Genomic DNA, 62,694 nt, shown 5'->3' with positions numbered 1-62,694 from the left:
CTCTCTGCTTGTACCTCTCCTGTGCCTCTGTGCTGGGGCTCCTTGCTGGGGTCATCAGCCTGGTCTTGTGTAGGTATGCCTTGTCCGCCAGAAGCCAACTGCTGAGGCTGTCTGGTGGAGAGGGGAGCTGCGGAACTTGAGACTGCTGAAGGATGAACAAGTCATGGCAGCTCCCTGGATACTTGGCCCACACTGTATCATCCTCTTGCGGTGGTCATATATAAGCTGCACATTAAGGAAGTGGAAGCCCTTTCGATTAACAAATAGGCCTGACTATTCTGATGGTGACATGATTGCCACATGGACGGAGTCTACAACCCCCTGGACCTGTGGAAATCTCACAAGGGAAGCAAAGCTGCAGCCCTCTGGGTTTGACTGTCCTTCTCCATCTCAAAGTTGATGTAGTTGGAAGTCCTTGCAAACAAGGCATTGGTACTGATGTAGTTGTCAGCTGCAGATTGCAAGATCCTACATATGTTTGCAGCTGAGCCCTGGAAGGACCCAAATGCGAAGAAATTGAGGGCTGTGGTCACCTTGACAGCCACGGCAATAGGTGGCCACCTGCTCCTCTTAGATGGAGACCTTCTTTGAAGGTGCTGCAGAGGTCTGTGACCACCTACCACAACAGCCTTAACTTTCAGAGGCACTGCTGTTCAGAGAGGTCAAGGAAGCTGACCCTTGGCCTGTAGACCCTGTACTGAGAATATCTTCTCCTTTGATGTTCAGCCCTGTGTCCATCTCCATTGTTCTGTCCAGCTGCATGTGACTGAAGATGGCAGCTGCAGCTTCTCCTCCTGTAGTTGCTATACCTGTCGCTCTGGCTGTTTTAGCTGGAGCTGCTGCATCGCCTCCTCAGCAGTCCAACCTTCTGCAATATATGTAAACTCCATGTCACAGGAAAGTCTTACAGTCAATAAGGTGAGATTACCCTCAGAGGTCTCCAAAGCACTTGCAGTAAGTTGCACAAAGTTACTGTCCCCAGTGAAATCAGTGAATTTAGGCTGAAAGAGCTGCTCCTGTCAGCACAAGCCTTTCACTGTGGCTGACCACAGGCGTGCCGGTTTCACCCTTTATACTGCTCCCGCCTTCTCCAACCTGGTGAGTTGCAGACACAGGGCTGGATTTTGTTGCGCCAGCGGGGCCCCCGGCGTCAGGTTGAAAAGGCAAGGAGAACCCTGTCTCGGCCTTATGGAGACTGCCCCTCTCCCCCCCACCCCCACCCCAGTGCAATCTAACGACGCTCAGGCACGTGCCTGGCGCCGGGATCCTCATCCCTTTAAAGAGGGGGATCTCGTCTCCAAGAGCTGCCGGCCAATCACAGGGCAGCTCAGCAGTATTAGCAGCATCACTGGTAGTCCACTGCTGGTACTGCAGAGGCCTTGGACCCAGGCCTAGTGCTGGAGCTGGACCCAAGGTAAGTGAGGCACAGTCACTGGGGCCAGACCGGCAGGCGCTGGCGAGGGGTGGGAAGGGTGGGCATTTAGTGTGGGGGAGGAAGGTTCAGAGAAGTGGAGTTTTCCCTGTGGGGTCCATCCATGGGCCACTGAGGCCACAGAGGAGGGCCACTACCCAAGTAAACAGGGAGGTCTCCTTGTTTTACTGGGCAACCTCCCCGTGTGGTGCAGGGCACCCCCCCCCCCCACTGCTGGTTAATCCCAGCGGCAGCAGGAAGAAACCCTTATGTCATCAACAATAGGTCACTTAAGGGCCTCAAGTGGCCTCTGGGTGGAAAGGCTGTCTTCGGCCCATTCCGCCCCCGATAAAATTGTATTACGATGGGGAGGCGATGGGCTCTTCGCCGCCCCCCCACCCCCCCAGACTCTCCTGTCCCAATTCTGTGCCCCCTCCAGACTGGAGATGCCTCTGGGGGGGGGGCTTGTAAAATTCAGCCCACAGTGTGTAACTCGTGCACTGTTGGCAAAGAGGGATTCCATGCTTAAAAGGCTCTTAATTGCCTTTTAAGCTACCACAATTGGCTTCCTGCCAGACACATGGAGGTTCCCCATTGGGCTCACAAACCTCTCTGGCGAAAGCTGCAAGAGGATGGCATCATATTGGAATCCCGAGCCAATGTCCTTTTCTGGGACTTTCTCACCCCACTTGCACCCGGACCCACTTGCAACAGCCTGGGGAAAATTTATCTGTTAAGTCTATTTTTCTCTCTCCAACTGCTGCTCCCTGACCTGTTGAGTACTTCCAGCATTTTCTATTTATATTTCAAATTTCCAGCATCTTTAGTATTTTGCTTTTTTATATAGTGGAGCATTTACAGGTAAATTTGCAAGACTCTTGTTGACTGAGCTCAAAGTTTCAGAAGCGTTAATACTTGTGTAAGTCAGCTGTGCTGCTTTAAATTTGTTTGGTGCCTTGGGAAGCATAAGGCCACTGAGGAGTGAAAGAGTAAGCTATATGTGTAGGCTTCAGTTATGTCAATCTCTCCACACCAGCTGTCAGCCTCTGAACTGATACAAATTCCTGCTGTGGTTAAAAATAGCAGAAGCAGTAAGGATCACAGAATGGCTGCAGTGTCAGATCCGTATATGCGTTTCCACCACATCCATGGAACCAACGTGAAACTGGATGATTCTCAGACCCAGGCCACCAGGACCGAGAGTTTTGGCAATGGGGTTTGTTTCAGTAAAGAACCTTTGGATCCTGACAAAATTTTCCTTGTAGAAATTGAAGAGAAAGAGCTAGGGTGGTGTGGTAATGTAAGGATTGGTTTGACAGCACACAATCCAAAAAACCTGGAGTCGGTTCCTGAGTATTCCCTCCCTGATTTGGTAAACTTAGGGAGCAGTTGGGTTTTTGCAATAACCAGGAATCACAATAAGGTCTCCACTGATGATCTGGAGTCAAATCCTGCTCCAATGCCGCTCTGTTCTATGGAGGCCTATCTGCAAATCGGAAAATGTAAGATCCCCAAGGACAAGCTGGTAGGAAGAAGCAGGCCAGGAAGGTACAGCCACATCTTAGATCAACTGTATAAGACTAACATTCTTCCTGCGACTGCCAGAGGAAGCAGAGTTGGGGTCTTGTATACCACTCGTGCTAATATGGGAGACATGCACATTGTCATCAATGGGGAGGACATGGGTCCCTGTGCCAGAGGAATCCCCACAAACCAGCCTCTCTACGCTGTTGTGGATGTGTTTGCTTCCACTAAGACAGTGAGGATTATACAAGTGGACTATGGTTGTAAGTATCACCAGATCAGGTTGTTATATTATTATATTTCAGTTGTTATATTTCAGTTTGATTTATTTAATGGGAAACATTATATGCTGTTATAGACAGGTGGGAGATGACAGGGATGATTTCCACTGTTTATCTCTCAGCTTACCGAAGACTGTTTTTATTAGAATTGTGTTTTAACCTTTGAGCATTTTAATGGTTAATAAGCAGACTAATGACAGGTTTTCTCATTGGTTTAAAGAAAGATAAATATTTATTAAACAATGCCTGAAAATATTTTCAACTTCACCAACTCAAACACACACACACACACACACACACACACGGAAATATAAAGATCAAAAGATAGCATGCATTTAGGTCTGATATTTTTTTTAAAGTTCGTTGCGAAACCTTGTTTGTTTTCCTGGGAAGAAGATTTAAAAATGGTGCAGGCCTGCTTTTCCTTTTTCCTGGTTTACTGATGTCAAACTGAAAGGTTTCAGGTGGACGGATGCTTTGCTACAGACTTCTTTGGTTAAATCTGTCACATTTCAATGGAAAAGTCCTGTTACAATCAGGTACAGAGTTTCAAGGTCACCTTTCATTTCTGCCTCTAGGTAGTTTAAAGATGGTATTCTGGCAGGGTCCATCTTCTTGCTGAGATGGGTCTCTCTGCCTTCTGGCTTCCTGCACGGAAAATGTCTCTTGTTAAAATCTCCTTATCAGAGACTGGTTTCTGTCAGGTGATCCAAGTTTCTCTCCCATTGTGTTTTCATAAATGGTGTTTGCTGGTGTGGCCATTGTTAGACAATGTGTTTAGATGTTGCTCATCTCTGCGCCATCTTGATAATGTGCTTTTCACACCCATCATCCTGAGTTTGAGTCTGGAGTCTCTATGTCTGCAAAGTCATTGGTAGCCCAACTTGTTGAAGAGAGGTAGCTATTAACATTTAATGGGCTATTTATATTTCTAATCCTTTCTTCAACACTTGACCAGACATGATGATTGCTTCAGGGTTCCAGCAGTTACCATGTATATTCACAGTACAGGAGAGGTCACCTGACCTCTTACTCCATCTTGTTTTGCAGCAAAAGGTGTTCATTTTGAGTTCAATTCATCAGTTCATTTTATAGATGTTACAACCAAGGCGGGAGGAGTGCACTGTTAATTCAGTCCCACTTCTCCACAGGTTACAACATATCAATACATTTTCCCACTTACCAAAACGCCAATTAGATACTTTATTTATCCCCAGAATAAAGCACACCAACCAGGTTTCTTTAATCAATAACAAAATTAACCATTTATTATAAAACCAAGTCTTCACCAATATGAAGTAAATCTATATACAATTGAGATATTAAAGCTCCTTATTTTTTCCTAGCCCTCATGAACATGCACATACATCCACCGGTTAACTGGGGAAAAAAAAGAGATTTTGATTTACAGCTGTTTCATAAGAATAAAAGAATAAAAAACTTAGACTGCCATGATCTGGAAGGAAGTTCTTCAGTTTGGCAAGGTGTCACAAAGTCGAATAGTTGGATGCCACTCGAAGTCTTTCCAGGCGAGGTTGATGAACAGTCTGTGATGGGTAGGCATTCAAAGAACTTCAACGGTAGGAGGATTCACATAGGCCTTCCATCAGGGGTGGAGCAACAGGTGTCAGTTCTCACATTCGATGCAAAAAGTCCTTTTTTAAAGATACAAGATTTCTGCAAATTCAGGGTTTCTTTGAAAATGTAGGAGGCAACAGTACCACTTCACACAAGCTTTTGCCTTTCAAGAGCAAGGATTCTTTACAGAGAGGTAAAACTTTTCTGGTTCTTTATCTGATCTCCAGGCAGATCAAAATCAAATTCCAATTGCCTGCTCTAGTCCAACCCAATGGCTTTTAAACAGATCAAAAATGAAACCAAAACCTTCCAGAAACAAGTCACATGCCAAATCTTAAATTCTCTCTTGTCTCACAAAGGGTAGCTCTGAGGTCAAATCCCCTGCTGGTTTCCTTGAAATTACCTGGTTTCCAGTATTTGTTTACTGGTTAAAACCAGGAACCTCTCGTTGACCCTGCCTTCCTTCCAAAAGCATCCATAAAGTTCAGCTATCTCCAGATGTCTCAATGTCCACTGAAATCCTTTTCAGTTTTTAAAAATATAGAATTCTAGGTTTTAATACAAAAATGGAAATCCTCATAACATAGTGCAGAATTTCTCCTTGTGTGAACGTGGCAATGTATACTCCTGAATACCTATGCACAAGGGTAGATGTATTGCATCTGTGGTTCTTACATACGTGCTAGAATAAAAAACAGGCTCCTATTTTTGAAAATGGAACAGTTCTTAGTTACAAATTACATGATGCAAACTTAGTGCAGTCATCTTACCATTTATCTTGCATTCACTGCAACTAAAGCAGAAAACTGTTGAGTTTCATCAAAATGTTTGTATAAAATAGTCTCATCAGCCACTCCACTTCATCTATATAAATATGGAATTTAATTTATTCGTACAAATTATCTAACATTTTCTCTATAATACAAAGCAATATAGGTAAATTGGAGACACATGCTGTATATTTCCAGCTTTTACAGTTTCTTTTTCCCTCTATAACAACAACAGTACTTTTTATAGTCCAGCAAAGATCAATTTCTCTACAATATAATCAACAGCTAGTCTGTCAATCTTTAAATACATCATTAATTGAAGAACCAGTAGTTATGTTGAGTTGGCTCTTGGGATGACTGTACAGTCATGTTTCCGTTTAGAGAAATGGCTGCTTGTATACACTGTACTGGAACAACAAAACTAAACAGGAATTTCACAGAATTGTTACAGCACAGAAGGAGGCCATTTGGGCCCTTGTGTCTGCGCTGGCTCTCCAAAAGAGCAATTTACCTAGTGCCAGTTCCCCACCTTCTCCTTGTAACCCTGCACGTTCTTCCTTTTCAGATAACAATCCAATTCCCTCTTGAATGCCTTGATTGAACCTGCCTCCACCACACTCTCAGACAATGCATTCCAGATCCTAACCACTCACTGCGCAGAAAAGTTTTCCTCGTGTCGCCATTGCTTCTTTTGTCAATTACCTTAAATCTGTCCCCTCTTGTTTTTGATCCCTCCACCAATGGGAATAGTTTTTCTCTACCTACTCTGTTCAGACTCCTCATGATTTTGAACACCGCTATCAAATCTACTCTCAACCTTCTCTTCTCCAAGGAAAACAGTCTAACTTCTCCAATCTGTTTACATAATTGAAGTCCCTCATCCCTGGAGCTGTTCTCAAGAATCTTTTCTGCACTCTCTCTAATGCCTTCGCATCTTTCCTAAAGTGTGGCGCCCAGAACAGGACACAATACTCCAGTTGAGGCTGAACCAGTGTTCTATATAAGTTTAACATATATTCCTTGCTTTTGTACTCTGTGCCCTTATTAATGAAGCCTACAGTGCTGTATGCTCTACGAACTGCTCTCTCAACCTGTTCTGCCACCTTCAATGATTTATGCACATATATATCCAGGTCTCTCTGCTCCAGCACCCTTTTTAGAATTTTACTCTTTATTTTATATTGTCTCTCTGCATTCTTCCTACCAAAATGAATCACTTCACACTTCTCTGTATTAAATTTTATCTGCCACTTATCCGCCCATTCAACTAACCTGTCTTAGTCCTTTTGAAGTTCTACACTATTCTCACAGTTCACAAAGCTTCCAGGTTTTTTATCACCCACAAGTTTTGAAATTGTGCACTGTACACCAAGGACTAGGTCATTGATATATATCAGGAACAGCAAGCTTCCTAACACCGGCCCTGAGGAACTCCACTACAAACCTTCCTCAAGTTGAAAAACATTCATTAACCACTACTCTGTTTCCTGTCATTCAGCCAATTTTGTATCCATGTTGCTACTGTCCCTTTTATTCCATGAGCAAAACTTTGCTCACCAGTCTGCTGTGTCACACTTTATCAAAAGCTTTTTGGACGTCCATGGACACCACATCAACAGCATTTCCCTCATCAACACTCTCTGTTACCTCATCAAAACACTCCAGAAAGTTAAACATGATTTGCCCTTAACAAATCCGTGCGGGCTTTCCCTAATTAACCCACATTTGCCCAAGTGACTATTAATTTTGTCCCAAATTAGCATTTCCAGAAGCTTCTCCACCACTGAGGTTAAACTGACTGGGCTTTAGTTGCTGGGCTTATCTTAAATCCCTTTTTTGAACAAGGATGTAACGTTTGCAATTCTCCAATCCTCTGGTACCACCCCTGAGTCCAAAGAAGACTGGAAAATTATGGCCAGTACATCTGCAATTTCCACTCTCACTTCCATCAGTATCCTTGGATGCATCTCATCTGGTCCTGGTGCCTTATCAACTTTAAGTACTGCTAGCCTATCCAATACCTCCTTATCAATTTTAAACCCTTCAAGTGTCTGAACTACCTCCTCTTTCACCATGACCTGCCCAGCATCTTCCTCCTTGGTGAAGACAGATGCAAAGTATTCATTTAATACCTCAGCCATGCCCCCTGTCTCCATGCATACATCCAATTTTTGGTCTCTAATTGGCCCCACTCCTCCTTTTACCACCCTTTTACTATTTAAATGCCTATAGAAGACTTTTAGATTCCCTTTTATATTAGTTGCCAGTGTCTTTTCATACTCTCTCTTTGCTTCTCTTATTTGCTTTTTCACTTTGATTCTGAACTTTCTATATTCAACCTGGTTCTCAGTTGTATTATCCACCTGAAATCTGTCATAAGCACACCTTTTCTTGTTCATCTTAATCTCTATCTCTTTCGTCATTCAGGTTGCTCTGAATATGTTTGCCCTACCTTTCCCCCTATATGACAGTTTTATAATGAAATGCCTTTGGAATGGCAATACATGATGCCAGGAAATGTGTGAATTCAGAGTTGAATTCTTCCCCACATGCCCCAAAAGGGAAAAACAAGTAAGCTTAAAAAAATCAGATTGGGGGACCGCATGGTAGATCCATGGGCCGGTCCTCCAATCAAATCACTGCTTGGGATTATGGCCCTTCACAAATGCTGGTATCTCTGGATCAAATTATACATGATATACATGATGTACAGATAAATTTATATGCTAGAATTGAATGTTACATGTCAAATGCATAAACACCTCCAGGAGATGTGTGATTAACAATGTCGCTTTTCATTTTTTCTTTTCTCTATGCAGTTCCATCTCTACAGACGCTGTGCCGTCAGCTTGTTCAGAAGTGCATAATGCACAGACTGGCCATCGACTGGCTAGAACTACCAGCTCTGTTAAAGAATTACTGCAAATATGAATGATGAGGCAGTGTTGTTTGGGAAAAGTTTTTGAACTAGTCTCATGATGAATACAGTAAATCACATGGTTTTACGTTAGCACCCATGTTACTTATTCTTGTCTCAGCTTCTTGTTCCACCCTTGTTTTGTAGTAAACTGTGTCTGAAGGTGCACTAAAATTTGGAACATGTAACAGGACCCTTTAAAATGTTAGCCTATTTATTTATGAATGTTAAAATTTTATCAAAATCCATAAGTCCTCACTTTTTCTCGTGTTTTTCAATTGTTGCTCACAAAAGAAATTATATCCTCAATGAAAGACTTAGTACTCCCTGTACCTTTAGTCTCTTTCACACTCTTGCTCCCCCCATCTCTCCCCCTTTTTTCTCTGCTTTACATGATACAGATTATTATATTTTTACTGTCAATTATCACAGTATGTAATTTGGGTACATTTTCTGGTATTTACCTTTTCTCACTATTACATCCAATCAGTTATTTATTCTGGTCTCACAGCTTTGTGAATCACCAATCTCAATTTAATCGCATGATTTTTCACTGTCAGTGACTCATTGATAATCTGTAGCTCCCAGTTAATGATAATGTCATCATTCTTGTCACCACATCCCATGATGCCTTTGATCTCAGTCATAGAGTTATACAGCACAGAAACAGACCCTTCGGCCCACCGTGTCCGTGCCGGTCATCAAACACCTATCTGTTCTAATCCCATTTTCCAGCACTTGGCCCATAGTATTGCATGCTATGGTGTTTCAAGTGCTCATCTAAATACTTCTTAAATGTTGTGAGGGTTCCTGCCTCTATCACCCTTTCAGGCAGTGCATTCCAGATTCCAACCACCCTTTGGGTGAAATTTTTTTTCCTCAAATCCCCTCGATACCTCCTGCCCCTTACCTTAAATCTATGCCCCCTGGTTATTGACACGTCCGCTAAGGGAAAAGGTTTCTTCCTATCTACCCTATCTATGCCCCTGATAATTTTGTATACCTCAATCAGGTCCCCCCTGAGCCTTCTCTGCTCTAAGGAAAACAACCCTAGCCTATGCAGACTCTCTTCATAGCTGAAATGCTCCAGCCCAGGCAACTTCCTGGTGAATCTCCTCTGCACCCTCGCCAGTGCAATCGCATCCTTCCTATCGTGTGGCAACCAGAACTGTACACAGTACTCCAGCTGTGGCCTAACCTGCATTTTATACAGCTCCTTCTTAACCTCCCTGCTCTTATATTCTATGCCTTGGCTAATAAAAGCAAGTATCCCATATGCCTTCCTAACCATCTTATCTACCTGTGCTGCTGCCTTCAGTGATCTATGGACATGTACACCAATATCCCTCTGACCCTCTTTTCTTCCTAGGGTCCTACCATCCTTGTATATTCCCTTGCCTTGTTAGTCGTCCCAAAATGCATCACCTCACACTTCTGAGGATTAAATTCCATTTGCCACTGCTCTGCCCATCTTACCAGCCCATCTATATCATCCTGTAATCTAAGGCTTTCCTCCTCACTATTTACGACACCACCAATTTTCCTGTCATCTGTGAACCTACTGATCATACTTCCTATATTCACGTCTAAATCATTAATGTACACTACAAACAGCAAGGGTTCCAGCACCGATTCCTGTGGTACACCACTGGTCACAGGCTTCCAATCGCAAAAGCAACCCTCGACCATCACCCTCTGCCTCCTGCCACTAAGCTAATTTTGAATCCTATTTGCCAAATTGCCCTGGATCCCATGGGCTCTGACCTTCTTGACCAATCTCCCATGCGGGACCTTATGAAAAGCCTTACTACAGTCCATATAGACTATCAACTGCTTTACCCTCATCTACACACCCCTCGGAAAATTCAATGACAAAGCCATGTTGACTATCCTTGATTAATCCCTGCCTCTCCAAGTGAAGATTAATCCTGTCCCTCAGAATTTTTCCAATATTTTCCCTACCACTGATGTTAGACTCACCGGCCTGTAATTACTTGGTTTATCCCTTCTTGGTGGGTTAGGACACACTGTATAGGGGGGCTTTTATGCTCTGCCTGCGGCGGGTTTGGAGGCGGGGAGAGCATTTAATCAGGCGGGATGGTGGCGGGGGAGGCCCCGTCGCACCTCCTTCACAATTATTGCCCAATTAAGGGCCTCATCCCGCCTTGGCCAATATTAGCCCAGTGGCAGGTCGGCCTGTTGCCATAAGGGGAGCATGCCACATAAACCTGTGCAGGTTGCTTGCCAGCTCCTGGGGGTGGGGGTGGGAGGTCCCTCGTTAAAAGGCACATAGTGTCTGATCGAAGGTCCTGGCATCAGGAAGAGGGGGGGGTGGGCCTGCAGAGAACCATGTCCCTACTCTTGCTGCCGACCCCCCCTACTACCCCTATCCCTCTTGACCCCAACCCCATGAAACACCCCCATCATTACTCACATGTAGCTTGGGTCCCTCAATGATCCTCGGCTACCGGCAGGTGCATTACTGGCAGCAGCCACTGCCTCTGCAGTGGAGCTGCTCAGTAAAAGAGATGCCGGCCTTTGATTGGCCGACAACTTCAGGAGGTGGGGCTTCTGTCACCTGGGTCCTTAATCCAGAGGAAGGCCTACCACTGTCCACATAAGTGCCTAACTGGCACATAATCCAGTGGGCCTTCCCTAGAGGAGGTGACAGGGGGCTCTCGCCAGCTCTTCAGCCGGTAGCTGAGATCCCCATCACCAACATAAAATCCCCCCTATATATTTGTATCTACCAAACCCAGAATGAGCTTAGTTAATGTGGTACTCAAATAGAAAGCATGGTCTGAATTTTCAATCACCCAGGGGGCGAGTTCAGAAAATCGTGCACTCAGAAGGCGTCATTGGTTCTTGACGTCTCAGGGACGTGATGCAATTTTCAAAGGGAGGACGGGAGTGGGGAGCCGGCAACCTGCACGCCTCCAATTAATTGGCTGTTGAGCTCATTGTAGAGCTCATTACGAGTCTGGGGTGCAACAGTTTGGAATTTTCAACTGAGAAACATGGAGAAAACAGAGGGTCTGGGACATGTTAGGGCATAGCTGTTGGGAACACAGCAGGGATCTGTGAGTGCTCATGACTGCAGTGTGCAAATGTTGTATAAAATGGGAGAGTTAAACTCATTTGGTCATGTATTGGCACAAAGCTGCCATTGCTGGTACTGAGAGGCTTGCCTTTGTGAGGGACTGGGAGGGAGGTGAGGCTGCTGGTATCACTTGGGCATCAGAGATGGGTTGAGGAAGCCCTGGTAAACCAATAGGCGTCAGGTGAAGCTGCTGAGATGGGAGCAGATACATTGGCATTAGAGATAATAGTGAAGAGGAGCATCAGCAGATGCATCATCCTGGTCAGGAGGAGGCCAGAGGAGCCGAGGGAGGGGCTGCAAGGGGTAGAAGGTGCTACCCACAACATTGGATGTACCGCCCAAGAGTCAGCCACCTGCAAATGACAGAGTATCAGTGCTGTAGAAGATTGCGCCTATCCAGGCAGTTGGTCTCTGTCATTTGTGCTCTTGTCTACAATGATCTGAGGCCCCACAGTACCCGTGGCAGTCCCTACCTGCAGCCATCAAGGTCACCACTGGCCCTCTACTCACCCTGCTCCTCGATTTTCAAAGGCAGCAGCAAGCCCAGTCATGGCTGCCGTTTGCCTTTTAAAATCACCCTCTGTCATGAGTTTCCACCTCCAGCCCACATCTGATGCCTCTAATTGGGTGCCAAGCTCCCCTCCCGGCCAGTTAGGGCCTTTCCCTTTAAAAATTGTGTTGCATCACTGACACAGTGCGGGGTTGGGACCGAAGAATGATCAGGCCATCGGGTCTCGATCCCAATTGAAAATGCAGCCCCACAGGTTAACAGCAACACTGAAACTGAGAATTTGAAGGACAAGAGGTTCAGCAGTCCACAAATTATTGACTAACCTTTTGTTTTTTTTTATATAGAGATACAGCACTGAAACAGGCCCTTCAGCCCACCGAGTCTGTGCCAACCAACAACCACCCATTTATACTAACCCTGAAGTAGTTTAGTTTAGTTTAGTTTAGTTTAGTTTAGTTTAGAGATACAGCACTGAAACAGGCCCTTCGGCCCACCGAGTCTGTGCCGACCATCAACCACCCATTTATACTAATCCTACACTAATCCCATATTCCGATCACATCCAAACCTGTCCCTATATATTTCCCTACCACCTACCTATACTAGGGGCAATTTATAATGGCCAATTAACCTATCAACCTGCAAGTCTTTGGCTGTGGGAAGAAACCGGAGCACCCGGCGAAGACCCACACTGTCACAGGGAGAACTTGTAAACTCCACACAGGCAGTACCCAGAATCAAACCTGGGTCCCTGGAGCTGTGAGGCTGCGGTGCTAATCACTGCGCCACTGTGCTGCCCATTTGATCAAGACAAATGAGCCATTAACACTTGAAAACATTACAAAGTTGAATGTGTATGTACAGCCCATAATCTAGTTGAACAGTGTCAATTTGACAATTTTCTCATTAATGATCAATGGTTTTATCTAAGGTACCACTCAATTATGGATGAACGAAAATGTTAATGTTCATCAAATGGACATCATACATATATATCCATCACACTTGATATACAACCTATGGGCCACACTTACACCTGACTATAAATGTGCATATAGTGTATATATCTGTTGCTTCCTTTGTTGAAGGGGTTGACATGAGTTAGGTTACAGTTCCCTGGGTACTGGTTGTGCTCTGCTATCTCTTGTAATGGTTATGGTTATGTGTGAGCTTGGAGGGTGATTCCATCACAGGGAGCATCACAATTGAGATTAATTATGTCCTCCCCTGACTTATGCACACATATTCCTAATTTCACTACATAGTGGTCAGTAAGAGCAGGAACCCCCAATAATTTCCTCTCTATAGTCCAAGTATGCAGAGGGCAAACATGATACCCTTATTGATAAATACCAGACTGATTCATCAGCAATGACCCAGGCTTCATCATTGCTGGATTACTATCCTGAAATTCGCTGCCTAATGTCACTCTGGAATCACCATCACCGCAAGACCTGCAACAGCTCCAGGAGAAGGCTCAACACCACATTATCAGGATGACTAGGAGTGGGTAATAACAAAAAAATACAGCTTTTGCAGTGTTTCCCACATCCCAAGAACAAATGATTCAGAGACTCCTGTTGAAATAAGTACAGGCTGGAAATCAAAAGGGGGTCCTTTTGGTAGTTACTTACTACTTTTATCAACTCAACTACTGGGGAGGACTCCAAAATAATCATCAAATCTAGGATACGAATTATGCCATAAACTAGCTTATCTGATGATTACCTCAAAGATAAAATACAACGCTGAATTCACTCCAGATGAGGTTCATGGAAAAGTTTTTCTTTGGTTTTGAGTAATTTTTTTGTATCATTGTCATAACTAATGAGGAAGTTCTGAGGCTTGCAATGACAATTTCTTGGAAATCAGGTATGAAAACATATGCTCATATATTTAGGTTTTGGTGCTTATCTTGATTAGGTGGCGAGGCAAATATTTTCCACTTAAGTTTTAAACTACTACCTGGTTCAAGAGGAATAGTGTGTGTCTGTACTGTGTGAGGATGATGGCAATGCACTCATATATTTTATGGCGGCCTATGGTGTTTACCATAAAGAAAAATAACAAACAGGTTGCTGAGTTGGATGATCAGCCATGATCAGAATGAATGGCGGAGCAGGCTCGAAGGGCCGAATGGCCTCTTCCTGCTCCTATTTTCTATGTTTGTATGACTTGCATTTATATAGTTCCTTTCATGACCACCAGATGTCTCAAAGAGCTTTACAGCCAATGAAGTACTTTTGAAATGTATGCAGCGCATGGGTAAGGCTTCCACTGCTATGTCCAGACTGGCCAAGAGAGTGTGGGAAAATGGCGCACTGACACGGAACACAAAAGTCCGAGTGTATCAGGCCTGTGTCCTCAGTACCTTGCTCTACGGCAGCGAGGCCTGGACAACGTATGCCAGCCAAGAGCGACGTCTCAATTCATTCCATCTTCGCTGCCTTCGGAGAATACTTGGCATCAGGTGGCAGGACTATATCTCCAACACAGAAGTCCTTGAAGCGGCCAACACCCCCAGCTTATACACACTACTGAGTCAGCGGCGCTTGAGATGGCTTGGCCATGTGAGCCGCATGGAAGATGGCAGGATCCCCAAAGACACATTGTACAGCGAGCTCGCCACTGGTATCAGACCCACCGGCCGTCCATGTCTCCGTTATAAAGACGTCTGCAAACGCGACATGAAATCGTGTGACATTGATCACAAGTCGTGGGAGTCAGTTGCCAGCATTCGCCAGAGCTGGCGGGCAGCCATAAAGACAGGGCTAAATTGTGGCGAGTCGAAGAGACTTAGTAGTTGGCAGGAAAAAAGACAGAGGCGCAAGGGGAGAGCCAACTGTGCAACAGCCCCAACAAACAAATTTCTCTGCAGCACCTGTGGAAGAGCCTGTCACTCCAGAATTGGCCTTTATAGCCACTCCAGGCGCTGCTTCACAAACCACTGACCACCTCCAGGCGCGTATCCATTGTCTCTCGAGATAAGGAGGCCCAAAAGAATCCTAATGCAGGAAACATGACAGCCAATTTGCACACAGTAGGCTGAAATTTTTTTCCCGTCTGCCAGAAGCAGCAGCGGGTGACAAAAATGGTGGCCCGCACATTCAGGCCACGCGCCGCTATGCTGCAGTGATCTAGCACGCAGCGGCTCATCTACATATGTAGGGAAGTCCGTTCCCCCAATCACATGCTGGGGGCAGGTTCTGCGACGCCGGCAACAGCATCAGCTGGCTCTGCGCAGCTGCTGGTGCCATTTTTAATGGGCTGCCAGACCTGCACAGTTGAGGCCTGTAACCCCCACCACCCACGACTACCCCACCCAACCCCCCAACAATACACTGTAAATTGATTTCTGGCCCATGCCACCCCTCTCCAGTAGAAAGAAAATGAATGGATGCCCCGTGTAGGGGAGACTGGCATAGTGAACCATGGGACACTTGACGTAACTTAGGTCCCTGTAACTTGAGAAAGCTTGCCTGCTATATACCTGAATTATATGAATACCTAATCAGAAGGTAACAAACTCAGGAGGGGGAACACCCGAATTATATGAATAGCCGAAGAATCCTGTGAATAGGGTAATCAAGAGGTTGACGAGGTGAATAATATAATCAAGACAGGATGCGATCAGGGAAGGCAATAGATGGGAGATGATGTAATTGGGGAAACAGTTTATCAAACAAACCTCCTGTAAAACTGGATAAAATGACAACTGGAACAACATACGAGCAGAACCCCTACAATCATTTGTGAGAGTAGGAATTCTCCTTGCATGCTCATGAATAAAGATCGCTCATTTGTACAAGACACCGACTCTTGGGGCATTTTTGGGTATTGGGGCAAGCCCTCACCCCTACATTTGGTGTAGTCAGCACCACATCGGGACTGCGACAGTGAGGAGACCAATCAAGGGGTGAGTATCTTTTATTTTACCACCCATAGTTAGGAAAGGTCTACCTCACAGTCGTGGGACTGGTACTTTAAGTGGGTATCAGAACGCCTGGAGACTCAAGTGCCAAGCGATCAAAGCGCGCTCCAGGGTAGTAGGTTGCGAGTTGAGAGAACCGGGCAGACAGCTGCACTGAGAAAGCCATAACGCAGAGCCACATAGTAGGTGAAGCCGTGCAAGAATGTAGAGGTATCCTGAAGGCCGTTATCATGCAGGAGACTGCGCTGAGAGAGACTGCAAAGCAGACCTTCACAAGAGGTCAAGCTGCGCAGGGGATTTAAAGGGTATCCTGCAGGTCCATACCATTTGGGCAGACCACACTCTGACAGAATGACCAATAGCGCAGAAGGTCTAGATTGGGGACCGGAAGGTTCCCTTAACAGGATTATAGCAGATGAAAACTTGATCAGTAAAATGGAAAAAAGGTGGGTGGAAATCTAATGACCCCTCCAGAGGCACAAAGAGCATGGTGGAAGGGCCAAAAGAAAGATCAGAAGGATAAGGCAATTAGGATCAAAAGCAATTCTTATATGGGATTCTGCTGGCGAGTCCACAAACATTCCCAAAAGCAGGAACAAAGTAACAGCGAGTCCAGAAACAAGTCAAGAGATAGAAACAAGTTTCAGGAAATGATTGGTAGAAATTACATTGGAAGTACCACAGTAGTCTAGACTACTGCTGAAAGGACAAACGAAGGACAACTTTGTGTGTGTGTATAAGTCTATGTTGCTGTTTGGTCTCTCTGTGTGTTCAGAAGTTATTGAATGGTAAATGTGAATGTGTGTGAAGTGTCTCTGAGAGAAGTTGTATTAAATTGGTGTAAATTAAAAGAAGCTAGAAGAAGCTACAAGTCAAAGATGAGTGTTTAAGTTACAAGAAAGCATTGCTTTCTAACTTGCTTTGTTTGGTGGTAGTGAAATTTATAGGGTGGATCCTGGTTGTACAGATTTCAGACAACCCTGACGGTGAGGCAGAACAGTAGATGCAGGGGTCCACATGTAAAGACAGACAAACGAAAGCAGTCCGGCTGTTGGGGTATCAGACTAAATGTAAGCAGCAGGAGGAGGAAAAGCGTAGACAGTCAGAGCTAGAATTAAGTAAATTAAGGAAAGAGAAGGAAGATAGGTGTGCCACAGTTGACAGGGCGAAGAGTCAATTGCAGAAAGAAAGGGATAAACGAGAGGAGGAATGATCCAGACATATAAAAGAGACAGCTCGATGGGCTGGGAAAGTGGAGTTCCTGAAGGTATATTGTGCAGATATATCAAGGGAAAGGGAAAAGAGGGAGGCAGACGAGAGATTGTTGAAACAGAGGTGTACTGAAGCTGAGCAGGAGTGAGATTTACTCAGCCCTACCAGAGGAAGGGAGAATGGCTCGAGGCACCTGGGATGAAATAAAGACTTGGGTAGCTAGGGCTGTGGGCCTCAGAAAAGGGGACGCATATCAGCTAGTTTAGAATATTCATCAAAGAATGACTGTGAAAGGTTGCTGCATAACCTCTCGGAGTTTGTCTGCTTGTGAGAGTTTATCTTTTTCCTTTAGTTTCTAATTATAGTTGGTGGAAGATATTTGAAGAGGGGAGAATTGGGATCGTTGAAGTAATTAATTTATTTCTGTTTACCTTCTTTTAAACGCACGTGCTACTCTTATCTGTCTGTGGGTGTGTTTGGATTTATTTATTTTGTTTGGGCACATGATGTTTGTGAGCTTGAATTTGTGATTTTCAGTGTGATTTTAAAACTGAGACATACTGGCACAAACTACTGGCAACTGGGAATGAAGCTCCAGTTTGTTTTCCAAATATAAAGATAAGTCCGGAGCCTTGTAAAAGTCCGGAAGAAACCCAGTTTTAACATTTCAAACTTTTGCAGCAAGTTAAAGAGGGAACATTAGAACTTGGTAGTTATTCTAAAGGACAGGGAAAAGTTTCCAGGAGTAGGGGATCAAGTGATTGTTAGGGTTCTACTTGCAAAACCAGGCTTAGCATCTCACTGGCAAGGACCTTACGAGGTCCCGATGACCAGCAACACTTGTACATGTGGATGTGGAAGGGAAAGGCCGGTGGAAACACTGGACACAGATCAAGGAGTATGGAAACGCAAAGAATAATAAGGTCTAACCGGTGACGACTGGCGTCCGCTATATTCTCTCTTTACAGGACCATGAAAACCACAGTACTGCTGATGTGTCTGGCAACCATGAGTGCGGAAGGAACCAAGTCGGTTGACTGGGGGACCCAACGAGGCCTGCTCTATAAGGACTTGAGCGATGCCAATTGCAATCAGGCATGTGGAACATTAAATGTCATGGTTAACAAACTAGTAGGCCTAAGGAGTAGCTCAGGGCAGTTGGGAATGGGGAACGACAGTGCCTGAAGTTGCAAAGCATGGCAATGAAGGTTCCCTTTATAGATAAAGCAGCCATGCATAAATCTGGCGTCAGTATCACCCACTGTAGTTCTAACTTTATAATCCCTATTCTATCTGTGTGCAGTTACTTGTTGGATTAAGTTCTATTCAAGTTATTTGTTATTAAATTGTCTAACCAATGTGAATGTTGACTGCAGGGTCCCATTTTGGGTAATCTGTCATTATTTGTATCCTGAACGAGAGTGGTTGTTAGACTCCATTAAGTGTACATGAGCACATTGGTTAGCTTCGTGGCTGAACTGCACAGCCAGATTCACTGATTCAATTGTAACTCTTAATTTACAAAAAGAATTGAATTGCTAGAATAATTATGTAGAGCCAGTCGGTATTTATTAATGAATTACAGCTGTTAGCTATAATGAGCTTGCTGACTTCTAAATCATATTGAGCAAAGCAATGTTTAAATGGAATTTTAAGTCAAAATTTAGATTTTAATTTAACCAACATGCTCGCAAAGCACTAAAGAACCAGGGACATGCAAACCCTTCTCGGGGCAGAGAATACATGGGAGATAGCAATTGGCCAAAGTACTACCTCACACCCAAATACGCTACCCTGGGAGATACCCGCCTACGGGATCTCGCTGGCTGGGTGTAGGGAATAATGTTGCCTGTCCACATCCCATAGGGATAGGGACGAGAACTGCGCATGGTTTTAATACCACCCTAAACTGTACCCTTGAAATTTCCAGTGCTTGCCATGAACTGACGCAGGAGGCACATTGTGGAGAAGGGGAATACTGCGTGGCCACCAGCAAACCTTAATACCAGTACGGTAACATCCACTGCCCAGTGATCAACTCGAGTTTCTGCTTCCACCCCTGGGCCCCAACGACAATTGGACATTCAGCGATAACTCACATCCGGCCTCCCCATAGGGAGTGGATGAGCATAACCGATGATCTAATGGAGAACTACCGGCTTCCCGAGGGGAAGTGAATCCCTCAACTGCTGGGACACCTACTGAAGGTGAGGGAAGTGGCCCGGACAGCAATGAAGCAGTATCACCGAATCCAACAGGAGGTCAAACAACTGGGAGAGGATGTGGAAGCCGAACTGGAGGATGAATCATGGTGGGAGGCGGTTTGGTACTGGGATATTAGGGTTAGTGTTCACCCCTGGATTAGAATTGATTCCCATGTACTGGTAGCGGTGCAGTTGCTAATTGCTATCGGACTTATGGTTGAAAGTTGTACCCTGGCACCTAAATTGAGATGTCATATATAATTTAGAAAATGTAACCATGCAAATCTAACCACCAGTCTGGCCAAGAGTGATGGAGCAAGGAGCACTTAGCGTTAGTTGGTCATCTTGCTAGTAGCCTAGGACCAAAAGGGGAGACGGAAGTGGTGTACCCCGGGAGTACTGCAGGCTTGACTAAAATTGCTTTGATTTATGTAGAATAATACAAAGTATCAATCCCAATCGCTTCTCGGCCTTTTGGCTAAGATCAAGTGTAGTATCTGTTCTTATCAGTGCTTATTTGATTGAGAAGAGACCATGATCATTGCCTTTTGATCCTGGGGAAGCTTTGAGTAAAATGGCTATAACCAATTTTCGAGCTTCGGGCCAGGGAGTGCGCAACACCGTTCGGGTGGTCGTGAAGGACAAGGAAGGAGATGCACCGGTCGATCGCACCTTCTTCATCAAGAAAATTCTCTTCGATTGCTGCGGATTTCAAGCGACGGACGTCTTCTGCCTGCAGGATTTCCCCAGCAGTGGATACTTCGACGTGACGTTCCGGAATGTGGCGGGATGCATCAAGTTCCTGAAGGCGTTCAAGGAGAAAGGGGACCGGGCGCCACTGTCGATCCTCACAGCGGAGCCGCTCTTCACGCTTCCGTCACAACGGGACCGGGTGGTGACCATTCACCTCTACAACCCCCATGTTCCGGTGGTGGATGTACTCACCTTTCTCGCCAGGTACGTCGAGGTGGCCGGCAGCAGCACTGATGTCAAGGACCCCTTTGGGATCTGGACCAGCAAGCGGCAGGTCAAGGTGACCTTGAAGGTAGATCCCAGTGGAGCCATCATCCACCCTCCCTCCAGCTTCGCTATCGGGGGAAGTCGAGGCTTCTTGGTCTACGCTGGGCAGCCCAGAGTTTGCCGCACCTGTGGCAAATCTGGTCACATGGCAGCCAACTGCAGCACGGTTGTTTGCAAGAACTGCAAGGAGGAAGGCCATCAGACCAAGGACTGTAAGCAGACTAAGTGTTGCAACTTGTGCGGTGCGGCAGGCCATCTCTACAAGACCTGCCCCAAACGTTGCCTCAGCTATGCTCAGGCGGCAAGGTCCAAGGAATGGCCGGGAGAAGGTTCGACGAAGGCGTCCGCTGTTCGAAAGGAGACCAGCAACCTTCTCCGCAGTGAGGAACTTCAACCTGAGAAGGAAGGGGAGGCGGCTGAAACCAACGACCCAGCACCTACCCAGCGCCCGGAAACCCCTCCTCCACAGACAGAATCAATGGAGGAGGAGGCAGCAGATGGACAAACAGGTCAGTGGCAAGTGGTCCAGAGGAAAACCACAAAGAAAAAACATCCCAAAGGCACCACCCAAACCAGTGGCAAGAGGAGGCTCTCTTCTGAATCAGACTGCAACAACTCCTCTTCACTGGACGGGGAAATGCTGGAACGACAGCCCCTTCAAAAGAGGCGGCAGAACTCCGAGATGGATTATAAAGCATCCCAGCCCCCGGGCACTGGAAGCTGTGATGGGCCCAGCGTGCCCCAACCCCAATTCCCCACACGTAACGACGTGGCCAACGCATCTCAGCTCCGAGACACCGGGAGCAAAGACACGTCTGGCGCACCTGAGCTCCGGGAGACCGGGAGCTGTGATGTTTTCGAGGAGGAACAGATGGAAGCAGCTGAGGACAACCCAATCCTCGCTGCCTACAAGACCCCCCCGATGTCACCCGAGCGGCACAAACCCTGCATGAAAAATCAGGAGGGGTTTCTGAGCCCAACCAACGTGAAACTGCTTGCGCACACGATGGGTATGCAGGAACATCCCGAAGGACTGGGACTAGCGAGGACAAATGGTATGGGAAGCGACAACTAATTTTTAGTAAAAAATGGGTGTAAGAATTGCTTCCATTAATGTGCGTAGCATTAAATCTACTACGCGATGTGTTTCAACCTTGGATTACCTTGCCAAGGTCAAAGCTGACCTACTGTTTCTGCAGGTGTGTGGAATACCACACCTCAGCACCTACAGGCAGTGGTCGCGATGGTGGTCCCACGGGCCATCGATCTGGTCGGGGGGTAATGACTGCCGTTCCTCCGGCCTGGGTATTCTGCTGCGGGGAGGTAACTTCACCATCTCCAAAGTTAAGGAGGTGGTGGGCGGCCGCCTCCTCGTAGCAGACGTGATGTACAACAACGCTCCGCTCCGGTTGATCAACGTGTACGCCCCGGTACAACGCAGCGAGCGGCTGACCGTCTTCCAGCAGCTCCCACTGCTGCTGGCGACGTCCAGGCCGGTCATCCTAGGCGGTGACTTCAACTGCATCATCGATGCGGCTGGACGATCCGGCAGTGACGACAACAAACTGGACGCTACGTCCAGATTCCTAATAGAAACAGTTAAGGATGCCAAACTGCACGACGTCTTCAGCAAACCTGCAGACGGAGCGCAGCGCAGATACACATGGTCAAGATCGGACGGGTCTGCCCGTTCCAGGATTGACTTCCTGTTTGTGTCCCGTGCTGTCACGGTCGGATCCACCGACGTCAAGCCGGTGTTCTTCTCCGACCACTGCCTCTTACTGGCCGACTGTCACTTACAGGACGACCAGCGGGTTGGCAGAGGGACGTGGAAGCTCAATGCGACACTGCTGACCCCAGAGAACGTTGAGGAACTCAAAAGGGATTACAAAGGTTGGAGGACCGTGAAACCCCTCTTTGAGTCTCCAGTTCACTGGTGGGAAGCGATTAAGGAGAACATCAAGAGGTTCTTCATCCACAAAGGTGTTCAGAAGGCGAGAGAGAGACAGAGGGAACTGTCCCGACTCCAGAAAATTATGCAAAATCTACTCCGGTTGCAGTCAATGGGGGTCGAGGTCAAGGAGGACCTCCAAGAGGTGAAGAGCCAGCAGGCCTCGCTCTTTGCCAAGGAGGCCTCCAAGATCATCTTCCGGTCCAGAGTCCGCTCCATCGAGCAGGATGAGACGTGCTCGCGTTACTTCTTCCAAAAGGTACACAGAGAGAGTTCTGTTATCAGCAGCCTGAAGGAAGAAGATGGCTTGGTAACGTCTTCGCAGCCCGACATACTCAGGATCAGCAAATCCTTTTATGCTGGGCTGTATGACGCGAAGCCCACAGACAGCAGAGCCTCCCAGTCCTTCCTGTCATCTATCACAGAGGTCTTAGATGACAGCAGGAGGGAGTGACTGGACAAGCCGCTAATTCTGGACGAGCTGACAAAGGCCGTCGAGTCTTTCGAGACGAGTAAAACTCCCGGGAGCGACGGCTTACCGGTCGAGTTGTACTCGGCCCTGTGGGACTGGGTCGGCCCGGACCTGTTGGAAGTATACGAGAGTATGCTCCTGGCCGGCAGCATGTCAGAATCCATGAGAAAAGGCATCATCACCCTCATTTACAAGCAGAAGGGGGAGAGGGCAGAAATCAGAAATTGGCGGCCCATCTCACTGCTTAATGTTGATTACAAGATTCTGTCCAAAGTCATAGCCAGTCGAGTCAAGTCTGCTCTGGAGTTGGTGATTCACCCCGATCAGACCTGTACTGTACCCGGCAGGAAGATCTCTGATAGTCTCGCGCTACTCAGGGATACGATCGCCTACGTACGGGACAGGAGGGTGGACACCTGCCTCATCAGCCTGGACCAGGAGAAGGCTTTTGACAGGATATCGCACACCTACATGATGGACGTGCTTTCCAAAATGGGGTTTGGGGAGGGAATCTGCAATTGGATCCAACTGCTCTACACAAACATCAGTAGCGCAGTCTCAATCAACGGGTGGGAATCGGAAAGTTTCCCGATCAAATCTGGAGTCAGACAGGGCTGCCCTCTGTCCCCGGTCTTGTTTGTTTGCTGTATTGAACCCTTTGCTGAGTCTATTAGGAAGGATGCGAGCATAAGAGGGGTGACAATCCCAGGCAGCGGAGGCACTCAGGTCAAAACCTCCCTGTACATGGATGACGTCGCCGTTTTCTGCTCGGATCCGCTGTCCGTGCGCAGACTGATGAGCATCTGCGACCAGTTCAAACTGGCCTCGGGAGCCAAAGTTAACCACGGCAAGAGCGAGGCCATGTTCTTTGGCAACTGGGCTGACCGATCCTTTGTCCCCTTCACCGTCAGGTCAGATTACCTGAAGGTGCTGGGGATATGGTTCGGAAGGGCCGGGGCGTGCACCAAAACATGGGAGGAGCGAGTAGCCAAGGTACGACAAAAGTTGGGCATGTGGGGGCAGCGATCTCTCTCCATTGTGGGTAAGAACCTGGTCATCAGGTGCGAGGCGCTCACGTTGTTGCTCTACGTGGCGCAGGTCTGGCCCATACCCCACTCCTGCGCCGTGGCAGTCACCCGAGCCATTTTCCGCTTCGTCTGGGGATCTAAAATGGACCGGGTCCGGAGAGACATGATGTTCAAATCTCTGGACAAGGGCGGGAAAAATGTACCCAACGCGGCCCTCATCCTGATGACCACCTTCGTGTGCGGCTGCATCAAGCTGTGTGTAGACCCCCAGTACGCAAACTCCAAGTGTCACTACGTGCTGAGGTTCTATCTGTCCCCGGTGTTGCGAAGGATGGGCCTGGTCACATTGCCGCGGAACGCTCCATGCAGTTGGGACGTGCCGTACCACCTATCCTTCGTGGAGCAGTTTCTGCGGGAAAACACCTTTGACCACCGGTCCATCAGGCAGTGGTCTGCACGGAATGTCCTCAAGGCCCTACGGGAAAAGGAAACGGTGGATCCTGTCGGATGGTTCCCCGAGCAGACCGTCAAAGTCATTTGGCGGAATGCCTCATCACCAGAACTTTCAAACAAGCACCAAGACGTAGCTTGGCTGGTGGTGAGAAGGGCCCTCCCCGTCAGATCCTTCATGCACACCCGAAGTCTCGCCCCCTCCGCACAGTGCCCCCGCGTTGGCTGTGGTGGGGAAGAGACGGCCGCCCACCTCCTCCTGGAATGTGCCTTTGCAAAGCAGGTGTGGAAAGAGATGCAGTGGTTTTTGTCAAGGTTCATCCCAAGCAGCTCTGTAACACAGGAGTCTGTGCTCTACGGGCTGTTCCCAGGGACGCACACCGAGACAAACATCAACTGCTGCTGGAGGACTATCAATTCGGTGAAAGACGCCCTTTGGTCTGCCCGAAACTTGCTGGTCTTCCAGCGCAAAGAGTTGTCCACCACCGAATGTTGCAGACTGGCACATTCCAAGGTCCAGGACTACGTGCTGAGGGACGCACTAAAGCTTGGGGCAGCCGCAGCAAAGGCTCAATGGGGAAAGACCACAGTGTAAGGTTCCCCCACCAAGCTGGACTGAGGGGCTGGATCAATGAGAAACCCCTCGAACTGTATCGTTAATATTCTCAATTGCTGTAAATGTAAAACTGTAATTGACATGACAATTGTGAAACGGAAGGGTTGGGAAGAAACTCATGACAGTATTGAAGGAAACTGATCTCCCTTGCAATGTTTGTATTTTTTGGTGCTGTTTGGAAACTGTTTGGCAATGTAATTTTTACAGATTTTTATGAATAAAGTATATTTTGGAAATAAAAAAAAAAATCAATCCCAGACTAAGCCTGGTCACTACGACACAGGTGAGGTTGTAAGAGGATGCTAGGGAAGGATCCGAAGCTCATCAAAACCGATAGGATCCCGGGATTATTTGATGGGCAGAGGATCCTAGGGTAATTGGCTACCTTGGGCCAGGTGCTGGCCAAGGGCCAAAAAGAGAGTCTGTAGGGGAGACTGGCTTAGTGAATCATGGGATACGTGATGTAAATTAGGTCCATGTAACTTGAGAAAGCTTGCCTGCTAGATACCCAAATTATACGAATACCTAATCAGAAGGTAACGAGCTCAGGAGGGGGAACACCCGAATTATATGAATAGCCTAAGAATCCTATGAATAGGGTAATCAAGAGGTTGACGAGGTGAATAATATAATCAAGGCAGGATGAGATCAGGGAAGGCAATAGGTGGGAGATGATGTAATTAGGAAATAGTTTATCAAGTAAACCTCCTGTAAAACTGCATAAATTACACTGGAACCATGTACTGGCAGAACCCCTACAATCATTACTCCGTGCACTTTCAACTTGGACGTCCAGGAATATGGCGGTTCCTGGTGATGCTGTTGGTTTTTTGTTTTTCGGCAAACCTCAACTTTAAAAACAGGTTCCAGGCTTCGCAGCCTTTCACTGTATCAGGCTGCTGAGAGTGAGTGTTTCCCTCTCTCTCTCTTTCTCTCTCCCTATCTCTTTCTCGAGGTGGCCACTGCTCATTGTCTTTCTTACAGCCCATCTGCCTTCAGAAAATCTGTTAAATTTATCTGAAATAAAACATCAATAGATTATTGTCATTTTCCAATATGCAAAGTCCAGAAGTCTGGTTTTTGCAGAGCCACCTGGGCCTTCCTTTGTTCCTAGGTGTTAACAGCTGCCTGGAACATTTACATCCTCAGAATCACTGACTCCTTGTTTACGATATGGAAGTCTGGGAAGGTGAAACCCATTGTTCTTCAGGTATTATATCCATTCAATCTCTGTTTTTCAAAAAATGTCTTTGATCTGTGTTCTCTGTGGTACTGGTAATAAATATTTCCGTCTCACTCTTAAGCAGAGTGGATGTGAGGTCACCTGACTTCCCAGACTCCATCTCCAACTTTTTAAAGATCACAGTTTTTAAAATATAATCTTTTTACAGAATCCAACGTTCATAACAGTATTGAATGTGTCATGAAGACCCCCACCTACCAAGAATGAGGCATGTTAATTTTGTCATAGAACATTAATTTTAAACTGTTGTTCGAGTGAAGAAATGACTTGTTTAAAGAGATCACCAGACATTTGGCAGGAGGACATTTGCATACTAAGAGACGGTGCTTGTGGAGACGAAGCAACTACTCCCTGATCCAATTAACCCAAATGGATTTTGATCACCAGACATTGAAGATGTAAGAAAACTTGCTTTCCAGTCTCTGCTAAGATGGAGAATCCAGAAACATAGGAGTGATTAAACCAGTTAGCCACATGATTAACCTGCTGGCCAACTTGGAGATTTGAATTGTGCTCAGAGAACAGTTTGAAGACAGACTGCAGATTGCAACTGAACTTGCAACAAGAGAGCCTCTTTCCTGGCTTTCTCTCTCTCGCTTTCTCACAAACCTCCGGACCCACTGAAGTTGCTTAAACCTCAAGAGAGAAATGACTCCTACATCGGAACAAGTTAAAGCATACACAGGGCCCCAATGAACAACAAGACTTACCGGCAACCAAAGGCTCCACATCGAACTCAAAGGACTGTAATTCCAACCCAGCTATTGCTTCAAACTTTTCTCTTTTATTCTTTCTGCTTTTTCTGTCTCTATCTGCGTGTGTGTTTATAGGGTATGCATGCTAGCGTGGCCGCGCCGTGTATTTGTAGTCGTTAACCGGACTAGAGTTTAAGGTTAATAAACTTCCACCTTGCTTGTTTAAATCTAAGAAAACCTGTCTAATTGATTTCTTTGCCTTACAATTGGAAAGCGGTGAACAAGGATTCACTGAGGGGGAGTGTTACAACCAGATGAGAAAGGTGTCTAGGGGTCTTTCTCAGCCTTCACCTGGTCTTATTGTCACAGGATTTAATTTTAAACACACCATGTTTAGTGCTCCCCCTTGGTGAATCCTCGTTCACCACTTTCCAATTATAAGACAAAGAAATGAGCATAAACAGGCTTTCTTAGGTTTAAAGAAGAAAAGTGAAATTTTATTAAACTTAAACTTAAACTCTAATGCTTATGAATATACGCCGTGCACCACACTAGCATGCATACATAATATGCACATGCAAATAGACAGAAAAGAGCGGAAGAAAAAATAAAGCGGAGAGGTTTGAGGCAATATCAGAAGAGTTTCTGGTTACTGTGCTTCGAGCTCACTGTAGTCCTTTTGTAGGTAGTTCTTGCTTGTAGGTTTCATTAGGGCCCAATATTCTTCTTAAATCTTGTTCACTGAGAGACCTTTCTCTCTTGGGGTTCCTGTGTCTTCAATGGTTCCAAAGCTGGTGAGAAAGAGAAGAGCAGGCAGGAGAGAGGTCTTTTCAGTCCAGGAGCAAACAGCTTTCTGAGTTTTAACACGTTGTGGCAAGTCAAAATTCAAACAAACTCCAACAGCCAGTTAGTCATGTGACTAAACTGGTCTGATCATGTCTTCTGTGTATTGGCGAGGCAGGGACTGGTTCCTTTTTTCCAACACTGTCTGCGACGATGCAAAAAAGGTCTTTCCGGCGAGGGGCCTGGCAATTCCTTGTGATATGCCCTCTTTTCTTCCCAACAACAATTTTAAGTTTTCACGTTCATGTGGCGAAATATGTGCTGCATTCTGGGTAGGTGGGAGCCTGCATGACACCTCCACACCCAGGGGAATGAAATGCGATTTGACAAAAAAACGGCACATTTCATTAAAAGGTTTGGGAGAAATATAAGATTCAGAAAGAAAAACCATGCATTTCTCTCATTCATTTCCATGCATTCATCAATCTTAAAGCTTATTAAAATTGTCTTTTCTGTGTGCCAGTGCTGCTTTAATTTCCCTTTTTTTGGCATCCCAGTAGCCATGTGATTCTTTGGGGAAGCTTTTCTTCAGTTTGCCTATTTCTATTACTGCCGAAGGCTTTGTTCCTGTTGAGGTAATTTTTTTTTCACGTGAGTTAGTAGTGGGCAGGTCTATCCTGAAACCTCTCTCAGTGCTTTGCTGAGCCATGCAAAGGCTTTTGCCTTCAGGGACTGGGTGGTTCCCTTTTCCTCTGACTGTGGGGGAGGGTTCTTTGTTACTCTCCCCTTTGTTCTCTGGAACATTCCTGCCTGTAGGTACGTGTACAGACTTGACTACACACGCCTGTAGCACTTTGACTAGGTGAGGCATCACCCTCACAGTTTTGGTGCCCCCTAGAGGTCTCTCTTTGTTTCTGCAGGTTCCTGTAATTGCTCTTAGCAACTATGGAAGGGTGCTTCTAGAGTCTGCATTTTCATAGGAGGATGTGATGTCTAACTTTTCAAATTTTTCGGGTTTGGCTGACCAGACAGTAGGGGTTTTTATCCAGGATTCCTCCCGGACTACTTTAAGCTGTCCTCTTGGTCACTTTTTCCCCTTCTCTTTCTAAACATTTGCCCGCCATGTGCCTGGCTGTCCCCTTTTCTTCTCGGCGGGGGTCCCTTATAGTTCACCAGCCCTCTGCTGGAGGGTTCTTCTAAGACTGGTACAGGACTTAGGGGTGCATATTTCAGGGGCTTCCCGTCAACCTGGCACATGTGGCAACTCCTGCAGTACTCCACCACATCTTTGTGGAGTTTTGGCCTGTCAAACTGCTGTCTTATGCAGGCTTTGCTTTTTCGTATACTGGCATGTACAGCCACTGTAGTCACGTGGGCCCTTCTTAATATTCCTCCCCAGTACTTCTGTGGCACCACTAACTGGTGAACTACTGCTCACTCCTTGCCCTTAGCTCTGTGACGAGAACTCAATTTCCTCACCAATACCTCATTCTTTGAATAGGAGCAGTCAGGGACTCCCTCTGCTTTACTTTCAGATTGCGCAGCCTGTGCTAACTCTCACAATTTTGGGTTGGCCCATTGAGCCTCAGTTAGGGAAAATCCATTTAATTCATTCCCTGGGTCTCCTAACTTTCCAAAGAAAGTCTCAGACAGGCAGACCTCATGATCATTTGCCTGCAGTGCCAATACAGTCTGATCATGGCCTGATCCACTACACATTCAGGCCCTCTGCAGGGAACCATCTCCTGCCACGGCCCTGTCTCTCTGACTTCCTGCGGTCTTTCTTTAACTACTGGGGGGCTACCATCTTCACCCCCACCAGATCATTACCTAGGAGCAGGTCAACCCCATCCACAGCCAAACTAGGGACAATCCCTATGGTCACCGGTCTCGAAACAAGGTCGCACTCCAGGTGCACCCAGTGTCCAGGTACAGGCATACACTGCCCTCCAAAACCATTCACCACCATTTTGGTGTTCACTGTACTCTCTGTGGGAATGGTCAGGCCTTTTCCGAGTAAAAGGGTTCTAGTGGCCCCTGTGCCCCTGAGAATCACTATGGGCTTGCTTGCCCCACTCGAGGGTTATGGGGTTACTTTCCCTTCAGACACAAAATCCTGATAACCTTCAGGAATCCTATTAACTTTTCCTGCACTGGCCGTAATAAGGGTCCTAGGACTCTTACTGTAGTTAAATCCACAGCTTGTTCTGCTGTGCTTTCCATTAGGGTCCCGTCTTCACTGAGCGAGTGTGCCCTGATTAACCTGATTAACCTGATTAAAGTTTTCCCTTTAGTTTCCAGCAGTCAGCTTTTAAATGCCCTGCCTTGTTACAATGGAAGCACACAGGTCTCTGGGTCTCACTCTTGCTCACTGCACCTTCCTTTTTGGCGAGAGGAGGGCCCCCTGTGTCTCCTGCTTTCCTTTCTCTCCCAGGACTGCCTAGGAAGAGATCACCTTCCCACCCTTTGATCTTTTCGTATTTGTGGGGGTGATTAGGAAAGGTTCTCCCATAGGAAACCGACTTATAAATTAAAACAAACTCATCAGCCAGAACAGCCACTTGCTGGGCTCCCTGAACCCGCTGCTCCTCGACATGGGTCTTTATTGAGAGTGGGAGAGAGTTTTTAAATTCCTCTAACAGAATTACTTCTCTGAGAGCCTCATAGCTGAGCTGTATTTTTAGAGCCCTCAGCCATGGCCAAAAGCCAGCTGATTACTTCTTTCAAACTCCAGAGAAGTTTGATTGGCTTGCTTTTTGAGGGTTCTAAACTTTTGGCGATAGGCTTCAGGTACTAATTCATATGCCCTGAGGATAGAATTTTTGGTCAGTTCATAATTTGATGAACTCTCATCTGGCAACAAGGAATAAACCTCATGGGCTTTTCCAATTAGTTTGCTGTGCAATAAGAGAGACCAGGTCTCAGCTGGCCATTTTAGCTGCCTTGCCAGTTTCTCAAAAGACACAAAAAACACTTCCACATCTTCCTCATTGAATTCTGGAATCAATTGAGCGAGTTTTAACAATTTTGCATCCAGCCCTGAAATCTGCTCCTCCATATTGGCCATGCTATCACTGGGGTTACTCTGTCACCCCCTAGTTAACTTCAGCTCTCTTTCTTTGGATTCTTTCTGGAATATTCTTTCTCTCTCTCTCTCCTCTCTCTCCCGTTCCTTTTCCTGTCTTTCTTTCTCTCTCTCCTCTCTCTCTATTTCTTCCTGTTCCTTCTGGAAGGCTCTTTCTTTCTCCCTCTCCTGCCTTTCTCTCTCTCTCTCTCTCTTTCCCTGTTTTCTAATTCAAGTTTCCTCTATTCCAATTGTATCTTTGCTAACAATACCCTGTCTGGGTCTACTTCTAACACTGCTTCTGCTTCTTCAGATTCAAGGAAAAAATGGTTGGCCACTAGCCTTAGGGGATCAGACTTCGTAGCTTTGCCACGTACAGTGATCCCACACTGCTCAGCCCTTTTCCTCAACTCCTCCATAGACAATGCTTTTAACTTATCCCAAGTTACTTCACCCTGGCTTGGAGAGCTGCTAGCTTCAGTTGCAGACATGTTAGTATTCAATCACACACAACCACAAGAAAACCTGTATTAATCTTGCTCTTTTTTGATTGGGAACAATTTGGCTTCCCACTTCCCATTTCTCTCGTTTGTCTGTGGGTAAAATCCCAGATGTTAGCACCCAGATTTCTCTTATGACCAGGTGCGAAAGGTGCCTAGGGGTCTTTCTCAGCCTTCAGCTGGTCTTATTGTAACAGGATTTAATTTTAAACACACCGTGTTTAGAGCTCCCTTTTAGTGAATCTTTGTTCACCACTTTCCAATTATAAGACAAAGAAATGAGCATAAATGGGCTTTCTTAGGTTTAAAGAAGAAAAGTGAAATTTTATTAAACTTGAACTTAGACTCTAATTCATTTAACGCCTACAGATACATGCCACACCCCACGCTAGCATGTATATGCGATACACATATGCAAATAGTGAGAAAAGAGCAGAAGAAAAAACAAAGTAGAGAGGTTTGAGGCAATATCAGAAGAGTTTCTTGTTACTGTGCTTCAAGCTCACTGTAGTCCTTTTGTTGGTAGTTCCTGCTTGTAGGTAATTCTTGCTTTTTGTTGGAGCTCAGTATTCTTCTTAAACCTTGTTCACTGTAGGAGACTTTTCTCTCTTGGGATTCCTGTGTCTTCAATGGTTCCAAAGCTGGTGAGAAAGAGATGAGCAGACAGGAGAGAGGTCTTTTCAGTCCAGGAGCAAACAACATTCTGAGTTTTAAAACTCTGTGGCAAGTTCAAATTCAAAAAAACTCCAACAGCCATTTAGTCATGTGATGTGTATTGGGGCAGCAGGGACTGGTTCCTTTGTTCCAACACTGTCTGCTCGTATACAAAAAAGGTCTTTCTGGCGAGGGGCCCGGCAATTCCTTGTGATAGGCCCTCTTTTCATCCCAGCAACAATTTTAAATTTTAATGTTCATGTGACGAAATATGTGCCTCATTCTTGGCAGGTGGGAGCCTGCATGAAACATAGAAACATAGAGAGATACAGCACTGAAACAGGCCCTTCGGCCCACCGAGTCTGTGCCGACCAACAACCACCCATTTATACTAATCCTACATTAACCCCATATTCCCTACCACATCCCAATGGCCAATTTACCTAGCAACCTGCAAGTCTTTGGCTGCGGGAGGAAACTGGAGCACCCGGCGGAAACCCACGCGGTCACAGGGAGAACTTGCAAACTCCGCACAGGCAGTACCCAGAACCGAACCCGGGTTGCTGGAGCTGTGAGGCTGTGGTGCTAACCACTGCGCCACTGGGAGCTAAAACACGGTGTTTTTAAAATTAAACTCTGTTACAGTTAAACCAGGTAAAGGCTGAGTGGGAACCCCTAGATCCCTTTATCACCTGCTCATAACAAATGGAAATGCAGGCTCATGGAGCCAAATGGTCTACTTCTGCTCCTATTTCTTATGTCCTTATGATTTACATTCCCATGAATATGTGGCTAAAAGAGTTAAAATAGATTTTCAAGATTACATTTCCGGCTGTGGGAGAGTCCACTCTAACATCTCCATCTTATTATTGGAGGCTCTGGGCTGGATTTTCATTATGGAGGCAGGAAACAGGAAGTGGGTCTGATTTTGGGTCAGAAACCTGCCTCCTCTGGCAAGCTGATTCAAATTGCAATTTTCAAATGGGTAAGGCCTTTAATTGGTATGGAGACGGGTATCCGGTCCTCTTAGAGCCAGTGGGATTGAAAATGACTGTGGATCAGATCAAGTGTGGGGCTCATGTAGACTCCCAAGGCGAACAATCACTGAGGCTGCTGGTTGTCCTGAGGGAGAAATCTGTCTTCCACAGCACCAGAGTGAAGTGACATGTCACAGGAGAGCTGGAAGGCTGCCACTAGGGCAGGCAGACCCTTGCTTCATTGATATCCACCTGGATCTAATGCTGGAAACCATGAGGAAGAGGATTGAGGTCCTCTTTCTGGAGGGTGGCAGGAGGAGACCAGCTCGTCTGCAGAAGCACCTCTCTCTTCAGTGTTATCCTCTTCCGTTTCCTCTTCCTACTTCTCTCTTACCTTCTACTCCTCCACTGATGAGCTCTCTCCTTTCAGGGCTTCACTGTTCTCAAAGTCCACACGTCTCTTGAGTGCCATGTTATAGAGAGCGCAGCAGACCACCACAATGACTGAGACCCTTGCAGGAATCGTATCTTCAGAAACCCAATGGCCTGTTCAACGGTTGGCCTGCTGAGCAGGTGGTTGTATTGCCTCTGTGCTTCTGTCTGGGGCTCCCATAGAAGGGTCAGTAGCCATCTCTTCAAGGAATTTCCTTGTCCCCTTGGATCCATCCATGCACTTGGGTGATGGAATGAAAGATCAAGGGAGCCTGGATTGGCGAAGGATGAAGGAGTCATAGCAACTGCCAGGAAAGTGGGCACACACATGAATGAAGCTCTTGTTGTGATCACGGACCAGTTGAATGTTGAGGGAGTGGAAGCCCTTCCTGTTAATGGATCTCACTGGCCAGTCACTGGGTGCCTTGTTGGCCACTTGGGCACAAGTGATGATGCCCTGTACCTGGGGGAATCCAGCGATGGAGGCTGAACTCAATGCCCTGAGTGCCTATGCAGGTCCATTTGTGTCAAAATGGGTGCAGTCCCCTGCCCTCCTGAAAATGGCATCCGTGACCTGCCTGATGAGCTGCCGGCTGTGAGATACCACAGCTGATCCCTGGAACAACCCGGTCGCATAGAAATTTAGGGTGACAGAGAACTTGGCAGCAGGTAGGGAACTGCCATGGGGGCCGTGAGGCTTCTGGCCATTGTGGATCAAAGCACACAGGACTGAGGCTATCTACGTGGATAGGCACAGTCTCCTGTGGCACTGGCGCTCTATCATTTGCTGACTCTTGGGCTGGTCACCCAATGTCTTGGGTTGCGTCTTCTTCCCTTTGCAGCCCCCCACTGTACTCCTCTGGCCTCCTGCTGTCTAGGAGGTTGAATGTGCCGCAGCTCATTCAACTGCTGTGTCCAATGCCAGAGCAGCTTGTTCCCATCTGAACTCCCTCACCTGTGCTTTGCACATTCACCAGGCCTTCCACTGCCAACCCCAGGTGCCCAGGTGATGCCAGCGGCCTCATGTCCCTCTCCAGTTTCCTGCCACTCATCACTGAGAAAAGGAAGTCTTACAGCTGCAGAAATAGCCACTCTGTGGTAACGGCAGCTGAGCTTTTTTTGGGGGCCTCTGCAGTATTTTAATCAGCCCTTTCCATAGCGCTCATGCCCCCACCTCTGCCCTACGCCCGCTGTGTTCATGACTTGAACACCCAGTCATGTTCCCCCATGGCATCCTCCACATTAGAAGCCTTTAAAAATTAAAACCTGCTGCTGACAAGCCTGTTTATGAGCTCTTCAATGACCTCAACAAGCTATTAATTGGAGGCGTATGCCCAACCTGTTCCCTCACTGTGGCATCCCTTTAAAAATAGCAGGTCCCAGTGCTGACCTCCTTGAATGAGACATTCAAAATGTGCTCACCTCCGTGCCTGCACTCAGTGGGCTTTGAAAGTCTGGCTCTCTTTCTCCAGTACCTGATTGTTTTTTGATGCAAGAGCCATATCCAGACCCACTATTAGAACTTGCACTGCGCTTTCTTACTTTCCATTCTTTCACCCCATTCATCCAGTCCATGGATGCGCTTCTTGGCCATTATCCTGAACATTCAACAAATATTTAAACTTGCCAGTAGCTTTTTCTGCACGACCCACAATAGTCCCATCCCTCCATTTATTAGACACCTCTGGAATATATGTCAACTGAGTACGCATTCTGGGCAATTGACCTTTGGATGCAATAACTATGGCCTGTGGGTCTTGATCAGTCCCATTAACACTATCCAGCCCTTGACCTACTGTATTCTGTTCCTCAGAACCTTCATCACAAAACACATAAGCATTTGAAGTACAAGCTGATTTGTTTACTTTTATTAGCTGCTCAGAGTCTGAGATTTTGTAATTAATCCAGATTAATCATGAGGAATGAACCTTAAAAGTTTGATGGTGCCATATTTGATAAGCACTATCTTACCAGCATGACCTATTACCTTACCAGGGCCTTTCCGTTCCCTACGATCCTTTCTTTTATAATACACCCAAATCTCCTCAATTAAATGCAGTCTTGGATGGTCTTATAGGATGCCTCAGAGCTCTCCGAATTTTCTCTGAGACCCCAGCCTTGATGAAAGCCTATCTCCCTGCATGTAAAGCATTAAAATGTGCAAACAAAAGGAACTAATTGTAGTACCTTCCAGAGCAGGAGGACTATTGCACAGCACAGAAGACAATTTGGCATTTTGCCCTTAGACCAAATGATAGGTTCTATACCCTCCATTCATTTGAAGTGAATTCTTTGCATGAACTGCCCATGCCAGCCAGGGTGCTTGTCAACTTGCAATCTGGTTGATCAGCTAAGACTTTATGCAGAATTTCATCAATCACATGATTCCTTTCACAAAGTCCATTGTTGAAAGGACTTCCAGCTGCGATATTATGACCATAATATTCATGTTTGACATGAATGGCGCGCTCTACAAAGTAGTCTCACAGCCTTTGTGAGATCTGGCCGGTAATAATGTTTGCTGATGTGTGATTTGGTTTTCCGAATTTCCCTATGTCCTGCAAAAGGAATGTCTTGTGCTAACCTTAATAATCCTTGTTGATATTTAGGTGGTACCACTATCTGTTCAACAACTGTCCAGTCTTCGTCGGCAGGTCTATGAGGCAGTCTCCATTTCCTCCTCAAAACCCCGTTTGCCATATAATAGCCTTCTGGACCACCTTTCACCTCAGCTTCTGACAGAGCCATCTGTGCTATTTGGTAGATCTCTGGATCAGCTTGCTGTGCTGCAATGATAGACGATCTGTTAAAGATCTCATCTGGATTATCTAAATCCCCAAATAAGGTTTCAGATGCCTGGCTATCTATTTGTAGTGTCCCTTTTACCTCCGACAATGGATCCTGCTTAGCCATTGCTCGGGTAACTACACACGCAGGAAATATTCCCAGAACTTGTTTCTGTAATTGCTCTGTTTCCTTAATTTCACTTGGTTCCTCTGTAACCATAGAAGAAACTGATATTTTAGATCCTGCCAAATCATTTCCTAGGAATAGATCAATTCCCTTTATTGATAAACTGTGGACAACACCTACAGTTACTACCCCAGTTATTAACTCACTCTCTAGGCGTACTTTATACAAAGGTACAGGTATACACACTCCGCCAATTCCATTAACTAAAACTTTAGTGTTCAAGGTGCACTTTGGTGGAAACCTCATATCTTTCCCCAGCAAGAGTGTTTGGGTCACTCATGTATCTCTGAGTATAATGATAGGTTTTCCTGCCTCACTTACAGGATACGGAGTTACTCTCTCCTTTGACAAAAATTCATTATAACTCTCAGGTATTTTATTCTTAACCTCTGCAGTCCTTTTAGTTTTAGTATCTGGTTTCACAGCTGTCGTTAAACCTATAGCCTGGTCTGCTATACTCTCAGTCAGTCTTTTCCTCTGCACTAACTTTGTGTACCCCAACAAGTCCTATGGGTTTACCTCGCAATTTCCAGCACTCTGAACGAAGATGACCCGTTTTGTTGCAATCAGAACACTTTGGCTTGCAAACTTCACTTCTACCTTCAGCACCTCCCTTTCTGACCTGAGGAGGTGATCCTCGGGCATTCCCAGCTGTTCTTTCTTGTCCTTGCCTTCCTTTCACTCTCCCACTTACTATCCTTCTCGGGTTTATGGGGGTGACGGACAAAATAGGTTGGCTTATTCACAAGCTCAAGATCATCAGCTATCTTTGCTGCTTGCCTAGCTTTCAAAACTTTCAGGTTATCTATATGAGTTCTCACTACTGATGTAATGGAGTTTTTAAACTCTTGTAAGAGAATCAATTCTCGAAGGTTCTCATATGTGGTTTCTATCTTTAATGCCTGTATCCAATGGTCAAATTTCATTTGCTTCACTCTTTCAAATTCTAAATATGTCTGCCCAGCCAATCTCCCTAAAGTTCCTAAACTTCTGATGGTAAGCTTCAGGGACTAACTCATATACTGCGAGAATAGCCTTTTTTGCCAGCTCATAATCTGCAGAAGCCTCTTCAGAAAGCATGGCATATGCTTCATGAGCTCGGCCTACCAGCCTGCCCTGCACGAGCAATGTCCAGCTTTCTTTCAGCCATTTCATCTGTTTGGCTGTTTTTTCAAAAGATATGAAAAATGCCTCTACGTTCCTTCCCTTGAACTTAGGAAGAGCCTGTATAAATTTAAACAACTTTTCGCTGGGTCCTGAGCTAAATTTAGATTCTTCTTGACCCGAATTTTCCCTGGATTCAAGAATACCCTTTTGTCTTAGTTCCATCACTTTTAATTTAAATTCCGTCTCTTCTCTTCCACTTTCTCTCTGAAATGCTCTCTCTATTTCTCCCTTTCCTCTTTTTCTAATTCAAGTTTTCTTAATTCTTTTTCCTGTTGAAGCTCTAATTTTTTCATTTCTGACTGAATCCTAGCCAATTCCACTGCATTACTCTCAGACCTACTATCTTCATGTCTCTCGTATTCCCTTTCTTGTTCCTCATAATGCCCTTCATCTGTATCATCATCATCTTGTTTGACTAATTCCAGATGTTTGGCTATCATGCCAATTATCCCTGCTTTTTTTGGCACCTAATTTCAATTCCAATCCCAATTTCACTGTCAATTCTTTTAATTTGTTCTTAGTTAAAGTTATCAAGTCACTCAGGGAAACATTCTGCTTTCCCAATAACTCTGCTACAACCACTAATGCCATAACAATGGTATAGACTGTACCTTATTATACAAGAGACCTGGTTCTTTTAATTTCTTTGTAATTGGTGTCAGATTTAGATTGCAACAATCGAGTTTCCAATTGATATGATCCCAGACTCGAGAGCAATTAATATGATGCCAAATGCAAGACCCCAATTTAAATATGTTATCTCAGAAACGAGTAATTAATATGATTTCAAATGCGAACCCTCCTAATTAGTCTGATTCTGATCCCATATGTGAGCCACCGAATTAAATATGATTCAACTGCGAGCGAGCTCCCAATTAAGATAAGATTCAAATCCCAGACAGGAAACCTAATTATTATGTGATTCAAATCTCAAGCAAGGCCCTAATTTTTTTTTATTCATTCATGGGATGCAGGCGTTGCTGGCTAGGCCAGCATTTATTGTCCATCCCTAATCGCCCTTGAGAAGGTGGTGGTGAGCTGCCTTCTTGAACCGCTGCAGTCCTTGTGAGGTAGGTACACCCACAGTGCTGTTAGGAAGGGAGTTCCAGGATCTTGACCCAGCGACAGTGAAGGAACGGCGATATAGTTCCAATTCAGGATGGTGTGTGACTTGGACGGGAACTTGCAGGTGGTGATGTTCCCATGCATCTGCTGCTCTTATCCTTCGAGGTGGTAGAGGTCGCGGGTTTGGAAGGTGCTATCTAAGGAGCCTTGGTGCGTTGCTGCAGTGCATCTTGTAGATGGTACACACTGCTGCCACTGTGCATCGGTGGTGTAGGAAATGAATGTTAATGGATGGTGTGCCAATCAAGCGGGCTGCTTTGTCCTGGATGGTGTCGAGCTTCTTGAGTGTTGTTGGAGCTGCACCCATCCAGGCAAGTGGAGAGTATTCCATCACACTCCTGACTTGTGCCTTGTAGATGGTAGACAGGTTTTGGGGAGTCAGGAGGTGAGTTACTCGCCTCAGGATTCCTAGCCTCTGACCTGCTCTTGTAGCCACGGTATTTATATGGCTACTCCAGTTCAGTTTCTGGTCAATGGTAACCCCTAGGATGTTGATAGTGGGGGATTCAGCGATGGTAATGCTGTTGAATGTCAAGGGGAGATGGTTAGATTCTCTCTTGTTGGAGATGGTCATTGCCTGGCACTTGTGTGGCACAAATGTTACTTGCCACTTATCCGCCCCAGCCTGGATATTGTCCAGGTCTTGCTGCATTTTTACCCGGACTGCTTCAGTATGTGAGGAGTCGCGAATGGTGCTGAACGTTGCGCAATCATCAGCGAACATTCCCACTTCTGACCTTATGATTGAAGGAAGGTCATTGATGAAGCAGCTGAAGATGGTTGGGCCTAAGACACTACCCTGAGGAACTCCTGTAGTGATGTCCTGGAGCTGAGATGATTGACCTCCAACAACCATAGCCATCTTCCTTTGCACGAGGTATGACTCCAACCAGCAGAGTGTTTTCCCCCTGATTCCCATTGACTCCAGTTTTGCTAGGGCTCCTTGATGCCATACTCGGTCAAATGCTGCCTTGATGTCAAGGGCAGTCACTCCCACCTCACCTCTTGAGCTCAGCTCTTTTGTCCATGTTTGAACCAAGGCTGTAATGAGGTCAGGAGCTGAGTGGCCCTGGCGGAACCCAAACTGAGCATCACTGAGCAGGTTGTTGCTAAGCATGTGCTGCTTGATGGCACTGTTGATGACACCTTCCATCACTTTACTGATGATTGAGAGTAGGCTGATGGGGCGGTAATTGGCTGGTTTGGACTTGTCCTGCTTTTTGTGTGCAGGACATACCTGGGCAATTTTCCACATTGCCGTGTAGATGCCAGTGTCATAGCTGTACTGGAACAGCTTGGCTAGGGGCGCGGCAAGTTCTGGAGCACAGGTCTTCAGTACTACTGCTGGAATATTGTCAGGGCCCATAGCCTTTGCAGTATCCAGTGCCTTCAGTCGTTTCTTGATATCACGTGGAGTGAATCGAATTGGCTGAAGTCTGGCATCTGTAATGCTGGGGACTTCAGGAGGGGGCCTTGATGGATCATCAACTCGACACTTCTGGCTGAAGATTGTTGCAACTGCTTCTGCCTTATCTTTTGCACTGATGTGCTGGGGTCCGCCATCTTTGAGGATGGGGATATTTGTGGAGCCACCTCCTCCAGTTAGTTGTTTAATTGTCCACCAACATTCACGGCTGGAGGTGGCAGGACTGCAGAGCTTAGATCTGATCTGTTGGTTATGGGATCGCTTAGCTCTGTCTATTGCATGCTGCTTATGCAGTTTGGCATGCAGGTAGTCCTGTGTTGTAGCTTCACCAGGTTGACACCTCATTTTGAGGTATGCCTGGTGCTGCTCCTGGCATGCCCTCCTGCACTCATCATTGAACCAGCGTTGGTCTCCTGGCTTGATGTTAATGGTAGAGTGGGGGATATGCTGGGCCATGAGGTTACAGATTGTGGTTGAGTACACTTCTGCTGCTGCTGATGACCAACACAGCGCCTCATGGATGTCCCGTTTTGCATTGCTAAATCTGTTCGAAATCTATCCCATTTAGCACAGTGATAGTGCCACACAACACGATGGACGGTATCCTCAATGTGAAGGTGGGACTTCGTCTCCACAAGGACTGTGCGTTGGCACTCCTACCAATACAGTCATGGACAGAAACATCTGCGGCAGGCAGATTGGTGAGGACATGTTATTCCCTTGTGTTGGTTCCCCCCACCACCTGCCGCAGACCCAGTTTAGTAGCTATGTCCTTTAGGACTCGGCCAGCTCAGTCAGTAGTGGTGCTACTGAGCTACTCTTGGTGATGGACATTGAAGTCCCCCAGAGTACATTTTGTGCCCTTGCCACCCTCAGTGCTTCCTCCAAGTGGTGTTCAACATGGAGGAGTACTGACTCATCAGCTGAGGGAGGGCGGTAGGTGGTAATCAGGAGGAGGTTACCTTGCCCATGTTTTACCTGATGCCATGAGACTTCATGGGTTCCGGAGTCGATGTTGAGGACTCCCAAGGCAACTCCCTCCTTACTGTAGACCACTGTGCCACCACCTCTGCTGGGTCTGTCCTGACAGTGGGACAGGACATACCCAGGGATAGTGATTGCAGTGTCTGGAGCATTGTCTGTAAGGTATGATTCTGTGAGTATGACTATGTCAGGCTGTTGCTTGACTAGTCTGTGGGACAGCTCTCCCAACTTTGGCACAAGCCCCCAGATGTTAATAAGGAGGACTTTGCAGGGTCGACAGGGCTGGGTTTGCCATTGTTGTTTCCAGTGCCTAGATCGATGCCGGGTGGTCCGTCCGGTTTCATTCTTTTTTATTGACTTCGTAGCGGTTAGGTACAACTGAGTGGCTTGCTAGGCCCTAATTAATATGTGACTCCAGTCAAAGCCCCCAATAAAAATATATGATTCTGATTGTGGTGGGAGAAACACACTGTTGATTCAATCCCGTCCCTCCACAGATCGCCTAACATATCATTTTAAACTTTCCAAATTAAAGACCCAGCCAAATTGTGCCATCTCTTAATCCCCCGAATGAGGCTAACCAAACCAGGTGTCTTTAAATCAACAAATTAACTGTTTAATGAGAAAAACTAAATTCTTAAACAGTACAAAAATATAAACAACATTTAAAATAGAAAAAATTAAAGTCCTTGCAAATTTCCGCTCCTGCCGGAGGTGAAAAAGTCCAAAGCTGCTTGAAGTCCTCACAACCATCTGATGAGGAGAAAAAATGTTCTTGATCAGTAGAACAGTTTGTAGTCCAATTCCAGCAGTTAGTGATGCTTTCCGTCTGCAGTGATGAATTTCAACAATTATCAGCTTGCAAACACTTTTTAAATGAATTAATTTGGCTTTAGAATTTTTGAGGGATAAAAGATTGTCAGTCTAACTTCCCTTTCTTCAATTTAAATTATCAGAGCCCTCTGTTTTGGCTTGACATTTTTTAGAATTTTGTGAGATAATAAATAAACTAACTAAATTCTCTTCCTCCAGTATATATTAGCTGAGAACTCATCTTTTGATGCTAACACACCGCTGACTGTCTGAGTCTGTTAGAACAGACTGTTTGCACTATAAGCCAGTTCAAAATTAAATTGTAACAAATGTATCTCTCGATACTCAGTCCAAGTGGCTGTATCCAAGGTAATGAGAATGCACCCTTTGAATCGTAGTCTCCGAATGGCTGTATCCAAGGCAACGAGAATGCACCTTCTCGGTAACACCTGAGGCCTGCTTGTTCTTAAAGCAGTACTGATCCTTTTCTGTCTTAAAGACACACCACATATTTCCCAGAGAGAAAAAAAAGACAGGCTCATGACATTTGTCATGTAGCACTTTATCAAATGCCTTTTGGAAGTCCATGTACATCACATAAATTGCGTGACCTTCATCAACCCTCTCTGCTACCTCATGAAAAATTCGATCAAGTTAGTTAAACACAACTTACCCTTAACAAATCCATGCTGGCTTTCCTTAACTTGTCCAAGTGATTGTTAATTTTGTCCCAAATTATCATTTCCAAAAGCTTTCCCAGCACCAAGCTTAAACTGACTGGCCTGTGGTAGTTGGCCTTATCCTTACACCCTTTTTTGAATAAAGGTGTAACTTTGTAATTCTCCAGTCCTCTGGCACCACCACTGTATGTAAGGAGGATTGGAAGATGGGGATATGGCAAGCGGGCAGGAAAGTTGAGTTGAAGCCGAAGATCCTGCTCCTATTCCTTGTGTTCTTGTGAAGATTATGGCCAATACCTCTGCAATTTCCACCCTTAATTCCTTCAGTAACCCTGGTGCATCTTATCCAGCCCTGGTGACTTATCAGCTTTAAACACAGCCAACCTATCTATTTTCTCCTCTTTATCAATTTTTAGCCCACCCAGTGTCTCAAATATCTCCTCTTTCACTCTGACTTGGACAGCATCTTCTTCCTTGGTAAAGACGAATGTAAGGTATTCCTCTAGATATTCCAATCATGTCCCCTGCTTCCATGGATAAATCCCCTCTTTGGCTCCAAATCGGTCCCACTCCTTTTACTATCTATATGCCTGTAGAAGACTTTTGGATTTCCTTTTATGTTCGTTGCCTGTCTCTTCTCATACTCTCTTTGCTTCTCTTACTATTTTTTTCACTTCCCCTCTGAACTTTCTATGTTCAGCTTCATTCTCAATTGTATTATCCACCTGATATTTGTCATATGCTTCATCTTACTCTCTATCACTGTCATCATTCTGGGAACTCTGGCTTTGTTTGTCCTCCCCTACACCGCTCCCCCCCCCCCCCCATGGGAATGTACCTCACCTCTACCCAAACTATCTTCTCTTTGAAGGCATTGTTCATTACAGTTTTGCTGGCCAATCTTTGATTCCAATTTACCTGGGCCAGATTGGCTTTCACCCCATTGAAGCTGGCCTTCCCCCAATTAATTATTTTTACCCTGGATTGCTCTGGACTACATCAAATGCATGACTCTCATCGACTCTGCTTGTTACCTCCTCAAGAAATTCAATCAAGTGAGTCAGACGCTCCCTTGCCTTAACAAATCCATGCTGACTGTCCTGTCTAAGAACATCCCAAAGCATTTCTTTGCCAATGAATTAAAAAATATGGCAGCCAATTGGCATGCAGCAAGATCCAAGAAATAGCGATATGCTAAATGTCCACTTAATGTGTTTTCATAATGTTGGTAAAGGGATATGCCCAGGATATGCGGAGAACTGTCTTCTTTTTCCAATAATGTCATGGGATCCTTTACATCTACCCGGCTGCATTCTCTGTCTACTTTGCACATCAAAAGGAAAACCATTTTATTTTAGGGTTTACAGAAAACTAGACTAAATATAAAATGCGGTCCCGAAGTATCTATGTAATACAATGGAATTTAACCTGTCCGGTCACTATTACCACAATTGGCATTTGTATAGCGCCTTTAACTTAGCGTCCCAAGAGCGTGGAAAAACAGTTACAGAGCAGTTGCCTTGGTAACAAGACTCTATTCAATACTATTTTGTTTCTAGGGGTTCCAGTATTTTTTTGATCTGTCGGTCAGTTTTTGTTTTAAAAAGCTGTATTTGGTATGTATGCAGAAAATATGTACAAGAATTTGAAAAAGAAACTACTAAATATCAGGCTTGGGTTTTATTGAAAAGCTTCAAGCGTTGGCTGCTCTCACTAAGATGCGAATTAAAAGAACTTCTTCTGCCTTCGCCACAAGCTCCTTTCCCATCCAGACAGTTGGAAACGTTGGCTAAAGTTGGGAATCTCCCCCGCCCCAGCCCCGGTTTGGTGAAGTGACGCTCTGTCGGTGCAGTTCTTGTCAGGCTTGCCGGCTCCCACCTGCTTTTCACTCTCTCGAGGTGGTAGCAAAGGAACATCGTGGGATCTGCCCGTTGTTGTGCTTCCTGTGGGGGCAATGTGGGCCGTGGGAGCGGGTTACTTTGGGGCAGGTGTTCGGCGGATGGCCCCGGACGGGGACGGGAGGCGGCTTGGGGCTGCATTGAGCGTGTTGTAAGGTGCCCTCCGCTGCGGCTGATGCTACTGCATTTGGGCACTGACTGCCGCCAGCAGCCGATGGGGGAGGCTTTTTGGTCTGGATTTTCAGAATCTGATCATTGCAAACGATGAAGGTCAATGCTTCAGTGCTCAGGCCTGAAGGGAGGTTAATTTCGTTCGAAAAACCCCGCAGTTTTAAATTGATGGCTCCGTTAGCGTCATAGAATCTCTCCACGTGTTCTCCATAAACGCACATCTTCCCGTCTTTGATCCTCACAGCCAAATCCCGAGGAGGAACCCCGCTCAGGTTGACAACGTAGCAGAACTCGGGAGGCTCGGCCGTGCTTTGCATTACCCCTTTCCGTCTATTTTTGTACCGCCACTTGAATCCGCACGAAGGTTCCCAGGATGGCTTCACCCTTATTTATTTTCGCGTGCTCACAGCTTTCATGACTTTCTGGGAAAGGACCGAGTCCCCGGGGGCCGGCCTTTTCGTTACGCCATAGGTCTGTTAGTGTGATATCACACACGCTTGTGCACCTCAGTGATGCAAATAAGTGGAATAAATTTGAGGCATTGTTGATTTGGTAAAAAAAACCGTATAAATTTCCAGAAGGAAGGTAGCCCAGGTTTCTTTTAGTAATAATTCCAAGCACAAGATATAGTACTTGTTTGTTTAGACTTGGACACTAGTAAAAGTTGTACGAAATGAATGTGTAAACTAATTTGAAATCAACACGGATCTTCTTAGGAAACATTGGAAGGGCGTTATGATAGGCTTCAAGACAGAAATCGATAGATATCTGGATACTAATGACATCAAAGGATATGGGGATAAAGCAGGAAAGTGCCATTGGAGTAGATGATCAGACGTGATCTAATTGAATGGCGAGGAACAGGCTCGATGGGTTGAATGGCCTACTCCTGCTCCTATGTTTTCATCTGAATGAAAGAATACTTGGAATCAAATTCACTGATCATTTATTCTTGAGAAAATGCTATGTTGTCTGATTCTCAAATGCCAGCCTTTAATTTCTAGAATCTTCCCGTATGTTAGCCCAGATTGCATTACTTGATATGGTGATAGGAATTTAAAATAAAAGATGGTGTAAAATACCAAAAGAGAGTTGAAAGTTGTGAGTGGGAAAAGTAAAATGCTCCAGTTATAATGTGTTAACAAATGCTTAACTGTTTTTGCTTCAATTTTTCTTATTGTCTTCGTCAATTGTTTAGTCCTGTTTACTGGGTCAGTGACATCACACTGGTTTGGTTGCTGCATCACACACAGATGTATTAATCATAAACATCACTGTGGACAAAGTAAGTAGTGTCATTCCTTTTTCTGGATCAGGAAAGGAGTGAAGATACCAGGTTTCAGGGATTACATATACCATTTCATCAGGTGAGATTAATAATTTTGAACACATTTATGAGAGCATCGACTAAATTGATTACTAACAGACCATTCCATTTCTGAAATATTCCATGATGAGTTTGGGTTCATTTTTGTTTCAAAAGGTATGCTGGAAATAAATTGTAGAGCCTGCATATTTATTGTTCAGTTGTTAGAAAATAGAGATTGCTTATTTTTTAGGTTAGAAGTCTTGGGTTAAAAAGAAAGAACTTGACATTACTTCCTTTTGTTTCTGCTGCTGGAAAAAAATTCCATCTTCAACTACAGCTGCACGTTCCAGATCCCAATTATTTAGCATTTGGCCCTCGTTTCACCACAACATTTCTGCATTTGTGATCTGCTCAATCACACTCTCACCTCCACCTTTAATGCTTTCATCTCCATTAAAACCATTTCTCTCTCCCACCCTGGCAGTGTCCCCTGTATGGCCCTCATCTGCACTCCCTTAAGTCCAAGAGTCGCAGACTTGAACGAATATAGTGGATAGTTAGATTAGCCAGTCACTCCAAGATCGGGCTGGACTACATAAAGTACTATCGGGTCCTACTCACATCTTCCAAAATTATTTACCATTCCCGGATGATCCCGGAATGCTAAGATAATCCCTGGCTTCTCTTCTCTACTGCGAACCATCTTCTTCAACCCCTCTCCCGTGTCTCCTCCACCCTCACCTCCAGCAACAAGTTTGCAGATTTTATTACTAAGATTGAGACTATCTGATTAGCTGCCTCTGTCGCTTCCCTACCTTCCACTAGCCCAACTTCCTCTCATGTTCCCCTCTGCCCTAACCCTGAACTTGCATCCTTGCCTAGTTTCTCTCCTATCTCCCTTCATGCCCTCTCCAAACTCATCTTGTTCACAAGACTCACCTCCTGCTCCCTCAACCCTATTCCCACTAAACTACTGACCACCCAAATTCCCTTCCTGGCTTTCATGCTAGCTAATATTGTTAACAAATCTCTCTCACCAGGATGTTGCCTGGGCTGGAGCATTTCAGCTCTGAAGAGAGACTGGATAGGCTAGAGTTGTTTTCCTTAGAGCAGAGAAGGCTGAGGGGGGACCTGATTGAGGTATACAAAATTATGAGAGGCATAGGTAGGGTAGATAGAAAGAAACTTTTTCCCTTAGTGAAGGTGTCAATAACCAGGAGGCATAGATTTAAGGTAAGGGGCAGAAGGTTTAGAAGGGATTTGAGGAAAACAAAATTCACCCAGGGGGTGGTTGGAATCTGGAACACACTACCTGAAGGGGTGGTAGAGGCAGGAACCCTCACAACATTTAAGAAATATTTAGATGAGCACTTGAAATGCCATAACATACAAGCCTATGGGCCAAGTGCTGGAAAATGGAATTAGCATAGATAGGCTTGATGGTTGGCGTGGACAGGATGGGCCAAAGGACCTGTTTCTGTGCTGTATAACTCTATGACTCATCAGGTACTGTCCCTCTCTACTTCAAATTCGCAATCATCAATCCCTCCTCAAAAAATCCAACCCTTGACCCCCACCATCCTATGTTCAACCTCCCATTCCTCTCCAAAGTCCTAGAATGTGTTGTTACCTCCAAAATCAATAACCATCCTTCCCGGAACTCCATATTGAGTCCTTCCAAATAGGTTTTGCCCCTACATTAGTGAAATGGCTCAAATCAAAGTCACAAATGACATCCTATGTGACTGTGACAGAGGTGCACCAGCCCCCCCCCCCCCCCCCCCCCCTTGTCCTTCTCAACTTGTCTACAGCCTTTGTCATGGTTGATCACACCATCCTCCTCCAATGCCTCTACAATGTTGTCCAGCTTGATGGGACTGTACTTCCCTGGTTCCATTCTTACCTACCTAATTTTAGCTAGAGATTTACCTGCAATGGCTTCTCTTCTTACTCCCATGCAATATTCTCAGGTATCCCCCAAAGATCAATTCATAGCCCCCTCTCGTCTACATGCTGCCCCTTGGCAACATCATCCAAAACACAAAGTCAGTTTCCAAATGTACACTGACAACACCCAGCTCTACCTCACCATGACCTCTCTCAACCTTCCACTGTCTCTAAATTGTCACACTGCTTGTCCAACATCATGTATTGATGAGTAGATATTTCTTCCAATTATATATTGGGAAGACGGAAACCATTGTCTTTGGTCCCTGTCACAAGCTCTGCTCCCTCGCCATCAACTCTATCTCTTTCCCTGACAACTGCCTGAGGTTGAATCAGACTATTCACAACCGTTATTTCATATTTCACCATGCGATGATCTTCCAACTACATAATGTGTGCTATCACTAAGACCACCAATTGCCACCTCTGTAACATTGCACAACTCCATCTCTGCCTCAACGCATTTGCTGCTAAAACCCTCATTCATGCCTTTGTTACCCCTAGACTTGACTATTCGAATGCACCCTTGGCTGGCCTCCCATGCTCTGCCCTCCATATTCATGGCATCATCCAAAACTGCTGCCTGTGTCCTAACTCGCACTAAGTTCTGTTCACCCATCACCCCTGTACTCACTGACTCTCTATTAAGCAATGCCTCGATTTTAAAATTCACATCCTTGTTTTCAAATCCCTCCATGGCCTTATCCCTCCCTACCTCTGCAATCTTCTACAGACTCACAACCTTTTGAGATGCCCGTGCTCCTCCAATTCTGCCCTCTTGAGCAACCCCGATTATAATTGCTCCACCATTGGTGGCTATGCCTTCAGCTGCCTCAGCTCTAAGCGCTGGAATTCCCACCATAAACCTCTTTGCTTCTGTACTCCAAATTCCTCCATTAAGATGCTCCTTAAAATCTATCCTTTTGGCCAAGCTTTTGGTCATCTACCCTATTATCTTCTTATGTAGGTCTGTGTCATTTTTATTTTATACTAGGAACATAGGAGCAGGAGTAGGCCATTCAGCCCATCAACCCTGCTCCACCATTCAATAAGATCATGGCTGATCATCCACTTCAATGCCTTTTTCCCACACTACCCCATATCTCTTTATGTCATTGGTATTTAGAAATCTGTCAATCTCTTTAAACATACTCAATGACTGAGCTTCCACAGCCCTCTGGGGTAGAGAATTCCAAAGATTCACAACCCTCTGAGTAAAGAAATTTCTCCTCATCTCTGTCCTAAGTGGCTTCCCCCTTATTTTGAAATTGTGTCCCCTGGTTCTAGACTCCCCAACCAGGGGAAACGTCTTACCTGCATCTACCCTGTCCATCCCTTTAAGTATTTTGTAGGTTTCAATGAGATCATCTTTCATTCTTCAAAACTCTAGAGAATACGGCCCAGTTTCTCCAACCTTTCTTCATAGGACAGTCCCGCCATCCCAGGAACAAGTCTGGTGAACCTTCGTTGCGCTCCTTCTATGGCAATAGTATCCTTCCTAAGGTAAGGTGACCAAAACTGCACACAGTACTCCAGGGGTGCGGTCTAACCAAGGTTCTAAACAATTGAATCAAGACTTCATTACTCCTGCACTCAAATCCTTTTGCGATAAAGATACCATTAGCCTTCTTAATTGCTTGTTGCACCTGCATTTTAGTTTTCAGTGACTTATTGACGAGGATACCCAGGTCTCTTTGTACATCTACACTTTCTAATCTCTTACCATTTAAGAAATACTCCGCACAACATCTATTCCTCCTACCAAAGTGGATAACCTCACATTTTTCAACGTTATATTCCATCTGCCACGTTCTTGCCCACTCAATAAGTCTGTCCAAATCCCCTTAAAGCCATTTTGCAAAATCCTAACAACACACATTCCCACCTAGTTTTGTGTCATCCATGAACTTGGAAATATTACATTTGGCCCCCACATCCAAATCATTGATATATATTGTGAATAGCTGGGGCCCAAGCACTGATCCTTGTGGTACCCCAATAGTCACAGCCTTCCAACGCGAGAATGACCTGTTTATTCCTACTCTCTGTTTTCTGCCTGTTAACCAATCCTTAATCCATGCCAATATATTTCCTCCTATCCCATGTGCTTTAAATTTGCTAACCAACCTCCTGTGGGGAACTTTATCAAAAGCCTTCTGAAAATCCAAGTATACTACGTCCACCAACTACCCTTCATCAATTCTGTTCATAACATCCTCAAAAAACTCCAACAGGTTCGTCAAACATGATTTACCATTCATAAATCCATGTTGGCTACGCCCAATCAGATCATTATTATGCAAGCTTCCATTTATCACATCCTTTAGAATAGATTCTAACATTTTCCCTACTACTGATGTCAGGCTAACAAGTCTGTAGTTCCCTGATTTCTCTCTCCCTCCCTTCTTAAATAGTGGGGTGACATTTGCTACCTTCCAATCTGCAGGAATGGTTCCAGAATCTAAAGAATTTTGGAAGATGATCACCAATGCATCCACTATCTCCATAGCTACCTCTTTCAACACTCTGGGATGTAGGATATCAGCTCCTGGGACTTATCAACCTTCAGCCCCATTAATTTCACCAATACAACCTTCTTCCTAATACTGATTTCCTGCTGCTGTGAAGTGCCTTGGGATGTTAAAGGTGCTATATAAATACAATTTGTTGTTGTTAAATTTTTGTAGTGCCTGTTTTGTCGCAGGATGCCCCAAAGTGCTTCAGCAACAGTGAAATACTTTTGAAGTGTAGTCACTGGGCTGAAAATATTTGGAGATGATAAATAGAAAGGGTTTTGTGCTGCTAATAAAATTGTATATGGCAGCATTCAGAGATATGTAGTCTTTGATGAAGGGAAGAATGAGGTTATCCACATGAAAAACTAATATCACCAGCAATAAGTTAATATTTGGGCATTAAATTAGGAGATATGAATAACTTAATATATAATTATCATTTGAACAAATGAGGACAACAATAGGAGATGGAGTACATGGTCTGTTCTACTTAGTAATAAAAAAAGAATGATGGACTGGGTGGTATGATGCATTATCATTTTGTTTCTGGGATCTATGTTAGAAGCCAGATCAGACTGATGGAATGAATACCTCATTCTCTCTAATGACTGTAAAAATGCAACTAGAATATGAATGCAACTAGATTAGATTTGAAAAAGGTTCACGAGCATTTGAATTTTATAACAAAGTGACTCCTGACAACGCATCCGGTGCCCCAATGTCATCAGAGCACTCCCAGCTGTGCACGTGTGCAGAACGGTCTCTTGCCGTCATTAAGGTGCTGCAAATGCACAGCCTATGTTCTTGCCAGGACTAATTTGTGCATGCGCGCGAAAACATCATTGCGTACTGGAACGTCGCCCTCTTCCCTGGTGCGGCCTCCTGTGCCCGTCTGCTCACCGCTTGCTCACGGCCTCGCTGCTGCCTTCCCTCAGACACACGCTCCCCGCTTCAAACCCCCCCCCCCCCACCCCAGCTCTCCCCCCTGCTTCTTGCCCCCTGCTCCATCCCACTTTCCCCCCCAGCTCCCTCCCACTTCCCCCCCAGTTCCCTGCCACTTCCCCCCCAACTCCCTGCCACTTCCCCCCAGCTCCTCCCACTTCCCCCCAGCTCCCTCCCACTTCCCCCCACTCCCTCCCACTACTCCCAGCTCCCTCCCACTTCTCCCCACTCCCTCCCACTTCCCCTAGCTCCTTGCCACTTCCCCCCCAGCTCCCTTCCACTTCCCCGCAGATCCTCACACTTCCCCCAGCTCCCTCCCACTTCCCCCCACTCCCTCCCACTACTCCCAGCTCCCTCCCACTTCTCCCCACTCCCTCCCACTTCCCCTAGCTCCCTGCCACTTCCCCCCAAGCTCCCTGCCACTTGCCCCCAGCTCCCCCCACTTCCCCCCAGCTCCCTCCCACTTCCCCCACTCCCTTCCACTTCCCCCCAGCTCCCTACTACTTGCACCCCACTCCCTTCCATATCTCCCCACCCTCCCACTTCCCCCCACCTCCCTCTCACCTCCCCCCAGCCCCCTCCCACTTCCCCCCAGACCCCTCCCACTTCCCCCCAGCCCCACTCCCACTTCATCCCCAGCTCCCTGCCACTTCCCCCTCCCAGCTCCCTGCCACTCCCCCCCAGCTCCCTCCCAGTTCCCCCCCCCACTCCCTCCCACTTCTCCCAGGCTCCCTCCCACTTCCCCTCAACTCCCTCCCACTTCCCCCCAGCTCCCTTCCAGTTCTTCCCGCTCCCTCCCACTTACCCCCTGCTCCCTCCCACTTCCCCCCACCTTCCTCCCACTTACCCCTCACTCCCTTCCATATCCCCCCACTCCCTTCCATATCCACCTGCTCCCTCCCACTTCCCCCCACTTCCCTCCCACTCACCCCTCCCCCCCAGCTCCCTCCCACCTTCCCCCCAATCCCTTCCTCCACGAGTATTTTACACGTGGCAAGTGGGCATGCTGGGGACATGAAAGGCTACCAAGCGATAGCTGCTGGCCTTTCCACGCACCGGGAGTGTGCCATGGCAGTCGGGCACAGAGTGCCTGATTGACGGCTGCCCCCGCCATCCAACCCACCCCTGGGACCCAATTTGCCCCTCCCCTACCCCCAAATGACTATCCTTGCCTCGCCGCCACGACCGATCACCCCCTGACGAGGCAAATCCCAATTATTTGGAGTCCTGGCTCCATGGCGTCGGCTGGTCTGCAGTCCCAGTAGTGGCCACTGCTCCCAGTGGTGATGCTGGGCCTAAGAGCTGCTGGCCAGCTGATTGGCCAGCAGCTCACTGAGGCAGGTGGATGGTCTGCCCCGCGACAATTAAAGCCCGGCGACCCGTAAAATGCGGTTCGGATCCCCGGGCTAGGCGGAAACGGGTTCGCCACTGACTTTTACGTCGGTGGCGTAGTCCCGTCTGTCTATGGTAAAATACAGCTCTATGAGTGGAGCGAGCCGCTGATGGGGCGAGGAGGAGCGAGTGGCCGACATTTGGGGGGTGGGGGGATTTGAACCAGGGACCGAGTGGCTGAGTGAAGGTAGCAGCGAGCAGACGGGCGCGGAAGGCTGCACTGGGGAACAGAAGCGGGATATTGTTGGATGTGGAGTAGGATCGCAGAGATCGAATTTAATTTTTTTGTCATAATTTGAGCAGCGCCATCTTTAATCCTGGCAGCTGTCTAAAATGTCACAGTGACATTCCAGTGCATGATGCTGCATTTGTATGTACTGTGCCACCTAGTGGCTGCGTTGTCAGTAAACACAGCCATTTTAGAATTGGAGCATAGAGCAAAGATAGGATTAATCTGTACAAGCCTATGATTAGGATACAGCTGAAGTAAATTGTACAGTTTTGTGTACCTCTTTATAGAAAAATAATTAAAGCCACAGAAAGCATACAGCATAGATTCAATAAATAGAATTATGGTTATGAAGAGAGACTTGAGGTGCTGGAACTATTTCCAATGGATCTGAGAAAGCTGAAAGGAGATCTAATTGTGGCTTTTTAAAATTAAGAAGAGTTTTGATAGAGTGAATAAGGAAAGATTATTTCTGCTGGTTGGGGGAATCCTGCATTTAAATTATCACTGAGAAAATGAGGAGAGAGTTAGGAGAAAATTACTTACACAGATAGTTACTGGAGTGTGGAATGCTTTGCAGAAGGAATAGTTGAGGAAGAAACCATTGTCTATTTTAAGGGGAGAGTAGATAAACATTTGAAACAGAGGAAGATAACAAATGTGTGGGAGGACAGCACAGCCAGAGATTTTGATTGCTCAAGCAAGGAGCTAGTGTAGACACAATGGGCCAAATACTCTCTTTCTTCCATGCTGTAAACATTTCTCAGTCTGAGTGTTGATGCAGTTCTTAGTTGTTCTGGGACACTAAACTATTCACACATTGACACAAATTGGTATAACACAATCTCATACAGAAGTACCGCGAGGCTGCCTAATATGGAATGTGCAAGAAAAACATTCATAGTGGAGTGCTATTCTAAAATTGTGGTTAAGATACATTGTTGAGGTAGTGTAGAGGGATTTTAGTTTGGAACTGGCTGTTCCCATAATCAGATTGAATATATTTGATGATGATCTAGGTGATGAAAGTGACAAACAGCATTCCATTTCTCAAGACTAATATCTTGAAGTAGCTAATCTTCAAAAAAATGTGAAATGAAAGTTGGGAGGCAAGAATTTGTAGGTGCAATAAAAATGAACTGTGCTGGTGCAATATGTTAAAAAGATATCAGTGAAGAGATGCTAACTTGAGAGAGCTCTGCGAGAACAGTGTGGAAGGTTTGAGAGCATAGTGAGGTTAAAGCAACGGGGGAGAGAGAGAGAGCACTATGAGAGGAATCCGGGAAAAGAAATCAAGGAGTGACATCACAGGAAAGTGGATAGGAGATAGCGGTTGGTGAATATTTCTCTTTTTCCCGCTCTAAACAAGGCAGTTTTTCAAATTAGCAGCTGGGAAATTTCTAACCTCAATCAGAATGAGTAGAACAGTGAGTGAATTAATAATTGTAGTGCAGAGAAGGTCTCGAGGCATTAATTAAAATTAATAATTTAAACAAGGTATCAAGAGATTCAAAAAGAAGGAATAGAGTTTTTGTTTTAGATCATGGATGGGCAGCAGTGACCTGCTGTTTACAATTCCTGTCTTGGGAACTCCAGGACACTTCACGTGGTTTAGGCGACTTCGTATGTGGGAAGTGTCTCCATCTGCTTCAGCTCAAGCTCAGAATTTCCAAGCTTGAGGGGCAGCTGGAGTCATTGTGGAGCATCGAGGAGCAGGAGAGTTTTTTGGATCATTATTTCTAGGAGGTGGTCACCCCATAGGCAGTAAGAGCTCAGGATACTAACTGGGTAGTCAAATGGAAGACTAGGAAGAGGCAGAATGTGCAGGAGTCTTCTGGGTGTGTGCCACTCTCAAACAGGTACTCAGCATTAGAGACTGCTGGGAGGGATGATACCCTGAAAGAGTGCAGTCCAAACCAGGGCACCAATGGGCAAGGGACTGTACAGGAGGGAGCAGCAAAGTGTAGAAATGAAGGCTGGAATTTAACTTGTCAAATTGGGTGTCCTCAGAGGTTGAAGCAAAAAACGGCAGGTGATGACGTTGGGTCGGGTCCCCAATGTCATTACGCCAAATCTCTATTTTACGCTCGTTGGACAGCGGGTGAGATGGAGACGCAGCTCGCCGTCTGATTAATGGCAATTAAGGGCTAATTAAATGACTAAAAAGTCAATTGACAGCCATTTTACATCGGCTGCTCAATGTTACGTTCTGCAAATGGGTCAAATGGGGGGTCGGTGGGGTGGGTCACAGATCCGGCAGCTTTAAAAGAGCAGTAACCGTTGTGTCAGTGAAGGAGTTGGAGATATTTGAATTTTCATTTCTGTCTGTTTTATTTCTGAGTTAATTGCAAGGTCGGGGCAGGTATTGCTGGCTCACCAGGGCTCACCTGAGTGAGTAATATCCTGGTAGGGCCACAGCATAAGTGATTTATCCTGGGTAGGGGAGGGGGTTTATTAGTGACTGTCCTTGGAGCAGGCAGCAAATAGCTGTCCCAATACATTTTTGGGATGCTGCAGCCATGGGCATTATCCACTCTGGATGTGGCTCCTCCAGCGAGGAAGAAAACGGCACAAAGAGGGACAGGGGGACAAGTGGCCAAGGAAATCAGTGACCTGCTTAACTGTTATGCAGGAAGCAGTCATGATGCATCCATCCTCTGGAACTCCCAGGTGCCAGTGCTTTTCAGCCCCCCTGAGTGCCTGGAAGGATTGACACTTGGCGACAGGGGTTACCCACTGAAGACATGGCTGATCACATCTGTGAGGATCCCAAGGAATGAAGCAGAGGAATGTGAGCCATGCGACTACCAGAATCACCATTCAGCAGACCATAGGTCTTCTGAAGATGGGATTTAGGTGCCTGGATCACTCAGGTGGTGCCCTTCAGTAGTCGCCGGCCAGGTTAACTCACATTGTTGTTGTCTTCTGCGCCTTACATAAGATGGCGCTGCAGAGAGGGGAGGCCCTAGATGCTGAGGACATTGTTCAGCATGAGGCATCCTCAGACGAGGAGGGTGAAGGGGTTGAGGAGGAGGAGGAGGGGACACAGCCACCTGAACATCTGGGGGAGGCACTAGGAGGTTTTCAGGAGCTGGGTGCAAAGGAAGCTCAGGAGGCTCCAATACTCGGGCGTTTCTCCTGATCAGAGGTTCATGACCCATGTAGTCTGCCAGTGACTGACATGTCAATCTGAATTCAGGCATTCACATCTGCTGGAAATGCAAAGGCACTCACCTGCAGGCGCTAATCTCAGCTGTAACGGTCCACCTTTCCCTCGAACACATCATGGCCCAATGGTGCACCTCCCCCAAATCTCCATCTCATGTAGAAGAAAAAGTTTACCTCATACATCATCAATCATTTGAGACATAAATAAGCCAAGTCAGAAATGTAATAAATTTTGTGGAAAGTAGAACATAAATTAACATAATTCCAAATGAGACCAGTGAGTCCGAAGTGCAGTTAATGTGATTTCTTAAAACATTTGCGAGTGTTCACACGTGTCGGAAACTCCTCGCCGCCAGCCACGGCAAGGCAGGTGGCTGATCAGGATGCCCTGTGGCTTGGGATGACCTTGGCTGGCGTCCTCTGGCTGTTGAGGTGACCCTGAGCATTCTCAGAACCATCCTCTGTCATCCTGGGATTCTGAGATGCAAGTGTCACTGACAGAGGGGATAAGGAACTGCTGTATGCATTATGAGTGCCCTGAGAGCAGCCCCAGATGCAGACTGCAGTTGCTCCTGTACCCTCATGAGGCTCAATTGGAACTCCCTGCTGACCTCAGAGGGATGAGCATCTGGTGGATACTCCAGGAACCTCGTCCCTATTTCACAGAGCCATTGCTGCATAGAGCTCACTGTCTCTGTGAGGGTTTACAGGGCTCTGTGCATCTCCAGCAGGCACTGGGTGGCCTGCTGGATGGGGCCCTCCACTGCAGCTGCCAATCTGTCAATGGAGAGCCAGTCGCGCAGATGACAGGAACTGTGCTGAATTCATGGCCTGGAAGGAAACCTCCAAAGCCCGAGTCAGTCTCTGGTAACTCTGCCAGATCTCCACACACCTCACGCTGCACCTGCAGCATCCCCTGCTGAATGGATGATGTCAGAGGCTCATCATCAGCATGGGGCTCAGCACTGGCCTGGCCTCCCACAGTCCTCCGAGTGTCAGAAGCATCGGCCGATACTGCCTCTGGCAGCTGTTCCAGCATTTGTGTGGTGCTGGCACCAGGTTGTGACCACAAATCTGAAGACTCAACCAGCCCAACCAAGGTGACTGTATCTGAGCTGGTGCTTGGTGCGGGGAAGGGATGTGTCGCTGCACCCTCTGATATCTCCCGGAGATGCTGCCTGGCCGCTGCTGTGTTTCACCTGCAGGAGAAAAAAGAATGATCAGGTATGAGTGACACTCCGAACTGAAGGACATGTCATAGCCTGCAGTGTGGCCAGTGTCTGTGAGGTTGAACTCACGAACAACCTTCATTGCTTGAGCCAACACCCTCCACACCGCCGTGCCTGTAATCTGGGGAACTCACCCTCCTGGCCAGGTGCTCCGGCCTCATCGTCAGCAAAATGTACTCTGGGTGGGGGACTTCAATGTCCATCACCATGAGTGGCTCGGTAGCACCACTACTGACCGAGCTGGCCGAGTCCTAAAGGACATAGCTGCTAGACTGGGTCTGCGGCAGGTGGTGGGGGAACCAACACGAGGGAAGAACATACTCGACCTCATCCTCACCAATCTGCCTGCCGCGGATGCATCTGTCCATGACAGTATTGGTAGGAGTGACCACCGCACAGTCCTTGTGGAGACGAAGTCCCGCCTTCACATTGAGGATACCCTCCATCGTGTTGTCTGGCACTATGACCGTGCTAAATGGCATAGATTTCGAACGGATCTAGCAATGCAAAACTGGGCATCCATGAGGCGCTGTGGGCCATCAGCAGCAGCAGAATTGTACTCAACCACAATCTGTAACCTCATGGCCCGGCATATCCCCCACTCTACCATTACCATCAAGCCAGGAGACCAACCCCGGTTCAATGAAGAGTGCAGGAGGGCAAGCCAGGAGCAGCACCAGGCATACCTCAAAATGAGGTGTCAGCCTGGTGAAGCTACAACCCAGGACTACTTGCATGCCAAACTGCGTAAGCAGCATGCGATAGACAGAGCTAAGCGATCCCATAACCAAAGGATCAGATCTAAGCTCTGCAGTCCAGCCACATCCAGCCGTGAATGGTGGTGGACAATTAAACAACTAACTGGAGGAGGTGGCTCCACAAATATCCCCATCCTCAATGATGGGGGAGTCCAGAACATCAGTGCGAAAGATAAGGCAGAAGCATTTGCAACAATCTTCAGCCAGAAGTGTCGAGTTGATGATCCATCTCGGCCTCCTCCTGAAGTCCCCAGCATCACAGATGCCAAACTTCAGCCAATTCTATTCACTCCACGTGATATCAAGAAATGACTGAAGGCATTGGATACTGCAAAAGCTATGGGCCCTGACAATATTCCGGCAATAGTACTGAAGACCTGTGCTCCAGAACTTGCCGTGCCCCTAGCCAAGCTGTTCCAGTACAGCTACAACACTGGCATCTACCCTGCAATGTGGAAAATTGCCCAGGTATGTCCGGTACACAAAAAGCAGGACAAATCCAACCCGGCCAACTACCGCCCCATTAGCCTACTCTCAATCATCAGTAAAGTGATGGAAGGTGTCATCAACAATGCCATCAAGCGGCACTTGCTGAGCAACAACCTGCTCAGTGACGTTCAGTTTGGGTTCTGCCAGGGCCACTCAGCTCCTGACCTCATTACAGCCTTGGTTCAAACATGGACAAAAGAGCTGAACTCAAGAGGTGAGGTGAGAGTGACTGCCCTTGACATCAAGGCAGCATTTGACCGAGTATGGCATCAAGGAGCCCTAGCAAAACTGAGGTCAATGGGAATCAGGGGGAAAACCATCCACTGGCTGGAGTCATACCTAGCGCAAAGGAAGATGGTTGTGGTTGTTGGAGGTCAATCATCTGAGCTCCAGGACATCACTGCAGGAGTTCCTCAGGGTAGATTCCTAGGCCCAACCATCTTCAGCTGCTTCATCAATGACCTTCCTTCAATCATAAGGTCAGAAGTGGGGATGTTCGCTGATGATTGCACAATGTTCAGCACCATTCGCAACTCCTCAGCTACTGAAGCAGTCTGTGTAGAAATGCAGCAAGACCTAGACAATATACAGGCTTGGGCTGATAAGTGGCAAGTAACATTCGCGCCACACAAGTGCCAGGCAATGACCATCTCCAACAAAAGAGAATCTAACCATCTCCCCTTGACATTCAACGGCATTACCATCGCTGAATCCCCCACTATCAACATCCTAGGAGCTACCATTGACCAGAAACTGAACTGGAAAAGCCATATAAATACCGTGGCTACAAGAGCAGGTCAGAGGCTAGGAATCCTGCGGCGAGTAACTCACCTCCTGACTCCCCAAAGCCTGTCCACAATCTACAAGGCACAAGTCAAGAGTGTGATGGAATACTCTCCACTTGCCTGGATGGGTGCAGCTCCAACAACACTCAAGAAGCTCGACACCATCCAAGACAAAGCAGCCCGCTCGATTGGCACCCCATTCACAAACATTCACTCCCTCCACCACCGACGCACAGTGGCAGCAGTGTGTACCATCTACAAGATGCACTGCAGCAATGCACCAAGGCTCCTTCGACAGCACCTTCCAAACCCGCAACCTCTACCAACTAGAAGGACAAGGGCAGCAAATACATGGGAACACCACCACCTGCAAGTTCCCCTCCAAGTCACACACCACCCTGACTTGGAACTATATCGCCGTTCCTTCACTGTCGCTGGGTCAAAATCCTGGAACTCCCTTCCTAACAGCACTGTGGGTGTACCTACCCCACATGGACTGCAGCAGTTCAAGAAGGCAGCTCACCACCACCTTCTCAAGGGCAATTAGGGATGGGCAATAAATGCTGGCCTGGCCAGCGACGCCCACATCCCATGAATGAATAAAAAAAAGACTGAACGGCCTCCGTCCTCCCCAGCAAGCAGCAATGCCTCCTCCTCCACACTGGTGAGAAATGCTAGATTTGGCACACTGCCACCGGTCCCTGCCCTCTCGCAGGCATTCTGGGCTCTCTTCTCCTGTGGAGACACATAACCATCATTTCAGTTACTTGACTTGAAGAAGCACCCTCTCATCCCTTGTGTTGCATGCTGTCTCTGGGATCATTGCCATTCATGTGTACGGTTGGCACACTTCTGGTGCATGCTCAGATGTGCCTCATAAGCCCCATGACAGGACTGCGGCCATTCATTCCAGATGGATGGTTTCCACTTTACAACATCAACACCTGGTTACCCATCCATATGCGTACAAAGCAACGAGGATTGATAAATGCCCCTTACCATGGCAGAGCGGAGAAGGTCATTGACCCGCTTGCGGCATTGGATCCATGTCCTCCTGACTACACCCCGGCTGCTGACCTCCTGCGCAACCTCCATCCAGGCCTTCTTGGTGATCTGGCAAGGCGTCCTCCTTCTGTCTGGTGAGAAGAGGACCTCCTGCCTTGCCTCAGCCACCTGCAGGAGGACATGCAGGAAGTCATCGGTGAATCTTGGGGCCTTGCGGTTCGTTCTGTCTGCCATTGCTACAAGCAGGTTCTGGTCCTCCAAGGCCTCAGCTGGCTTTATGAAACATGACGATGGGTTGCCCGTTGAAGTGACAGGACAGCTCCTGTTCTCCTCAGCCTGGTATCTGTCTGCTGTTGCACTCTTGCTCCTCCCACCATCCTTTGAGAAGCATGCAGACTTCTCAGAGCTATGAAAGATGCTGACAGCCCTTTCAAATGGCTTTCAGCACCTTCTTCCGGCTCTTGCCCTGCTCCCGCCAATACTGACCTTCTCGCCCGCACGCACCTTTTCTGTTCAAAACTCCGCCATCGAGGCGCTAATTGGTCACTTAGCGCTCGATTGCGGCGGCTGTTGAGCGCAGAGAGAAAGCGCCTTTGGCACCCGGTTCCGCCTCCTGGTCCGCGGCCCTGCCGGGATATGAAAAATTCCAGCCAAGATTGTTATCGGTGATTCCATAGTCAGGGGAATGGACAATATTTCTGTAACCGTTGCCTCTCTGGTGACAGGGTAAATGACATCTCGGAGAGGGTGCGGAATATTCTGCAGGGGGAAGCGAGTGAGCCAGAAGTTGTGGTGCACATTGATACCAACGACATAGCAAGGGCAGGTATTGAGGTCCCACTGTCAGATTTTCAGTTGCTAGGGAGGAAGTTAAAGAGTAGGACCTTGACAGTAATCATCTCTGGATTACTCCCACTGCCACACCCTAGTGAGGGTAGAAATAGGAAGATACGGAAGATCAATGCATGGCTTGAAGCATGGTGCAGGAGGGAGGGCTTTAGATTATTGGCGCATTGGGATCAGTTCTGGGGCAGAAGGCACCTATTCTAAAGGGTTGGGTAGCACCTCAACAGGACTGGGATCAGTTTGTCATGGGAGGTTCACTAGTGTGGTTGGGGAGGGTTTAAACTAAATTGGCAGGGGAATGGGCACCAGCATATAGAAATAGAAAAGAGGAATAAGGTGCATAATGTAAGAGTGTTGGACAGTACTGGAGAAGGTGGTATTCCATATTAGATAGGACCATACTGAGAAGGGCTACGAGGAATGCAAAGACAGGATTATAATGCATGTATATAAACACACAAAGTGTGGTGAATAAGGTTGTTGAGCTACAAGCACAAATAGCAGTATCGGAATATGATGTAGTGGCAATAACGGAAATATGGCTTGAAAATGGCGCGGACTGGGTGCTTAATATACAAGGATATAAAGTGTTTAGAAAAGAAGGTAAAAAAGGAGGTAGGTGGCAGACTGAATAGGGAAGACATTGTAGTGTTGGAAAGAGATGTCCTTGAGGAGGCAAGGACAGAATCCATTTGGTTAGAGTTGCAAAGCAAAAAGGGTGTGATCATGCTACTATGGGTAGTATATACGCCTCCATAAGAGTGAGAGAAAGATAGAGGATCAAATCTGTAGGGCAGTCACAGAGATGTGCAAGAACTATAAGTGTGATATTGGGGGACTTAATTATCCAAATATCAATTTCGATAATTTTAGAGTAAAGGGAAAGGAGGGGGAGGAATTGCTGAAATGCGTTCAGGAGAACTTCTTTGATCAGTATGTTCTCGATCCAACTGGAAAGAAGGCCTTGCTGGTTCTGGTGCTGGGAAATGAAGTGGGCCAAGTGGACCAAGTGTCTGTGGTGGGGGCGGGAGCACTTGTTAAGAGTGATCATTGTATCATAAGGTTTAGACTCGTAATGCAGCAAAGGAAGGAACAATATGAGGTGCAACGGCTAGTTTCAATGCAATGACAAGGGATCTGGCCAGGATAAAATGGAACCAAAGATTGACAGGAAAAACTGTAAGGGAACAAGAGAGTATCTTTAAGGAAGAAATGCTTTGGATACAGGCTAGGTACTTTCCAATAAGGGTGAAAGGTAGGGGAGCCAAAAACAGAGTTCCTTGCATGACAAGGAAGTTAGAGATTATCATGAAACAGAAAAAGAGGGTGCATGCCAGGTGAATTCTTCACGTGAGAACCAGGCTAAATGTAATAAGTTGAGAGGAGAGGTGAAGGGGAAAAGAAGACTGACAAAGAGAGAATATGAGAATAGAATGGCGGTCAACATAAAAGGGAACCCAAAAATCTTGTACCAGCATGTAAATAGTAAGCAGGTAGTAAGAGGTGGAGCGGGGCCTA

The 62,694-nt window shown here is 46.4% G+C and overlaps 1 protein-coding gene and 1 pseudogene across 1 annotated transcript; both read left to right on the top strand.

Annotated features, from left to right (window-relative positions):
* The first annotated feature begins 2,516 nt into the window (after positions 1–2,516).
* Positions 2,517–8,667, top strand: neurl2 (neuralized E3 ubiquitin protein ligase 2). The gene is made up of 2 exons (XM_068048113.1): positions 2,517–3,198; positions 8,384–8,667. Exons 1-2 carry the CDS (start codon positions 2,517–2,519, stop codon positions 8,497–8,499), a joined length of 798 nt encoding a protein of 265 aa, XP_067904214.1. The 3' UTR covers positions 8,500–8,667.
* Positions 8,668–19,897: 11,230 nt separating this feature from the next.
* LOC137378561 (U2 spliceosomal RNA) lies at positions 19,898–20,006 on the top strand (annotated as a pseudogene).
* The last annotated feature ends 42,688 nt before the right edge of the window (positions 20,007–62,694 follow it).

Source organism: Heterodontus francisci, chromosome 16, assembly GCF_036365525.1.
Source record: "Heterodontus francisci isolate sHetFra1 chromosome 16, sHetFra1.hap1, whole genome shotgun sequence".
Taxonomy (NCBI): Eukaryota; Metazoa; Chordata; class Chondrichthyes; order Heterodontiformes; family Heterodontidae; genus Heterodontus; species Heterodontus francisci.
Note: the sequence above shows the minus strand (reverse complement) of the source record. Positions and strands in the feature narration are given on the sequence as shown.

Excerpts from the sequence above, each read along its gene's own strand:
- neurl2 (XM_068048113.1), top strand. The coding sequence starts at position 2,517 with ATGGCTGCAGTGTCAGATCCGTATATGCGTTTCCACCACATCCATGGA. Across the intron at positions 3,199-8,383 it reads TATACAAGTGGACTATGGTT|TTCCATCTCTACAGACGCTG; the intron begins GTAAGTATCACC and ends TTCTCTATGCAG.